Genomic DNA, 72,089 nt, shown 5'->3' on the forward strand with positions numbered 1-72,089 from the left:
CTGAAACCTCCTTAGCGCATACAAATTGATAGTGAATCGGTGCCGAAAAAGTGCTTCCGATGCCACATATATTCCCGTGATTATGCACTATTCCGGGGCCCTGAATAGCGCGAATTAACGCGCTTTGTGGTCTAATTATCACTTTACTTCACTCTCTCGGAAGACGTCTGAAAAGATTATTGGTAGCCCCACAGCTCTGATACACGTTGTTGGATAGTAGTGTAAGAAGAGTAGTACGATTGTGACTCCCGGTGAAATGCCTCCCATCATTGCGGTTGATGAGTTAAAATATTTGAACTCGTGTGCCCTCATGCACTTTGCACCTTTTTTTCTTTTCTCTAGTATGCCATTTGATAAGTAACCAATCGAAGCGTTAGCTTGGGATCAATTTTAAATTAGTTCTAACGCGAAGAAGGCTGATTCAACCGCAAACGATTATTGCATCAGGTTCACGAGCATGCGACTTCGCGCGCCAATGGAATGAATGTTTCGCAGTTTTTCAGTGGGTGAAATGGTGAATGGTGGTGGTGTGAGAGAATTTTCATTTCGTATAACCGTTGGCAACGACTCGGCTGAAACCAAAACACTACGGTATCCATGCCCGTGTTATCGTTTCCAGCTTGCAGCGGAGAATTTTCTACGCGGTGAGTAGTTGCGCTTTAGTGAACTGCAGAGCAACCGTGAAGCACGTGCAGCCTCGTCAGAATTTTTTGATTGAAGCTTTGTTATGAAATCAAGAATCGCGATAAGATAGTAAGTTTTTGGTGTTACTAAACCTTCATGACGCTTTGGGCAAAAATGTGTGTCGTTCTCGTGTGTCATAAATGTTGAAAGTTCTGAGAAAATACATAATTGACATTTGGTTACGTTCAGGTAAAACGCTGATTCGGCATTTGGGTTGTGTTGTGTAATAGGATTACCGGTGAATTTCTTTGTATGTATTAGAGCGTTGGTTCACTTATGTGTTCCATGCTTTGTCAATACATCGATATTTTGGAATGTTTTTAATTGTAATCAATGTATCGAACATGTCTGTTTCTACTTCTCATCTAGTTCAACTAGATGAGAAGTAGTATACTATCGTATTCAATTCTGTTCTTCTGTAATTTGTCGTAAATCGATATGAGTCTATGCTTGACTCGAAAATTTCACGAAAATATTTTGCTTTTTTTTTCTATGTCTGTAATAAATCGTATATGAGTATGGCAAAAGTCGTATTTGGTGCTTTGACGATTCATGAATGTATTCATATTAGATCGCAATTCAATTCCAACATAATCGCTATTATAGCCAGTCAAACTTGCATATTCATCCAAACAAATTCGGTAAGCATTTGCCATGTATGTATATGGCCTCCACTTTTGCATGCATATGCCAGTTAGGCGCATTATATGCCAACCAAATTTTAGGGCATATGATGTTATATATACGCTTGTTATGCGATTTAATGTTTGCTGGCATATAATGCGCCTAACCGACATATGCATGAAAAGTGGAGGCCATATACATACATGGCAAATGCTTACCGAATTTGTTTGGATGAATATGCAACTTTGACTGGCTATAATAGCGATTATGTTGAAATTGAATTGCGATCTAATATGAATATATTCATGAATTGTCAACGCATCTAATACGACTTTTGCCATACTCATATACGATCAATTACAAACATAGAAAAAAACAAATGGCGCAAAATATTTTCGTAAAATGTTTATTATAGCCTCACGAATCGCCATTTTTATATATGAGTATTTAAATTTGTAAAAATAATAATTATTAAATTTACTTGTGTTGGGAGTGGAATATAAATGTTTAAAATAGCACAGATTGATGTTTGGTGAACACTGATCCAATGTGGGTTCGAATTCCGGTCCTATGTATTATCGTTTTGCTGCATGTTTCATTATAAGGGATGTTTGCCGTTGTTACTTTCATCGAACATCAACAATTTCGAGTGCTGATATTCAGAAGTCCATTTTTGTAAATTCATAAAAAATCTATGATTTCCTATAATAGATTGAAATTAAACACGTTTTATGAAATCATTAAAAATTAAAAATAAATTACCATCATTAATGAAGTCATTGAATTGCTCTATTCCTGCAATCAAATCAAAATCCGAATTGTTTTGTTTTAGTGATTCATCCAACATTCCATTTTCATCTGTTAACTGGTTATGAGTTTCGCTCATATTTGTTCGATCCATTTAGCTTCTCTCCATCGGTTGCTATTTTTTTGTGAGTAATCGACTATAAGAGCCACTTTTTTTAAATTTAATTATTTTATTCTTCCGTGTGTGTTCAGACATTGCAGTTGTGAAATGTAATCAATGTAATTTTGTAATCAATGTATCGAACATGTCTGTTTCTACTTCTCATCTAGTTCAACTAGATGAGAAGTAGTATACTATCGTATTCAATTCTGTTCTTCTGTAATTTGTCGTAAATCGATATGAGTCTATGCTTGACTCTACTTCCAGTAGTTGTGAGTCCTTTTCAGGCATCAAAAGGCCTTAGTATTTGGGGCAGAAATAGTTTGTAATCTTCGGTTGATGGCGGGATGGCGAGTTTCATAAAATCCTGTATAAGTTCATTTTCAGAAATCAAATATTTTGCAAGTGCAGTAGAACCCCGGTTATCCGCGGAATAATCCGGCTGGCTCATCGCGAATAACGAAAATCGCGGATAACGCAATAAAGGACTAAAATGAGTGCGAAACACGAAAAAAAGATATTTCAACATGAAAACTATGTTTTATCAATACAGAAATAATTAAACTATCCATCTACAAGGTCGTGTACATCAGTGGTCAGATAATGTGAAAGCCATGACCAAAACATGAAAGTGCATGAAACTATCACTCACTGAATAATTCCGGGAAGGCGCGCATAATCCGCACCGCGGATCATCCGCTCGCGGATAATCGAGGTTCCAGTGTACTCAAAAACATTCTAATGTACATGAACGGATAGAATAATTTCAAAACATTTCCAAGTCAATATTTTTAACGTGTCGGTCGTTTGGCTTAGCTTGTTAAACGATTCAGCGGCTTCTGCTTTCGCTGCAGAATTCAATACAATTAACCCGTCTCTTCATATCGAGTTCCACGTGATTCTAACTTCATAGCGGCACACGTTTTACTACAGACGTCGTCCCGCGGAGAGTCCAACGCTCGTTGTTATTCCTTCACATTTTCTCTCTCACATGTTTACTGCGCGTTCACGCGACATATTCCGATTTCCCGTTAAATTCTACGTTATCAGCTTCGGCTTCGTACAAATGCTCAACGAACAGAGCAGTGCTGCCGAAGTTAAGGATGTCATTGACTCTTGGTTTTGCACGAAAACTCTTTTATTGTACGATCTCAAGCTTGAGTTTCGGTAGACCGTACACTTCGTAGCTGCTCTTCGTGATTGACCCGAACCAACGAAATTGCACAATGAACACACTGAATGACGCTTGGGAGTAGCAAATCATTCTCATTGTGTAAATTCCGGTGATTCTTTCGAGCTTTAAATATCCAATAACGACACCGGCCACACACTTATAGTCACCAGAGGAAGGGAAGGAATATTAGTATGATAATCGCCGCCAGAAGGGTAGCCAATATAACGTAGTTCTCTAACGATTCTCATGGAAGGAAAAATTGTTAGTGGGAATGGGTACGACGAATCAGGATTCACTATGGTGAGTGATGTGATTCTGAACACGCAAACTCTCAACTATTCAGCGAAACGACATTTCGAAAATAATATCCATTCTGACCTGAGAACGTCACTGAGAAAACTCCTTTGAAAACTCTCGAACGATATATTTTCATTCATCACTCTATTACATTTCAATTTTTTCCAACTGTCTCGACCGAGGTTATTTTTGGCAACCTGAGAAGGTCGCTGAGAAACTCTTTTAATATCCCTCGAATAGCCGGTATATTTTCCAACCCTGAGAAGGTCACAAAGAAAATTCCTGACTCTATCTATTTCAAATCTATTTCATTCTTTGCATAACAACAGTAGATAAAAGCTATTACAACCATACTCCTTAGGGGCTTTCGGCCCCTCTGCTCCGGTTCTCAATATTTTCAGGTTCTTTTTCTGACATGCTACTATACTGCCGTGATCTCGCAAAGTGACGCAAGCGCCAAAATTGACATTTTATTTTTTATGTTATAGATTGATAAAGAATGCCAAACCCTTTCAAACGACTGCGAAGTTTTATAGAAATGCGGAAAAATGACCCCATAAAAGCTTGAAAACGGAATGGCGTAAGCGCCATTTCCACTGTTATGTGGCGCAAGCACCATTTCCCTTATGATGTGACGTAATTTGAATCTGATGTTATGTGATTTTGATCCGTTCTGATGGCATATAATGAACGAGAAGGGACAACAAATTTCAAATAACAACATCAATCAAGGGACAAAGCATCTTGACGATGTTCACTTACCTCACTCCAAACCTCACTTACTTACTCACTCACTCACTTACCTCACTTACCAAATCTCCAGCGAAACGCATCTTATAACAAACCTCAGAACATTCTCACGTAAACTGTATTTGCTTTACATCGGATAATTTCGGACGGCATTATTTACTCAACACGGATGTTTTCAATTGCATTTTGGATTGCAAAAAAAGGTGCTGTCCATAGTTGTTACAATCGGGTTCTCAACTACGTTAGCCCGCTCGACACATGCTACAAAGACGGAAAATGTGTAGAACTCTTCTCCCTGATGCTACCTCATGCTTCGCTCAACGGTGGCATGTTGTAGAAAATATTTGGAAACAGATTCTCCCATACTTTGATGGATGAACGCCAATCGGCTGTGGAAACAGCGATTAAAATTTGCTGTTTTCACAACAAACTGGCGTTGGTTACATAGCTTAAATAAAACTGCATTTTTTCAAAAAAACGAGCCGATGGCAATGTTTTTCCATCAATTGTATACAATTTTTACAGATCAGATTCTCGTAATGTACGCGTATGCTGATTATACATGCAATTTTGCGAAAAGTCTCGTACTGAGAATTCTTCCCTCTGGCGCTTGCGTATCTTTGCGAGATTAACATTTCCGTTTCAGGATGATCCGATGATCCGACACTCGTTTTCACTTTATTGTTAAAATGACTTTTTTTTTCCAAAAATTCATAAATTTTGAACTACTTGGCCGATTCTAATGATCGACATATCAAATTAAAGCCTCATTTTTTTAGGAAAAATACTTCAGTTGCAGAAAATTTAAATTTTGTTTCTGTTATTATTGATTGTATTTGTTTTTTATGGTTTTCATAGTCTCGGGACCAAGGGCGGTATGTTTTCTTATATTTTTTCTAGAAAACTAAGGATTTTCCACACAAATATCTCAAAACCAGAGATGTGTTCTTTCTATTTTTTTAAGTTATGGGTTTTCGAAGTTATTCGATATTTCGGAATATCAATTTTTCCTCTTCTTCCTATTCTCAAAAATTCATAACATTTGAACTACTAGACCGATTTAGATGATCGATATATCAAATTAAAGCCAATGAGCTAAACTTCTTTGGAAAAATATTACATTTGCGAAGAAAATAAATTTTGTTTTTGTGATTATTGATTGAATCTGCTTTTTATAGTTTACATGGTTTCGGGACCAAGGGCGCTATATTTTTTTATATCTTTTTCTTGAAAGCTGAGAATGTATTACATTACATACAAAATCAGATATGTGTTCTTTTTTGTTTTTAATTTATGATTTTTCAAAGTTAAAACGTTTTAAGTCTTCGTTCAATATTTCTATGCGACTGTACTGATTCTATACAACTAGAATCTAATTTCTTCGCTAGTGTGGTTTTTGGTATGTTAATCATCTGAATCAGTACAGTAGTTCAAAATTTGTGAATTTTTGAAAAAAAATCGTTTTTGGGAAAGAGGTGAAAAAATATTTTTCGAACCATCGGTTAAATTTGAAAAATCATAACTTATAAACGAAAAAGAACACATCTCTGATTTTGAGATATTTTATTAGCTTTCTAGAAAAAATATAAAACATACGGGTCTATCTATAATCTACCACTTTTCACGAAAATATGAGAACCAATATATCGGTTTGACATGGAATGGCTGAATATAGATATCAAATGGAAGGGCTTGACTAGTAGAACTCAGTAGATCATGAAAAATCCAAATCAAAGTTGGCCGCATTCACAAAATAGCCAATTACGGTTTCATTCAGCTTGACCTGTTTGTTTGCATATTTGTATACCTGTAGGGTTGTCTCACATACATAGAAATTTGACCCTATTCCTGTTGGTTGATTGATCTTAAGTTTGGAACATACAAATCCAAAAAGGTCGCCGCCATAAAATGGTCGACTTTGTATTTTGCAATCCCCCCATTATCGGTATCAAATGAAATGATTTAAAATTTCACATGGGCTGAAAAGTTCCGGGATTTTTGAACAGATGGCGCCACTAAAAAATGAACAAGATTCATTTCGAGGGGTTCATCTCTCACTACCTTATGTGTGAAGTTTGACGACATTTCGTTTATTCGTATTCGTATTCGTATAGCATTCGTGAAGAATGTGGAAAAACAGGAATATCGTATTTTGATCAAACATTGTTTTTTGATGGGAAAACTCTTGAACAATCAATGCAGTGGTTGACGAACTGTTATTCCACTTCTACTCCTCCAAGAACAGCAGTTTATCGATGGTGGTAAATTTAAAAAGGACAGTGCAAGCACCGCAGATGCACCTAGCTCTGGAGGGCCAAAAGAGGCTACGAATCCAGAAATCGTGAAACAAGTGCATCGACTCGTTTTGAACGATCGTAAAGTGAAGGATGGGTGCCGCGTTTGCTGACCGTCGACCAAAAACAGCGGCGCGTTGGTGGTTCAACAGTCGGTTTAGCGTTGTTGAAGCGTAATCGAAAGGACTTTTTTCGACGTTTTGTGACAATGGATGAAACGTGGATCCATTACCTTATCCCCGAGTCCAATAGGCAGTCTGCAGAGTGGCACTGAGGCATATTTCGAAGACTTAGTCGTTTCGTACTACAGAAAAGGAATGGAAATGTTGAAAACTCGCTATGCGCTCGAAAGAAACTATGTTGAGTAATAAATACAGCTGTGTCCAAAAATAGTGTTTTTTTTATTATTTCTGTATGTTTGTATGTTGATGAGCATGCAGCGTGCTTCGTATGAGGGAAGAGGGAATGATGTCCAGTTCAATGTACGAAGTGCATACAAAAGATATTGTTTTTGGACAGACTCTATGCGTTTTTCGTGTGCGACAATATAAGGATTCCATACAGTGCTGCAGTATTCCAAAATAGGTCTTACATATGTGGTGTATAATTTTTTTTATTGTATATGGGCCCTGGAAGTTATGTGCAAAGCGCTTTATGGAGCACTCCATTTGCTTTGTTTATTACTGAGTTGTAGTGTTCAATAAATGTGAGTCTAGATTCAAGAATGACGCCTAGATCTTTGACTATTCTACATTTTTTTACAGTTTCGTATCCTGGGGATATTTGGTGTGTATTGTTTTCTGCTGAATGTTATTGAATTACATTTTTTTGCATTAAGTTGTAAGAGGCTTTTTTTAACACCCGTGTAGAATATATTTGCTTCATTCTGGAACGCTTCAAAGTCGCTGTCATTTCTAATTTCCGCAAAAAGCCTAATATCGTCAGTATATATGAGTACATTTATACGCTTAAGAATAAAGGAAATGTCACTAATGTACAAAATGAAAAGAAGAGGGCCAGAATGGGATCCTTGCGGCACTCCCGAAGTGACTTTAATGAGGTTTGAATAATTGTTCTGGAAACGAACTATTTGTTCGCGTTCTATTTAATATAATGTAAGCCATTTCAGAAGACTGTGTGCTATTCCTATTTTTCCAGTTTGACAATTAATAATGGATTGTCGATTCGGTCAAATGCTTTATTAAAGTCCGTATAGAGGGCTTCTACGTGTTTGCCATTATCCATTGCTTTTAGTAATAAGGTGACGAAATCTAATAGATTAGTTGATGTAGAGCGGTATTTGAAAAAACCGTGTTGTCTACATGTAATTCGACGTTTTACCTTTTGAAACATTTTTTCATTGATAATTAATTCAATTAAATTAGGAATGCAAGAGATAATAGCAATACCTCGGTAATTACGGATGTCTGACTTTGAGCCTGATTTGAAAACAGGCACTAAGAAAGATTGTTTCCATTTGTCTGGGAATATTACAGTTTTTAAAGACATAACCTATAGTAAATGAAGAGGAGGTATAAGTTCGTCAGCCAGGTTCTTGAGGATTACGTTAAAATGAGATAAATACTGTCCGTCAGGACCTGGGTCTTTCGATGGGTTCAGACTTTTTAGTGTTTTATATATTTCCTGATGTGCGTTATTGTTCACAGATATGTCGTTGGAAAATTCCGTTAGAAATAAACGGTACTTTCGGTCACGGTTTTTCTCGGAGAATGTGGTATAGACATCCAGAAAAAATAAATCCAAATAGAGTACATATTTCTTTCGGGATATTACCCACGTTCTCGTCGAGGTGCATACGCGATGGAAAATTATTGCTCTTAAGTTTAGACTTGACGGCGCCAGTGGTTGTATGGTTAGCGTAACAGCCTCACAATCCGATCGGCCTGGGTTCAATACCAGCTGGCGTCGTTGGGATTTTCTGAGGCGAAAAATCTCTGGTTACGTCTTCCTTCGGAGCGGAAGTAATAGAAGTTGGCCCGGCTCATGAGTTGTTGAGTCTGATAGGTAGGAACAGGTGGAGTCGCCTCCCTGATGTCGGTGATTGGCACTAAAGTGGCGGAAATAGGCCGACGAAAAATAAGCGAAGATAAAAAAAAAAAAAAGTTTAGACTTCACGAAATTGAAAAAGTTCTTCGCACAGGATTTGACTTCAGATTCGACATTCCGATTATATTCTTCATATGCGATATTTATGGCCGAATTCAATTTCTGACAAATAAGGTGGTAACTAAATAAATTTTGATTCGCTTTTGTTAGTTTATACTTTTTTTGTGTCCTTTTTGTTTTTGGTTTTTTAAATACTTCATTTATGGATTGAATCACTGAGGATGTATGTCTTCGCGAGTTCTACGTCTTCTTTTCTTCGGGATGAATTCTGACGTTATGTTATTCAGAAATTCGTGAATTTTGTACAGATTGGTTGACATTTACTTCATTACTGAGCATATGTTCCCAATCTATTGTAGGTAGAATACATTTAATTGCTTCGAAATTATTTTTATTGTATTCCGGCACTTCTACATACTCACAGTCGGCAGGCACTTGATTTTTTTGCTTAAAAATTTAGTATTCTATTACTGTGTGGAAAGTCTCGTTTTTCCAGAGCAAAGTAATGGATTCATATACACAGAAGTCTTCGGTCATATTTGTGGATAAAAGGTCTAAATATGTATTTTGACTGTTTTTCACGTGGTTTATTTGATTAAGACCGAGAAGAGCAATTTCGTCGAATGAATTGTAGAATATCATTTTCGCCGACGACTGGAAGTAGAATAGATCATTTTCGTTGTCAATTTGCTTAAAAACGATTGTTTTCATTGATAATCCCGGGATTTTTCAGCCCATGTAGTAACTAGTCCGTTTTCTTTTCAATTTAGTTAGTGTGATGCTATAAAAGAAATGCCGTAATAAATTGTTATCAATGAAATAACTCCTCCCGCTCAAACCTTTGTAGGGGAATGAGGTGGGACCATAAAAAAATCGAATACAAAGTTCAATTTATTTTGATGCTACTAAAAACTTTCATTAGACAACTACCACAATAATCCACTTGGAATAAGCCGGAAGTATTTCGATGCGTTATATTTCTAAAACATTAACAGTATATCTCATTTTAACTGGCAACCATGCGATAGTGAAATTTCCTAGTGACCCGAGGCGCTAGTGGCGTCTCGCGTAACGTAAACTGTTCTGAGTCGCGTATATACTCCCTGAGTGCGACAACGGCAAAGCTCTAACTTAGTTTCAATTTCTATTTAAAGCCGTTAGGACGCATCGTGGACGCAGTGAACACTACACATTGTGACCGGCACCGGCTCACATTGGCGACGATTACATCGCCAGCATTCAGACGGATGGAAGGACTTCACTTCATTCATCAGAATGGCAGAAACTGTTAAAATTGTGAATGGTGGCACCCCGAAGGAGACCATTGTGAACGGATCGGCAGCGAATGGTCAGACGGTGAGAGGAAAAATCGTCTCCACGGAAACAGATCATCATGATCCACCCGATGGGGGTGCTCGAGCATGGTTGGTGATGGCCGGAGCGTTTTTGTGCAACGGAGTGTTGTTTGGTGTGATTAACACCTACAGTGTTGTTTATTTGAACTTGCAAAAACAACTGCAGGAGCTTGGCGACTCGGAGGCTTCAAGCAAAGCAGGTGAGTGAGAGTGGAAAGTTAAATACGTGTGAAAACATGGGCATAATTAAAGTTCGACCTCCGACCTGTTATAACATTCTGATTAAAGAAGAGGTTTCCATTGGAAATGTGATGAATTATATCTTTTAGAACTAGTGTGTCACAGTGTGTAAAATCCTATGTATTCGCTTCTTAAAATCTTGTTGAATTCATCAGCAGAAAAATTAGACCTGCACAAATGTTCAACAAACAACCGCATAAAGTGCATATTCTTGACAACTCGCTTCGTCTGAAACTGAAATGAAATGTTATAGTGTGGCATTTCATAACGAAACCACACTGCTGTTAGAAATAATGAATTTTGACTCTGAACATTAAATTGTTTGTAGATTAAAATGAATTCAAAATTCTCTCGGTTCGCAAAACAATTTTATTGCAAGTGTACATCAGTCAAAGATACGTATAAAAAGTGCACTCAAACTTGAAATTGAAACTCTGATTCAGAGTCAGATTAATGAGCAATTAGATAATTTCATATTGTTATCAAACCTCCAAACCCTGCAAACTGCAAAATAAGCAAAAGAAAAATGAGACACCTAGCCTTTTAGGTGACATTGTTTGCGGCGCGTAAATTTGATGTCAATGGTGTTTGCACACAAATTAATCTATTTTTGTTGTGCGTCTCATTCCTGTGCATATTTATCAGCTGGTTCATATTGAAAGTGTCTGTCAATGTACCCAGTTTAGACACCCTGTCTAAAATAGCAACAACAGCAGTTCAATTTAGGATCAATTGTTATAACGAATGATGTCTGTCGATAGGTCAATTTGATGGCCGGATTTTTATACTTGGGAAGCTAGAATTGTGCTGTTCGCAGTTGTGTTACTGATGTTTAACTATAATAGTGTAGCTCATAGTAGATATTATTGCTTCAGCTTGAGGTTATTATACTTATTTAACACTCTGCATGACGCCTTACCACGACCTTGCAGTCATCAGTTTGAAAAGGAAGGAAGATTGAGACAGGGAGACCAATGAATGTTACGTCCATCGGACCGAGGGGTTAATGCGAACTCCGTTGAGTTATAGGAACATTAGGGTGCCAATGGATGTATGGGAAAAAGTGACCTTCGAATTTTCAAAGCGAACTTGATTAAAAATATTGATTCCCACGAAAATCCACCCTATGCAAAATATCAGCTCAATCGGATTTCATTCACTAGTGTTGCACAGCCGTCAAAGTTTGAGTCTTTTGAAAACTGAAAAATCCCCAAGGGGGAAAAGCAAATTGGGGTTTTCGAAATTTTTTTGATGCCAAATATCTTCAAATTGCAGGAAACGTCGATATCTATTGTCATATCCATTTTTTTTTTCTCAAAAATCGACACTCTGGGACTTTTTTGGGTTTTTTTTTCTGAATACGAGGCAAAACGTATGGTTTAGGGTGCCAATGAAAACATATCGACATATCGATTTTTCATACGGGACTTCCTGAGAAATATTGATTTGCACGATAAAATACCCTATACAAAATATTAGCTCAATCGTACTTCATTTACTAGTGACGCACACGTTGAGATTTGAGTTTTTTTAAAACCGAAATAGCACCCAAGGGGGGAGTAAAGGAAATCATGGTTTCCATAAAAAAATGTCATGCCAAATGTCTTAGAATTGCATGAAACGTCGATATTTATTGTTATCTCGAAAAAAAAAGTTCGTCAAAAATCGACTTTTCAGACAAAAAAACGACCAAGTGCCAAAAAGTCAATTTTTGATAAATAACAAATTTTCATGTTATCTGAAAACAAATTTTCATTTCAAATCTCAACGTTCTATGCAATTCTAAGACATTTAAGACAGATATTAGGTGTACCGGTAAATTTCTTCGGTTTTACAACAGATGGCGTAACTTGGTTATTATTCCAGAGAATCGAATTTCCAGATATTCGTTGGAAAGCTACAGTATATGTCAAAAAGTTGAAGCGTAAACAATATAGTTTTTTGCCACTTCGAATACGTCGTATTTCATACCAACGAGAGTGTTTTTGCGGGGAGTGTTATTTCATTACTTCAATATGAAGAAAAAAGTTGCGGAAAGTCATCGCATTTTGGTGGAAGTTTATGGTGACCATGCTCCAAAAGTTGTTATTTTGACTTGGAAAACGAAGAACTGGACCGCCAAAAAAGTTTGAAGATGAAGAATTGGAGGCTTTACTCGATCCATCACAAACGCAACAAGAAATTGCAGATACACTTGGAGTAGCTCAGCAAATCATATCCGATCGTTTAAAAGCAATGGGAATGATCCGAAAGATAGAACATTGGGTGTCGTATGAATTGAAGTCACGAGAATTCCAACGCCATTTTTTCACGTGCGAACAACTGCTCCAACGGCATAAAAGAAAGGGTTTATTTTGCATCGAATCGCTACTGTCGATGAAAAGTGGGTCCATTACGACAATCCTAAACGTCGGGCAACGTATGGAGACCTCGGCCATGCATCCACATCGACGATCGCGCGGAATATTCACGCCCAGAAGGTTATGCTGTCTATTTGGTGGGACCAGCTGGGTGTGGTGTACAACGAGCTGCTAAAACCGAATGAAACAATTATGGGGGACCTCTACCGGCGACAATTGATGCGTTTGAGCCGTACACTGAAGAAAAAATGGCCACGATACGAACAAAGACACGATAAAGTATTCTCCAGATATTGCTCCGTCGGATTACTATCTTTTACGATCGATGCAACAGGGTCTGGTTGACCAGCACTTCTCCAATTTTGATGAAGTCAAAAATAAGTGTATTGTTTATACTGTTGTATCGCTGTTTGTTTTTCGAAAATTGGAAACAATTGCTTCACCCGAAAAGCAACGTTGCGAATTGATTTTGCGCAAGCACTTGTGAAATCCTCAACTCTCTCTTTTTATTTAAAATTGTATTTAGTAAATTATCTGTATCTTCGGGACACCGGAAAACAATTCGGAATCGTGCAGTCAACGGTGGGTCGTGTGATTAAACGTTACTACGAAACTTTGAGCATCGAACAGAAGGAGAAATGTGGTCAGAAGGGATGTTCTATTAGTGATCAACATCACAAGCGTGTCGTGAAGGCGTTTATGCGGAATTGCAATGCTTCGGTAAGGGATGTGGCTAAAAAGTTGAATATGTCCAAGTCTCTTCTTCAGAAAGCAAAGGACCGGGAGGGAATGCATACGCTCAAAGTGTAGAAGGCTCCAAATCGCGATGCTGACGAAATTGGCGAATAAATACTCTATTTTAGTTCAAAAGTATACAAAGGTATACTTTTTATAGCAGTTTGCACTCCGTTTTTAATAAAATTTACTGCTATTTCGATGATTAATTAACTAAATTGTATAAGAAACATGCTTGAAAATGCCACTTTCATGTACCCATTATGGTAATAGTGTTCCTGGAGTTTCGTAATAATTGTACCTATTATGGTAATAGTCGGTGTCACATTGAAAAGGCGTTTTTTTCCAAAATATATATTTTTATTAAGGCTCATATGGCGTCAGCCTGACAGGGCCGGGAGTTCAATATTTCGACAATGTTTGCCTTACAACTATGTTAGTAATATGTAACCGATTACTCGCGGCTCGAGGTTAGTATTACAAGTGTCCTCATAATTGGGATGTTGCAATCTGCAATGCCCTCTACGTGCGCCCGAAACAGGATACCACATATTGTGATGCAGCCGACCATTAATTAGCAACGCCCCCCTAGTCTTTACCCCATACCTAGCGTGGTGCGTCTTTCTCGACTCGACAAATCCAGGATAGAATGGTCACTAGCCGGCAGAATCCTCAGCTCGTGTAGAGTTGCCATGAGCGTTACAATCCTCAGCCCTTGGTGAATGATCAGTGGGCTGCACAACCTTCGGCCCGTGTATCTGTAAAGAGTATGTGTATGTATTGCCGCCACTAAATAAAAGTTTATCGAACGGATAGGAGGGATATGATACAGGGATACAACGGAGGAAGCATCATTAAACGTTGACATCGGCGTTTCTGAGGAACAGGTATAGGTGTTGATAGGATTCAAATAATACAGGGTTTTCCATTTCGGGCTTCCGAAAGTATACAGCCCTGCGCTGACAACCATTTGACATAGCTGTCAACCAAAGCGTCATATCGTTAGTTGAATGTCTGCCATTTTACAATATGGATCGTATTAGCATCGCACAACGTGTTAATTTTGTTAAATTATACTATAAAAATAATGAAAAACCGGCAAATGTTTTTCGAGCATTACGGACGGATTTTGGTCGTCATGGACGGCCTACAGAGCACACAATCGCTAATGTAGTGCGTAAATTCGAACAAACTGGATCCGTAGCGGATATTGTGAAACCTGTGCATCATCGTAATGTGCGTTCGGCCGAAAATATTGCTGCTGTTGCTGCCAGTGTGGAGGATGACCCGAATGTTTCGATTCCACGGCGTGCTCATCAATTGGGCTTGTCAAACACATCATTGTGGCGAATTTTGCATTTGGACTTGCACCTACATCCATATAAAGTCCAACTGGTACAAAAATTAGAGCGTGGTGACCATGGAATGCGTCGGGCATACGTCGATTGGGTGAACGAACAACAGCAGCAAAATGCTGAATTTTCGCATCAAATTTTCTTCAGCGAAGAGGTACATTTCGAGCTCGGTGGCTATGTGAACACCCAAAATTTCCGTATATGGGGCTCAGAAAATCCACACTGTTTGGTGCGCATTATGATCTGGTGGAGTCATCGGGCCGTATTTCTTTGAAAATGAGGACGGCGAGACGGTAACTGTGAATGGTGAGCGCTATGGCCGCATGTTAACCGATTTTTTTTGCCACAAATTGAAGATATGAATACGGATGACATGTGGTTTCAGCAGGACGGCGCCACGTGCCACACAACATGGCCATATTGCGAACGAAATTTGAGGGACGCATAATTTCGCGTTTTGGTGATGCCAATTGGCCGTCCAGATCATGCGATTTGAACCCGCTAGACTTTTTTTGTGGGGTTATGCGAACTCTTGAACATTTGAAAGACAACATTCGTGAAGTTATGACCGAGATACCGCCCCATATGTGCCGAAAAGTCATCGAAAATTACCTGTTCCGGATCAAGGTGTGCGAGGAAGCCCTAGGTGGACATTTGAATGATGTTGTATTTCACACATAATGGCATAAACTAAACTTTAATTTGAAATAAAAGTTTCATCGAAATTCGAATTCTAAGGGTGTTTTATTTCAATTTGCTTTCGGAATTTGAAGTTGGAAAACCCTGTACTTCAAAAATAATTTTTAAATAAAACTCTGCCGCTAAATCTTATCCCTAGTTTGCAATACAGCGCGGACTCAAATATATACATTTTTCGATTTCTTTTCATTGTATATAATCGAATCCTGTATATAATCGAGTCAAAAAAAAATTTTCATTTGTTTTTTTTTGTATGTTACTTACTTACTTAATCAGCAAAAGGCCCCAGTGGGGTGTGCTGTACACAAAAGTCGTCTCCATTCACCTCGGTCCATAGCGGTTTGTCGCCAGCCATGCAGTCTGTGTAGGATCCGCAAGCCGGCTTCTACTTGGTCGAGCCATCTTGCCCGATGCGCACCTCTTCTCCTCGTTCCTATCGGGTCGTTGTCGAGGACCATTTTCACTGGGATATCGTCCGACATTCTAAAGACGTGCCCAGCCCAACGCAGCCGGCCGATTTTCGCGGTATGAACGTGGTGGTTCTCCCAGCAATTGGTGCAGCTCATGGTTTGTTCGCCTTCTCCACATTCCGTCATCCATCTGCACTCCACCGTAGATGGTGCGCAACACCTTCCGTTCGAATACACTAAGGGCGCGCTGGTCCTCCGCGAGCATAACCCACGTCTCGTGGCCGTAGAGGACTACCGGTCTAATCAGTGTTTTATAGACGGTTAACTTCGTGATGCAGCGAATTTTACTCGACCGTAGCGTCTTCCGGAGTCCAAAGTAAGCACGATTTCCTGCCATAATGCGTCTTTGTATTTCTCTGCTGGTGTCATTATCGGCGGTCACCAGTGAGCCCAAGTACACGAATTCATCTACCACTTCGATTTCGTCACCGCCAATCTGAATTCTTGGTGGGATGCTAACATTTGTCTCCTTGGAGCCTCTTCCTCGCATGTATTTTGTCTTCGACGTATTGATGACAAGTCCAATCCTACTGGCCTCAGTCTTCAGTCTGATGTAGGTCTCCTTCATCGTCTCAAAGTTTCGTGTCACAATGTCAATGTCGTCTGCGAAGCCGTAAAGCTGGACTGATTTTCGGAAAATCGTGCCACTCGTGTCTGTCCCCGCTCTTCTGATCACACCTTCTAAAGCGATATTAAATAGCAAGCAGGAAAGCCCATCACCTTGCCGTAGCCCTCTCCGAGATTCGAAGGGACTCGAAAGGATCCCCGATACTCGAACCACACACATTACTCGGTCCATCGTCGCCTTGATCATTCGTGTCAGTTTATCCGGAAAACCGTGTTCGTGCATAATTCGCCATAGCTTGTCCCGATCGATTGTATCATAGGCTGATTTGAAGTCGATGAAAAGGTGATCTGTGGCTACGTGTAACTCGCGACCTTTCTGCAGTACCTGTCGTATCACGAAAATCGGGTCCGTGGTGGCTTGGACACCCATAAATCCCGCTTGATATTGTCCCACGAACTTCTTTGCAAACGGTGATAGGCGGCGGTAAAGTATCTGAGAGAGTATCTTGTAGGCGGCGCTTAGCAGCGTGATCGCACGGTAATTACCGCAATTCAGCTTATCGCCCTTTTTGTAGATTGGACACACGATCCCTTCCATTCACTCCTTCGGTAAGCACCGTATTTTAGTAGCTCGCTCGGTAAATTGTCGATACCAGCGGCTTTATTGTTTTTCAGCCATCTAATCTTGTTGAAAATAAATTTCAACGGGAAGTTTCCGAAGTTATAATTCTCGTCCGGAAGCGAATAAAAGACGTTTAATCCGGTTATAGCGAGAATATAATTTCCTAAGAAATAAATAATTTACTAAATACAATTTGTTCACAGTTTCAAAGGTAAACAATAGGTTTAGAACTTACGTTTAGTTTCCCTTTTTATAGTGTATGATATTCTAAGCGTGGTGTCGTCGGTATATCTAGTTGTAGATTATAGTTTAGACAATTATAAGTCCTAGTTCTAGTCTAGATAGTTGTAGTCCATAGTCGTAGCCGTAGTCATAAATATTTAATAAGTTGTAGCCCTAGTTTAGATAGTTTCTAGTCAGCAAGTTCTAGTTTAGAATTTATATATAAATATTTAACCTCTTACCAATACTGGATGCTTTTGACTATTAAATTTAAGTTATAGTTTTACGTACAATAGAATATAAGTAGATAACAATTATTTAAATTTCCATGGTTTTGTGTGTTATTGTTCTTTTCATTATAGTCACTCAGTGACATGTCGATCTACTTGTCGCTGTCTGTATGTATTGACCAAGACGTGATAAAAATGAAGGTGCGTTGAGGCAAGTGTTGCCAACAAATCTCTTTCTCTACTTCTTGGAAATCTCTACGGAAAACGGTCATCGACTGCACGTGCTCCTAAATCTATCGTCGTACCGTTTCCAACCACTACTGCATCGCCGTTAAGATGTTCGTCATAATGTTGTTTTTTGTATGTATTTTTCTTTTTTTTTTTTTGAAAATAAAAGAGGAATTTGATTTGTAATTCATCCCCTTAAAGTCAGAAAACACCTTTCTCACATGAAAAAAATAAATTTATCCAGATTATCTCAGGAGGTGATAGACGATCTTATTTGATCCCCCTACGCATATGTTTGAATTTCAACATTGACAGAGTTATAGAACCTTTTTTATTGTTTCGGACTCTGTTGCCTAAAACTGGCTCTACATTAAAAAGTACGCTACGGAAGACGATTCTGATGCTTTCATTTGAAAGATGAGAAAATTTAGTACAGGATATAGTAGTGGAACAGCTAAATTAGTGGATTTTAATAACATTTTGGAAGTGGAAAACTTAAAGGTTAACAATGTTTAATTTGTTATTATTAATTTTATCTTAAAAATTTATGTTAAACTAGATTGTTTCTGTCAATTAAAATCAAGTTTTTAACCGCTCTACAATTTCTTCTTTGACGCCGTTCTATCTTTTTTAATTTGGCTGCAATATCGATATAAGCAATTCCTGGTGAAAATTCATGCAAAATCTTCAAAAATTAATCACGATATGTAATAGCCACTTAAACTCACTTTAACGTTGAAAGGTTACGCTTCTTCTTGAAACAAGCAATATTTTGAATATAAATTTTTTTTTTCCAAACTGTACATAATCGAGTCCAAAATTGTATATAATCGAATTACATATAATCGAGTCTGTGTATAATCGACCTGTACTATGTCGTTGATTGTACACTCTACAAAAATTATGGGAACGGTGCGCAAAGTCGATGTTTTTAAGTGATTTTAGAAACGCTGTAACTTTATGAAAACCCAACGCATGAAGATGGGATAACATTTTTCAACAAAAGAACAATGTTTTGCATGGAATCAAGTACCAAAATCAACAAAGAAAAGATTTGTGATTTTTTAAAATCATATTAAACCCTTTAAAAATAAGTTATGTTTTCTAAACTAATAAAAAACTCACTCGTATTACCAAAATAGGTACTATTACGATGATAGATACTTCTACCCTTATTGTAGAAAATTTTGGAATTCAATTTTCCCAATTTTCCTATTTTCCTTCAGAGTTTTCCGAGAATTTTCAATGGTCATGTTTAGTTGTTAATATGGTTGGTTGAAATAAGTGTAACATTTGTATGGGATCCTCCTTTTCCTTTCAGAGGATTTACATTACATTCCTTGTACCAACAACGATGTCATTGTAGAACATATGAGTTTTATTTTTTGAACTTTTACTCAAAATTTTTCAAAAATTTCAAAATTCTTTCTCATTATAACATTGATCCATGGGCAGAGACGAGAAAACAAAGTATTGAACTGGGGTGTAAGTTTAAAATTTCGAAAGATTTCTCGACAAATTTTCCAAACATAAAAGGTGTATGAGTGATGTTTGTTACTCATTTACTGCATTGAAAGCAAACTATCCAACCTAAGTTTCTATTTTGCTACCGTGTTGAGCGGACGTGCAAAATTTTTTGCCTCAGAATGCATTCTCATATTATTAGAATGCATTCTCATATATTATAGCATTCTCATATATTATTGTCGAGGGTCTGTCCGTTTATATTGCTGAAAAGCACGATATCACTTCTTGGTGGATTAATTCGATTTTTTCATCATTTAACGGACATGATGATGAGTTCAGACCTTGGTTGAATAAAATTATTCCTTTCGCGATCGATAAACCTCTACGGACTCATATATTACAAACCTGTCCATATTACCCCCACTACATGTCCATTTTACCCGCATCGAAAAAAAAAATTGTTCTTTTCGGTCTGTTTTAATTTTAGTAAAAAACATTGAAAAACACTTTTTTGTGAAATATTTGGCCAATTAGGTATAAAAACAGTATATTGTATTGCAAAAAACTGCATCAGTTTTGGGAAACATGAGTTTTCAAAGATATAATTGAAGTTCTTCTTAACATGTCCGTTTTACCTTCACCTCCCCTACTTACATATTTTATGTGTTATTGAATAGATAACGGTGGTGGTTGAACAAATATTATATATAACAGCCTTGGGCTGCATTACGAGAAGAATTTCTTTGATGCATATGAGTGCGCTATGTGCATTGGTAATAAGGACGCAAATCTTGTATACTGTTCTTGCGGGAACGATGAATATTGAATCACCTATCTTCATCTGTTTCTACAAAACCACGGAAACGCGTCCTTTTCGGGGCCACCAAAACTTTCAAAAAAAAAATTCTGAAATAATATCTGAAGTAATCAAGAGCGAATTGATTTTTATATTTATTGGCTGGAAGAGAGGTTCTGTGAATTTGGGAGCGTGTTCGCATTTATTGGTATTATGATGATGATATTTTGATTTATAGAAGAATTATAGAATTTCTCAGATTCCCAGACTTCCTTAGTTCATTCGCCCCTAGCTTCCAAAAAAGGCCAATTTGGAAAACTAAACTAAAAACTTGCTCTTGAGAAAGGCAATTCAGAAAGCGTCACTGCCGTTGGCTAGATTGATAAATCGATAATTATTTATTGGTAACTTTTTCCGATCGATCAATTTATTTTCGTGAATTCGAGCATTGTTTCCAGAGTTAAAGTGGCGTCAAAGGGCAGTGTACTTGAAGCCGGGTGTGAAAATTTTTTTTTCAGCGATGAGAGCTGCGTTCTTCGGTGGAAAACTGAAGGTTAAAATTTGTTCAGCAGTGGTTGCTGTCGACGGCATCACTACACACCAGGATCAAAAAATCAAAACGTTGGACGCTTTGAGGCACGCCAAAATCATGTCCGATTGAGCTGAAACTTTGCACACGTTTTTTTGGGCCAATGGGTTTTTGAAATTTGACATGACCATTTTCGCTGCCAACCTCATGTTTGTTATAATTTCGTAGTCCTACGTTAACAATGCGGTCGTATATTGGACACCATCCTGCTTTCTTCATCTTTCTTTTGTGGCCTGCGACACCATGACTAACTGAAGTTTGTGGCCCCTTTAATAAAAAGATTGAAGATTTACCGCTGATATAGATAGAAAATGTACAAGTGCGTTATTTTATCTGAAAATCCATTTCCATTTTCGAACAAAGATCAATTTCGTTAGCGCAAACATCGAATGAAGTCATAACGCTTATCACGATGTAATTGTATAACATATGGGAATTCAATTTTCCAAATCTTCCGACCTGCCTTCAGAGTTTTCCCAAGATTTTTTGATTTTTCATACCGCTATATTGATCTACGGGAAGAGACAAATACTACAAAATAATGCTCCTACCAACACATTTGGCCTTCCATTTTTATTTATTTTCAATTTATACTACTATTCCTATTGATCGATTAATATTAGGCTGTCAAAAAAGTCCTGCGGTATTTTTTTTTTGAATTTTCATTTGTTCATAAAATTAGTTACAATCATCTGTTTTAAGTCAAATATGCGCCGTTTTGTTCGATGACTTGTTCCCAACGAGATGCCAACTTCATAATACCCCTGTTATAGAAGCTCGCTTCCTTATTGGCAAAAAACTCGGATAGCCAATTTTCACATGCCTCTTTTGTGGCTTTTGTGGCTTTTGTGGCTGACTACCTAGCTCGTTCGCCATGGACAAAAACAGGTGGTAGTCACTTGTTGCAAGGTCCGGACTATACGGTGGATGCAAAAGAACCTCCCATCCGAGCTCCCGGAGCTTCTGGCGCGTCACCAAAGAAGTGTGTGACCTGGCGTTGTCCTGATGGAAGACAATGCGGCCTCTGTTTATCAAAGATGGCCTCTTCTTCATGAGTGCTACCTTCAAGCGGTCCAGTTGTTGGCAGTACAGGTCCGAATTGAGCGTTTGGCCATAGGAAAGCAGCTCATAATAGATTATTCGTTGACAATCCCACCAAACACACAGCAGAACCTTCCTGGCCGTTAATAAGGGCTTGGCCACCGTCTGAGCCGCTTCAGCGGGCTTCGACCACGACCGTTTGCGCTTCACGTTGTCGTAAGTGACCCACTTTTCATCGCCAGTCACCATCCGCTTCAGAAACGGGTCGATTTTGTTGCGATTCAGCAGCGATTCACATGCGTCGATACGGTCAAAGATGTTTTTTTGCGTCAACGTGTGTGGCACCCATACATCGAGCTTCTTTGTGAATCCAAGCTTCTTCAAATGGTTAGTAACGGTTTGATGACTTATCCCCAGCTCTTGGCCGATGCTACGGCTGCTACTATGCCGGTCTTTCTCGGCTAATTCAGCGATTTTGTAGCAATTTTCGACGACAGGCCTTCCGGAGCGTGGCGCATCTTCGACGACCTCTACACCAGAACGAAAACGTTGAAACCATCGTTGTGCGGTGGAAATGGAAACTGTATCGGGTCCATAAACTGCACAAATTTTATTGGCAGCTTGAGATGCATTTTTGCCTTTGTCATAGTAGTATTGTAAAATATGTCGAATTTTCTCTTTAATTTGCTCCATATTTGCGACACTATAACTCACGAACGACTTAACCAAACAAAACACTGTCAAGGACTATATTATAGGACTATATTAAATACCTTTCCAACAAGCTATAGTATGACTCGATACAATGAATACAACTAGAACTACGCGCTTACAACGACACCTCGCGGAAATACCGCAGGACTTTTTTGACAGCCTAATACAATTACATTTATTTTGGTGCTCGATTCCCTACTTATTTTTACTCATAGAACTTAACTCAAATTGCGTCAAAACAGTGTGATACATTTTAGTTAATCTAATTGACCCATTCGTATGATGATCATTTCGCACAAAGCGTTATTATTATCAATCGTACACCAATCAATTACAGCAGAATACTCCCAGTAGCAATGTGCATGGTATAAGTTACTCGTGGTTGATTTCATTAACTATGATTCGATATTTTACCCGTAAGGCTTCACACTTTATTTTCTCTCGAATTGCATATGCAACGAGCATAGAAAACTAAGCATGAATAATTTGTAGCGAAGAGCTGCAAAAAGAACAACCTAAACAGTGGCATAGAACGAACACTTCCACCTATATTGGATTTCGCGCCATTCACATATGCTCAGTCGGAATGATTGTGGTATTTCGACGTCACTTCGATACGTCATTGCGAAAGGTTTCACCATTTAGACCGGTTCGTGGAACCACTTGGCGACAGCAGCTCCAATGAACGGAAACAGCACGAATTATGTGGGAATCCCTCGCACTGAGCTCGCAGTTATTATGTTTCATCCAATTAGTGGTCCAATCAATCATGCCGTACTCCACGCCTCATAAAACGACAGGGAAAGATTTAGAATAATTCGTTTGTTGACCTCAGGGTGTTATGTAAGAGGGATCATCTCAAGGGTTACGAATGCTATCGGAGAAAATGACTGGCGATGATAAGAATACAATTCGGCAGCTGCCGCACTCGCAATAATTTTACGGTTGACTATTATTGGAATCACACGGATCGAGGCGAAATTATCAACATGGTGACGATTTTGTAAATACTGCTTTTTTCTATTCAATAATAAAGTCAGAACAAAGTGAAAAATTGCTAGATTTAAGTAGTGACATATTTTCCTTTCTTATCAGCTTGAGATTAAACAAGTTTGGAGAAAACTGAAATAAATAACTTCCCCCCGACAGCAGAAGATTTTCGGTTCTTGTTGACATTACATTATTGTTGTGCAATTTAATATCTTGTTATTTTGCATTCACCTTGAAGTTATGGAGAAAAACAAGACTGTTGCTGCGTCACTCCATGGAGGCTTGAAAAATACATTTTCAACCTGTTCTTTGCATCCCATCAATGCAAATAGAATGTATTGTTCTAATGACATGCAAACAGTTACAATTTATCATGTGCATATTCAGCTTCAGATATCACAATAATAGCACACCTGTAGGATGATACCGAAGCCGTCGTCTCCCAGGTTATCTCGATGCAGGTGGGTATCAAAGTCTGGTGCAATAATCCTGAATCCAATACGTGCACCATTGAGATTGTATTATACACAAGAGAGAATCCCTTAACAAACAACTCAATCGAAAAGTATTTATGGATTTATGCAAGCAATATACACTTACTTTGAATATTAGAAGTTAAATCTTGTTTTCAATATGAGAATGAACAATTTGATCTCTATCGCATGGTGAAGATTATTGTATTTGTACTTTGCGTACCATGAACAGGGCTTCTTAATCATATCCATTGGAATCAACAAAGTTTTGCTTTTCGTGTTTAATTCAAACAAATTTGCGACTGAAGCGCCTCGAATAATTGTTGATACATATGATGAGATCACTACGACTGAAAGAACGTGTCGCGGATAGTTTCGAGGCTTTAGAAGTGGAGATTTGCATCGCAATCCGGACCGAATTCAGGCAGCTTGCACACCCTTTTCCAATCGAGCCCTTGAGAAAATGGTTTCCAAGAATAATGTCATCCAGAACGAACTGCAACGTACATTGGACCACTGTATCCAACTGTTTCAACATGACCAAGGTGTTATAGCTTTATTCTGCACCCTGCGATAACACATGGAATAAGCTTATGTTTAGCAGCCACGACAAAATTATGATCCGTAAGATTAACGCGATATTCGAGATGCGTTAATTGGTAGGGGTAGTGGGGGCAAAGTGGTCACCTGCTTGTTTGATAGTATAACTATTGACTTCTGACACCGTATTGAGAGTCATCTTATGTTTGAAGAATTCTATGATTTATGAGTCACCCTGTATTTCAGTGGAGCTGTCGCATGTCGAAATATAAATAAAAACGAAAATCGCCCTCTCGGTAGACATTCGGCCGTAGTTCTGTGCGTTTCGAATTTGAGAAATTTCTAATGAAATTTAGTTATGTAATGAAATTTAGTTTATTTGATCTGATATTTTCGACAAATCAACAGTTTGGACGATTGTTCGCATATTCTAGGAGAGGTGAACAGATATTTTGTTCAACTTCAGCGATTATTTCGCATATTTCGCATTTCGTTGTTTGGGGGGCAAGGTCAGTGGAGGATTACTACTGACAATGTTCTGTTTTTAAAAGCTGATATACTTTATTTTATTTTATTTTTTTATTTATTTTTATTGTCGTCAATCTAAATTGTAGACCGATACATTCTTAATACTACTTAAAACTACTTACTTAAAACTAAAAATCTAAAGAGAGCTGGCTGGATAATTTATTCGTTTAATTTAAAAGACGAGTTTAACAAGTTACAGAATCAATTTTTTTTTATTTATTTCGTCAAACCAGCGTAGACTAAATATGCTGCCCAAATATTACAGTGAAATTTAACGATATCTTATGCTATTCAGATAGCATTTGAGCATTGATCTTGACATGGTTACATCAATTGTTTCACTGTGTTCGTTACAGAGGCTCATCATACGATTAATAGGACTATATTTGGCATAATTCGTTCTTCGATAATCTATGTAAAAAATGTTAGGGTTTCTCAGGTTCCTAATCGGTGCGTAAAAATTCAGGTTTCCTAATATTTCTTCTGAGTCCACTCGTTGTGATATGATATCAATAATAAATGGAATCATGGCAGAGTTCCGACGTTCTTTTAGGCTTTTAATATTGATTAGCATACAGCGTGCTTCATATGGAGGTAGATGATATGAAGACCAGCCTAGTTTACGAAGTGCAAATAATAGAAATTGTTTTTGTACAGATTCAATTCTGTCTTCGTGTGAAGTTATGTAGGGGTACCATACAATACTACAGTATTCGAGAATTGATCTGACGTATGTTATATACAATGTTTTTATTGTGTACGGATCGTGGAAATGGTAACTAAAGCGTTTAATGAAGCTCAACATATTATTTGCTCTATGGATGATTGTATTATAATGATCCACGAAGGTTAGTTTCGAATCTAAGATCACACCTAAATCTCTTACTCGTTGACATCTACTGATGGGTTGATTACCCAGTATAACACCATTGTTCAATGGTGTTCTTCTTCTTGTAAAAGTAATCAAAGTGCATTTCCTAACATTGAGCTGTAATAAACTCTTAGTGCACCAATTATAAACTATGTCAACTTCATTTTTGAATGTTTGAGAGTCTTCTTCATTCTTTATTTCCATATACAGTTTCATATCATCTGCGTAGACAAGTGCCTTAACACTGTTAAGAAAAACGCAAACGTCATTAACAAATAAAATGAACAAAAGTGGCCCCAAATGAGAGCCTTGAGGAACTCCGGATGTAACAAATATTGGTTTTGAAATTTCCCCATTAAATCTTACCATTTGGGTGCGGTCAGTCAAATATGATTCTAGCCATTTCAATAGCTTGACTTCTATCCCTATTTTTTGAAGTTTAAGAAGGAGTAAGGGTATATCAACACGATCGAAAGCCTAACTAAAGTCAGTGTATAGAGCTTCAACTTGATTACCATTATCCATTGCATTCAAAGTGAATGTGACAAATTCCAGCAAATTTGTTGTTGTTGATCGTCCTTTGAAAAAACCGTGTTGCTTATTCGTAATTCGTGTCTTTAGTTGTTGAAGAAGTTTTTGGTTTATTATGGCTTCAAAGAGTTTTGGAATGCAAGAAATAATTGCTACTCCACGATAATTTCTTACATCGGATCTATTACCGGATTTGAATATAGGTACAAGAAAAGAGTTTTTCCATATTTTTGGGAACCTTTCTGATTCCAATGACTTATTGAAAAGCCATAAAAGTGGATGAGTTAATTCAGATGCCAAATTTTTTTTTTAAAAACCGGTGGAATTCCGTCAGGACCTGGCCCTTTCGATACATCGAGCTTATTTAATGCGTCAAAATTTTCAATGTAAGTTAATTTTCTAACTCCAACATCACATGGAAATTCTGGAAGAAATGCAAAGAAGTCACGATCTCGGTCCTCCTCAGCTGTTACAATATAAACTTCTTGAAAAAATGTTGCAAAGAGGTTGCAAATTTTTTCTGGGTCATTCCCCACGGTATCGTCAAGGTGCATGCGTGATGGAAAACCATTGCTTTTTAATTTTGTTTTTATGTAATTAAAGAAACTTTTCGGGTTAGATTTTATGTCCGACTCTGTTTTTAAGCTGTAATCTTCAAAAGCGCTTTTAACAGTTGAGTTGAGCTGTTCGCAAATGTTCAGATATTTTTGGAGATTAGCGTCAGATTTGTATTTCTTATAAAATTTATGTGCCTTCTGTTTTTTATTTTTTAGATTCTTTATGCTTTGATTAAACCAAATCGGATATTTTGTGTTCATATTTCTCCTTTTTCGTCTTCTTGGTATCTCCTGCTCTATAATTTCATTGATCATCGAGTAAAAAGTCGTCACTGCTACTTCAATGTTTTCCACACTTCTAAATAAATCCTGCCAGTTGATATAGTTAAGCTTACACCTAATTGATTGGTAATTTGCTTTAGTGTAATCAGAGACTTCCTCAAATTCATAATCAAATGGTTTTTGAGTGTTATCTATAAATATAGAATATTCGATAGCTGTGTGGAAAGCTTCATTTTTCCAAAGTGGAGTTAATGATTCGGTCACACAAAAATCTTCGGTCATATTTGTCAACAAGAAATCCAAGAAGAATTTCTGTCGATTCTGAACATTGTTTATTTGATTCAACCCAAGACCGGCTATTTTATCAAAAATAAATTGCAGAGTCTTATTATCACCAACAACTGGAAGCAAGATAAATTCATTTTCAGAATCAGTGATAAAGTCCGCATTTCGTTGATTGAAATCTCCGTATATATGGATTTTTGATTCTGGTGCAATGGAAGATAAAATATTTTCAGCAACTTCAAAGAATTTCTCATAACAACTAAGTTGAGCACGATCAGGGGGAAGTAAACAGATGCAAATATATGTATCTCTCCCGCAATAAGTGCTTTGACCCACACTTGCTCAAACTCGTCGAATTCTGTTGTTGGAATATGTTCTGAATTTATTAATGAATTAATAGCAATAAGGACGCCGCCTCCCGATTTTTTATGGGATTTGTGAAGATTACGGTCATCTCTGAAGACATTAAAACGATTTCCGAATACTTCCTCGCTTCTAACACTATCATCCCAACTTGTCTCTGTGGCCATAATTATCGAGAAAGAAGAATTCAGAACATTAATTTGGATTTCTTTCATTTTAAGTGGACTTTTCATACGGTTGAAATTTTGACAGTATATCAAAATTTCAACTACATTTAGTTGTTGAGGCGAGGAAGATGGTTCATTATCTACTACTTGGTATGACGAGGCATACATATTGTTAAAACTTACTACTTCTCCTTGGCGTGAAGCTGACAATTGATTTTCTTCTGGGACGTCTGATTTCGTTAATGGAAACATCTCCTCCTGAGAAGATGTCATGTCTTGCCTTACGCCAGGAAGTGGCGAGTTGTCATCCTCCAATGGGTTCGTCAATTCCGGGGAAAACACGAATGCCTGCATGAATATATGCACGGTGCAGCTGTAGAGTCTCCCGAAGTCATGCAGCAGGACGAATGCGCTTGAACGCAATGTGGTACGTTGGTTGCCATGTAGGGGTTGAGAATTTTCCCTCTTTCAAATTGTATTGGTCGATAGCTAGCCGGTAGCCCAGAGAATTGATACTTCGCTGCCGCCAGAAGCTCTCTGTCCGTTGGAAGTTGGATGTTTCTGTGTTGACCGCTAGCCATGTTTCCAAGTATACCTCTGTTATTGATGTTATTCCTGCTATTGATGGGGTTGTTTCGATTGTTGTTTCTGTGGTTGTTGTTGTTATTGTTACGGTTAGTGTGATTGCTCCTGTTGTTGTTGTTGTTGTTGATACTGTTATTGTTGTTATTGTTGTTGTTGTTGTTGTTGGTGTTGGTGTTATTGTTACGATTGTTGTTACTGTTGTTGTTACTGTTGTTATTACGGTTGCTATTGTTGTTGTCGTTGTTGTTGTAGTTGCTACGGATGTTGTGATTATTCCTATTATTGTTGTTGTTGTTGTTATTTCCACGATTGTTGAAATTATTCCTATTCCTGCTGCCATTGTTAGGACTACCTACCTAATCACCTTCTGCTCCTAAAGGGGTCCGTTTTGTGGTTTTGACCCAGGAAAAACATGCCACCCCAACCAAAACCAAGCCTCATTATGAAAAACGTTATGTGTTTCCTACTACGTTTTTTTTTTTTATTAATTCGTTTATTTTTGCAGGCTCAGTAACTTAAGTTTAAAGGAGCCGAATTCTTAAATATAATTTTAAAACTATATATATAAACAATTTTCTTACATCTATGGTTAGTAAGGTGGAAACCGATTACTCGCGGTGTACTCGAGTTTAGAAGGGTGACATATTTTTAGGAGAAGGATGGGGTATAAGGATACTGTAACAATGTTGATGAACACTCAATTCTGAAATCTATTCACATATCTATAGTGTATTTACATTTCAACTTATTCTACTATTTATAGCAAGGGGACGAATTACCCGCAAAGGAAGGGAAGAAGGGTATAAGGATATAGGGACAATCACACACGAAGATCGATAGCTTTAAGGAAAAAATATATATATGAGACATGTAATCAAGGTCTAACCGAGCCAACACATCTCTCACCGGCACATTGGGCTGTCTTCCTCGGGCCCGAAGGGAGTTTTCTAAATTCGATCTGGCGACCAGATACACCTCGCACGACAAAACAACGTGCTTGGCCACAAACACAGAGATTGCTGCTGGCAAGATTGAAACGAAAGAGTAGTGCATCTAAAGAACAGTGATTGGACATGAGTCGGGAGAAGGTGCGAATAAAGTCCAGACTCAATTCCAGACTTTTGAACCACGGATTGAGGCTAACCTTAGGGATAATCGCTACTACGTTTTTGTACGTATGAGAAAATTTCAATTACGACTCTAGGTGAATAGGCCGAGCTCAATTCATACATGTACCTACTATTTCAACAATGATTTAAACAAATTTGGGCAGTGAAACACGCATAAATCTATCCCTTCTAGCGTAATATGTGCGAGTGACCACTTCGGCTCCCACAGGTGACCACTTTCCCTCCTCACTAAAAAAATTATCGATTTTTAAACTTTTTTTCTAATGATGAAAAATGTACTATTTTCAATTTTCGTAAGCAGCGTTCATTTCCCTCGATGCCTGATTCAGTGCAAAAGGTCAAGGATTTGAGCACTGTAATACAGTGGAATTGCATCCCTAAACTAGATCAATTTAAATTTTTAATTCATAGTTCTAACTGTGATGTATTTTCCCTCTGTGAAACATGGCTTTCTTCAGCCGACGAACTGAATTTCCACGATTTCAACATTATTCGCCTCGATCGAAATGACTCGTTTGGTGGCGTAATATTGGGGATCAAAAAATGTCACTCCTTCTATAGAGTCACTCTCCCATCGATGACAGGCATTGAAGTTGTCGCTTGCCAGACACAAATCAAAGGCAAAGACCTCTGCATTGCCTCGATATATATTCCTCCAAGAACTATGGTTGGCCGCCATTAGTTTTTGATATCATCGAGGCACTGCCGGAGCCGCGGCTAAGCTTAGGTGACCTCAACTCCCATGGAACAGCATGGGGTTCACTCTACGATGACAACCGTGCCACTTTGATTTATGATCTGTGCGACAACTTCAAATTGACAGTTTTGAATACTGGGGAAGCAACTAGAATAGCCAACCCTCCTGCACGGGCAAGCATGCTAGACATATCACTTTGCTCTTCTTCGTTATCCCTGGATTGCATGTGGAAGGTAATCCAAGATCCCCACGGTAGTGACCACTTGCCAATAATTTTATCGATCACCAATGAATCATGTTCTCGTGAGTCAGTCGATATTGCGTATGACCTCACGAAAAATATTGACTGGAGAAAATTTGCAGAAATAATATCTGAAGCACTTGTTTCAATGCATGAACTTCCTCCACTCGAAGAGTATAATTTTATATCGAGTTTGATTTACGAAAGCGCACTTCAAGCTCAAAAGAAACGTGTTCCTGCTACCACTTTCCGACGTCGTCCTCCATCACTTTGGTGGGACAAGGTGTGTTCAAAGGTCTACCTTGAAAAATCATCCGCTTTCAAAAAATTCCGGAAAACTGGACTAGTGGAATGGTTTCGAAAGTACCAAGCTCTAGAAGCCAAACTAAAAGGTCTGATTAAAGCAAAAAATCGTGGATATTGGCTGAAGTTCGTCAATGGTTTGTCAAGGGAGACAGCTATGAGCACTCTTTGGAATACGGCTAGGAGAATGCGTGGCTGGAACCATACAAATGAAAGTGAGGAATACTCTGACCGTTAGATTTTCAAATTTGCAAGAAAGGTTTGTCCCGATTTCGTTCCTGCACAAAACGTCGTACGCGACATTCCGCTCCAAGGCGATTATTAGAATTTTTCGATGGTAGAATCCTCAATTGGCCTCCTCTCATGTAACAATTCAGCTCCGGGGTCGGACAAGATTAAATTCAACTTGTTGAAGAATCTTCCCGGCTTGGCGAAACAGCGTTTGCTGAACTTGTTCAACAAGTTTCTAGAGCTGAATATTGTCCCGCATGACTGGAGACAAGTGAGAGTGATAGCCATACGAAAACCCAACAAGCCGGCTTGCGATCACAATTCGTATAGGCCGATTGCAATGTTATCCTGTATTCGTAAATTGTTAGAGAAAATGATTCTACTTCGTTTGGACAAGTGGGTTGAAACGAACAATTTGCTGTCAAATACGCAGTTTGGTTTCCGCCGAGGTAAAGGGACGAACGATTGTCTCGCGCTGCTATCTTCTGAAATCTTCGCATTTGCTCGTAAAGAACAAATGGCTTCCGTTTTTCTCGATATCAAAGGGGCATTTGATTCAGCTTCCATGGAAATTCTCTCAGAGAACCTTCATAATCGTGGACTTTCTCCAATTCTGAATAATTTCCTGTACAATTTACTGTCAGAAAAGCACATGTTTTTCAATCATGGCAGCTTGAAATCTTCTCGATACAGTTTTATGGGCCTACCACAAGGCTCCTGCCTAAGCCCCCTCTTGTATAGTTTTTACGTCAATGATATGGATGATTGTCTAACTAGAAACTGCACGCTGAAACAACTTGCAGACGATGGAGTTATTTCTATCACGGGTACTAATCCCGCCGTTCTGCAAAAATCCTTGCAAGATACCCTGAACAACCTGTTCACGTGGGCTCTCAAGCTGGGTATCGAATTCTCTACGGAGAAAACCGAAATGGTCGTTTTTTCTAGGAAGCACGAACCCGCCCAATTCCAGCTTCTCCTATCCGGCAAAGCGATCAGGCACTCGATGTTTATCAAATACCTTGGAGTATATTTTGACTCTAAATGTACCTGGGGAATACACATTGCGTATTTGAAACAGAAAGAGCGAGCGTTATTATTGGTCGAAAAATTATTCAAGATTACCTTAACATGGGTTCCCTCTCATTGCTCGATTCCGGGGAATGAGAAAGCGGACTCGCTAGCTAAGGTGGGCGCTTCAGAAGGCACACTTTTTGAAAGGCAAATTGCTTATAACGATTTTTTCACATTCCTCATCAGGACACACTCGTTAGTTGACAGCGCATGATGAGTTCGGTCGCTGGTTACACACGATTATCCCTAAGGTATCGACGAAAGCTTGGTTTAAGGGATTGAATGTAGGTCGTGATTTCATTCGCGTGATATCTCGGCTTATGTCCAATCACTACAACTTAAACGCGCATCTCTATCGCATTGGGCTCGCAGCAAACAATCTTTGTGATTGTGGCGATGGCTACCACGACATCGAGCATATTGTCTGGTCGTGTATCCGATTCCATGCTGCTCGCTCTCAGCTCTCTAGAGCACAAGGCAGACAATCGGATATCCCCGTCCGGGATATCTTAGGTAGCCGTAATCCTGATCTTCTGCTTCATCTATAACTGTTCCTCAGAAACGCCGATGTCAACGTTTAATGATGTTTCCTTCGTTGTGTCCCTGTTTCATATCCCTCCTATCCGATCTATAAACTTTTACTTAGTCGCGGCAATACATACACACACTCTTTACAGATACGCAGGCCAAAGGTTGTGCAGTCCACTGATCATTCAACAAGAGCCAAAGGTTGTACCGCTCATGACAACTCTACACGAGCTGATGTTTGCGCCGGCTAGTGACCATTCTATCCTGGATTCCTCGAGTCGAGAAGACGCACCACGCTAGATATGGGGTACAGACTAGGGGGGCGTTGCTGATTAATGGTCAGCTGCATCCCAATAGGAAGTATCCCGTGTCAGGCACAGGTACAGAGCATTGGAGACAGCAACATCACAATTACGAAAACACTTGTAATACTAACCTCGAGCCAACCGCGAGTAATCGGTTACATATTACTAACATAGTTATAAGGCAAACATTGTCGAAATATTGAACTCCCGGCCCCGTCAGGTTGACGCCATATGAGCCTTAATAAAAATATATATTTTGGATAAAAAAAAGATTTTTTTATCCCATTTGTTTATTTTAGGCTCATTAGCATTTTAGTTGTAACAGAGCCGAAATTTAATCGTGTACATGTCACATGTTTATCATATCTACAATAAGCACATTACACAGTTGCCATTTTTCGGCGTAATAGTATTCCTTCTATACCATTGCATATGGTACATTACATTACACAGTAGCCATTTAGGCGTAAGAGTATTCCTTCTGTTCTTCCATTGGACTATATATATATATGGACTTTTTTTTGGCACAATCTCAAATGAAGTGAAGCAAGAAAAAAAAAGAAATGTCTGCTCCCAAACATACAAAACTTTTTTATGCTATTAAAACAGCTCATTATTTGCGCATTTGACCCTCCAGCACACGAAATGGCATTATTTCTGCCAAAGATGAAATGTTTTCAGCCAACGCTAGTTTGGGTGTACGCACATGTAATTCACTGTCAGCGGAGTTTTAGATCATGTTCAACGCAAGCCAACGTACAGCTCTGACTTTGAGCACTGTGATGTTTTGAATCATCCGAATCATAACAAAGTATTAATGCTCGAGGATCATATTTCTAAAATTGTTAGTTCGTCGTGCCGGAATTTTCAATAGATTTTTTGTTCTGAAAACATCCTTGAAATTTTGTGAATGCACTCTGTACGAGGGGCGTTTATAAAATAACGAGACTTTTCGGAACTCTTCACAATCGATCTTTGGAATAGCCTTTAGCTATTTCATCGATTCACTTTTAACGTCATCTATGTTTGTAAAATGACGGCCAAGGTTATCCTTATTTTTGATTATAGAAAAAAGTTACACGGGCCCATGTCTGGCGAATATGGAGGCGGAAATCTTGAACACGCAATGAATTCGATGCAATGTTTTTGGTTCACTTCCAACTTGTAGAATTTCGATCGAATTTATCTTTAATTCCACTAATTAATTTTACATGTGCGACGTTTTGTCGCGTTCCGAACTTAATTTCAAAACTGTTTCCTAACAACTGCGCTGGCTCTTCCCTGTCAAACTGGTTTTGTTGGCCGTACTCCTGATGTCAGCACATGTCTTGCCCATGGCAACTGGGTCACAATCGCGCCATCGATTATTGCTGATCCTTGATGATTTGAAGTCCAACGGGTGTCGCCAAGAATGCACACGTTTTTCCATGTCCCATGAGGTTGGCTTCTTGCCGTCAGGTGTAGAGTTGCTGTGTGGAATACTGCTGATGAATGGTTTTGTTGGTGGAGCCGAGTCTACGATCGATTGATACTCGTGGGTCGGGCATGTGTGTGTCCATAACTCTAGATGTGACTATATGTAACATTTATACGTTTTTCTCTTTTCCCTATTAGCCCTCGTGGGATCACTCACAATCGGAACCACGTTCCTGCTTTCGCCAGTGTCCGGGATTCTCACCGACAAGATAGGACTCCGACGAACCACACTTTGCGGAGGTGTCCTCATATGTAGCGGCATGTTCCTGTCTTCCTTCTTCACGACCAACGTTACCGCACTGTACTTCACCTATGGAATCATGTACGGACTGGGTGCTGCGCTGGCGTATACACCCTCACTGGCAATACTGGGACATTACTTCAAGCGATACCTGGGCATGGTGAACGGGGTGGTGACGGCAGGATCGAGTGTTTTTACCGCGATAATGCCAATGCTGCTGGACAACCTCGTGCAGCAAACTGGATTGGCTTACTCATTCCGTGTTTTATCTGTGATATGTAGTTTTGTGATATTTTGTGCGCTACTGTACAAACCGCTTCATCCGCCACCACCCCCACCTAAAATTAAACCCGGTCGGTCACAGTTCAACACGATGATGCGATCGTTCATCAATTTTGACAATTGGAAAAGCAAAAGGTACATCATCTGGGCTCTATCCATTCCGATTGCGTTATTCGGATACTTCGTTCCGTACGTCCATATGGGGAAATTTGTGAAGGATTCCTTCCCAGGGGACGAAGAGAATCTACCGGTGATGTGTATTGGAATTGCTTCCGGATTGGGGCGGCTTATTTTCGGCTTCATAGCGGATTTCCCCGGAATAAACAGAGTACTACTCCAACAGATGGCATTCGTACTGATCGGAACTATGACAATGTGCCTTCCTGCCACTGGATCATTCCCACTGTTGTTGGTTATCTCGTTAGCGATGGGTCTATTTGACGGATGTTTCATTTCATTGCTTGGGCCAATTGCGTACGACATATGTGGTCCACGAGGAGCTACACAAGCTATTGGATTTTTGTTGGGCTTATGTTCGATTCCGTTGACTGTAGGGCCACCAATCGCAGGAATGCTCTACGATCATACGGGATCATACAAACTGCCATTCGTACTTGCCGGTATTCCCCCGCTCTTCGGCGCAACTACGATGTTTCTCATGAGATGTGTCAAGGATGCGCCGGATACTACAAAATCAGTATTGAAAGATCCTTCGCATCAACCGCTAGCACAGCCTGCGTGGGACTGTGGTAATATGAAAAAGATTTAGAACCTTTTTTTCTGAGCATGTCATAAACGTTAACATTTTTGCAGAAAACCAAGCGGATGAAAAGAATGGAAAACTCAATCACCACATTCGAGAGGATCGTCGAGCCACACTGGCTAGTTCAGGTATGGACCTAAAATCTCCTCTACTCTCACACGTTGCCGTGTCTTCGCTTGTTCTAGAGCCATATGTTTCCAGCTATCCCGGTTCTTATCGCGAACGCAAATATAGCTACACTTATTTGTAGATTAACTCCTAACAGCTTCCTATTTCATATTCGCTTGCTAATCGCTTTTTGTTAGATTATAGTTGACAAGATTTGACACGTTGTATGTTTGAGTGGTTTTTTTTTTAAATTGATATGCTTGAACTGTCTAATCATCGTGCTCCTGGAATGTGATCTTATTCGTAATAGCAGTAGCAGTAAAAATTATCAATGTCTCGTCCATTGGTTATAAAAAATCTTCGGCACCGAAACACACATTTATGTTGTAGTAAATAAATTCCGTAGCAGAAGGTTTAACCGGTGTTTCTATCCCTTATGATGTAGTGATGTATATTGATTCGAAATCATATGAACAGTAAATACATAATGTGAAGAGACTCTTCCTCTATCTAGTGCATATAATGTGGAGCATAATTGAATCCATGTTTGGATTGAAACGAACAAAAATAAATCAAACGTTCTTCCATTGTCTTGAAGCCTCCAGCATGGCGCTTATTGGGGCACGCGTCCGATGCTTGACATCGCAGCTTTGTTGCGTCATCTTTGTTTACGCCGATAACTCATCTTCATGTGCTCATTCCATTAGCCCAACAGCTTCCAGTGCTGGAGATTTTTTTTTCTGCCAGGTTCATTTTGATTTCATCGATTTTGCTTCACTTACCAAAGATCATTAATCGCAATTCACTCGGATATCAGTCTCATTGCCACACACCCAATTTGAAAAAGATTTGAGAATATGCCTCGAGTCAATATACACACCTCATCGGTTTGACTGACATACATCATGAAGGAGTACATGTCGATTGAACTATATCAATAACACGTCACTATTAGACTAAATTAAATATTTGAAAACATTGTATTCTTTGTTCTTGGCTTCAGCAAATCTATGTCTTTCTTACTTCTTTGTAGCAGCTTCATCACTTTATTACTTCGATGGTGCTTTGTATATTTGATTGTGTTCAGTTGTTTTTATTTTTATGACCAGTTACAATTATTCTTAAAAACTTTCAGAATCACTTAACGAGGGAAACAGTTTTATGTGAGTTGACTATTTCAATGCACTATTGGAGAAGCGCGTGAGTTAGGGCATCCAAACAAGACCAAGAGCTTAACAGATGTAATAGAAGAGATATTTATATTGTAATTACCGTTATTAGAACTATACTACAATTTTTGTAATTAGTGGTCGATAATTTTAAATGTTTTTAACAAACTAGACATAATTTGAAATAGCATTTTGATTCACAAGGTGGCTTGGCCTCCTTGAAGTTTTATACGATATTTATGTTATAGTAGATAGAAAATATAACAAGCGAATCTTTTTGAATCGAATTTTCTAAAACGCCATTGTTAACAATAAATTTAATTTAATGTGAAAACTGTATAAAAATGTGAACTAAAAAAACAATATTATTAGTATAGCGAAATACTTTTACTAATCACTGTTAATGAAATAAATGCCGTTGAATGGAAGAAGAGAAATAGCGAATAGTTATTGAAAAAAAAAAGTTTATATCTCTGAGCAGAGAGAGGTAAGTTTTTTTAACATACACTGTATGTCAGTGAAGTCTCGGAACTCAATCTATATAAAATATTTATCTAGAAGAAGTTTGTTTAACTTGGTTACTGCTTCGGTGTTTTCAATGAAAATTCGAGCGCCTTCCGCAAACCGCAGGAACCTTGTTCCGTTTATGTTGCTGAGCTGGCAGCAATCGCCTTCGCATTGGGGATGATCTCCAACAAGCCTGCAGACCATTACTTCATTTTCTCGGATAGTCTCAGTTCGCTTGAGGCTCTCCAGTCGATGAAAACTAGTAGGCACCCATCTTATTTCCTCATAAAAATGAGGCAGCAGATGAGTGCACTGATCGAAAGATCTTATAAGATAACCTTTGTATGGGTCTCGTCTCATTGCTCAATTCCTGGCAATTAGAAAGCGGACACTGTCGCAAAGGTGGGTGCCCAGGAAGGCGAATTGTTTGATAGACAGATTTCATACGATGAATTTTTCCAATTACTACATCAGAGTTCTCTCTTGAGTTGGCAAACCGATTGGGACACTGGAAGTCTTGGGCGGTGGTTATATTCAATTATACCAAATGTTTCTTCGAGAGCGTGGTTCAAAGGTTTGGACGTAAGTCGTGACTTCATTCGTGTAATGAGTAGACTTATGTCCAACCACTACTCGCTAGATGTGCATCTCCACAGAATAAATCTTGTTTTTTTTTATCCCATTTATTTATTTATTAGGCTCATTAGCATTTTAGCTGTAACAGAGCCGGGTTTTAATCGTGTACATGTACATATGTTTATGTTTCTATAAACTGTAAATTACACAGTAGTTAGTAGTAGCCATTTAGGCGTTAAGTTTTCTGTTCCATTACATTATGGTAAATTACACAGTAGTAGCCATTTCGGCGTAAGGGTATTCTTTCTGTTCTTCCATTGTTCAGCAGACCGGACAGCGGAGACAGTTGATATTGATCATTGTTGGGTTATTTATAGAACAGCAGCCCGATGTTTCTTGCAGAGCAGAGCAGTTGCATGGATGAATCGATCTAATTTCGACCGTGGATCGATCTCCATCGCTGATGATGTTTGTGTGGGCGTAGTTATTCTATAACAACACAAAGATGGTCAATTGAGGGCCCTGAGTTTGAACTCACGACCGATCGCTTAGTAAGCGAACGCGTAACCAAGTGGCTACGAAGACCCCCGAATAAATCTTGTTCAAAGCAATGTCTGTCGGTGTGGAAACGGTTACGATGACATCGATCACGCAGTTTGGCAATGTACGGATAATTACGCAGCCAGAGAGTACCTTTTGAATGCCCTTGAGGCCCAAGGAAGACAACCCTATGTTCCTGTTAGAGACGTGTTGGGAACTCGCGACATCTGCTGTATGCAGCTGATCTATATGTTTGTGAAACGGTCTAGTATAAAAATTTAATGCTGTTGTGTTTTTCTTTTTCGTTATTAGTTTGTTTGTCTTGTACCCTCATCTCACCGTCGCCCACCCTCGACAGTTAGTCGAACACCAGATGATATCCCTGGTCATTATGCACAATGCTACAGTGCGTGTGGAAACCCTCTGTTGAGACAACGGTACTCCTTATCCTAATCCTTAACCTGTCCTGTCCCACAGAAATTGTTGCCCTTTTAACCTCGAGTAAACCGCGAATATTCGGTCGAATCCTACTAAACATAGCAATTAGTTGAAACTTTGTATAAACAAAACTTGAATTAGCGGCTCCGCAAAGCTTATGCGATTGAGCCTTACAAATAAATGAATTGGAAAAAAAAACTTGGTTACTGTAGAATATCATTTCGTAGTGTTCAACATTTAATGACCAGAACTCCCCAAGTTCGAACCGAATATCACGAGCCAGAATGTAAGACGTTTCCACACGATAACAAACCACTGATCGCGCGTCAATTTTCGACTTAAAATCGAGCCTGTGTCCTAAATAATCCGTTTGGTGCAAACCTGATGATTTTACCTGGTGTAATCGATGCGACTTTTCCCTTTACCCAAAAATCAATGACAAGGTGAGACTAGAGCTGTTCTAACGATTCCAGGCGTAGAACGCTATTATGCTTAAGTTTAGTCTAAAAAGGCATTTGAATCGCTATTAAATTGATGTAAAAAAAGCATTGGATCTGGAGGAAACTATTTGGAATGATGAAATCATCAAGTAATAGAGGTACCGGTAAGTTTCTCGGTTTTTTAAATTAATGCTTTATTCTGCAAAAATGGTTACAAATTTAATATTCAAAGTATTGCTCATCGCTAGTCACTATTTTTTCCCATCTTTCTGGCAATTCACGGATCCCTTTGCGGAAATAATCGGCTGGTTTGTTCATCAAAATTGGAGAAGTGCTGGTCAACCAGGCCATGTTGCATCGATCGAAAAAGATAGTAATCCGACGGAGCAATGTCTGGAGAATACGGTGGGTCGGATAGGACCCCCCATTTCAGCGTTCCCAAGTATGTTTTGACTGTTTTGCGACATGCGGCCGAGCATTGTCGTGCTGCAAAATAACTTTATCGTGTCTTTGCTCATACTGTGGCCGCTTTTTCTTAAGTGCACGGCTCAAACGCATCAATTGGCATCGATAGAGGTTCCCCGTAATGGTTTCATTCGGTTTGAGCAGCTCATAGTACATCACACCCAGCTGGTCCCACCAAATAGATAGCATAACCTTCTGGCCGTGAATATTCCGCGCGGTCGTCGATGTTGATGCACGGCCGGGATATCCATACGTTGCCCGACGTTTAAGATTGTCGCAATTAACCCACTTTTCATCGCCAGTAACGATTCGATGCAAAAAAAAACCCTTTCTTTTATGCTTTATACTTTTATATTTGGATCAGTTGTTCGCACGTAAAAAACAGCGTTCGTCGTCACGAGGCTTCAATTCATACGACACCCAATGTCCTATCTTTCGGATCATTCCCATTTCTTTTCAACGATCGGATATGGTTTCCTGAGCTACTCCAAGTGTATCTGAAAGTTCTTGTTACGTTTGTGACGGATCTTGATCGAGTATAGCCTTCAATTCTTCATCTTCAAACTTTTTTGGCGGTCCGGAACGTTCTTCGTTTTCCAAGTCAAGATTACCACTTTTAAACCGTGAAAACCACGTCTGACGCGTTCGCTCAGTTAGAGCATGGTCACCATGAACTTCCTTCAAAATGCGATGACTTTCCGCAGCTTTTTTCGCAATGACAGTAGTTTTCCAACGAACGCCTGGAAATTTGATTCACTGGAATAATAATCAAGTTACGCCATCTGTTGTAAAACCGAAGAAACTTACCGGTACACCTAATATTAAACACAACTTGTTTGTACTGTCATTTTAACTACAGTAATCATTCGATAACTGAACCTGGTTTAACTGGACTGCTTTTCAACTGGGCGAACGGTAACTGGTCTTTTTTTAGAAATTTCGTAAGCAATTGACGACATTTTCAATTTGAAGATTTGCTGTGAGCAACATTTTTTTTATCTCATCAGTTTGTTCTGTTAGGCTCATTTAGCAATTCAGCTGTAACAGAGCCGAATTCATTCGTGTACATTTTCATCTTAGGATAACTTTTATATATTACACTGTTACCATTTTAGGCGTAAGAGTATTCCTATTCTATCGATAAACAACACATGTCGCCTTTTTTCGGCGTAAGAATATTCCTATTGTTCGAATGTCCACAGTTGGACTGTTCACAGCGGGACTGTTGATATGAGGCTTCCATTGTTGTGCTATTAATAGTGTTAATTACCGATACAGCAGACCGAAAATGTGAGCGGTAGGAGGCTGGGATTACCGTCACATGATGATTGTTGCGTGGGCATAGTAGCTGGAATAACACACAAAGATGGTCAGTTGAGGGGCCCTCAGTTATTACCTCATGATCGTTCGCTTAGTAGCAGACACGCAACCATTATATTATAAATCATACCTTTTGTCGCACTCAATGCAAAACTTCAAGTGGGAACCTTTCGTTTATCCAATTTCACGGTCAACGCGAATCAAACATTTCATTGAAGTTCGATTTTATTCGACGTTTTGCATGCCGGTCCAGTTCAAAAGCGAATGTCGATAACTGGGCCTCTTTTCTGGTTCAATTACCGAATGATTACTGTACCAGTTCCGGCACTTAATTGACAAATAAATGGTGAATGGTATTTATGAGAAAAGAAAAATCCGGAACATCCGAATTTGACCGAATCAGTCATTATACTTCTTCCTTTCTCTTCAGCTAATTTCAATTACGATTGTGTTTATTTAGTACGCATGCTGAAATATCGATTATTCAATTTCGTTTTCCTCCTTCTGTCGTTTCCTTCAAATTATAAAGCAGACGCCTTCACTTGATGCTTGAAACTACCCTATTAATTATCATTTGAACGGGCTATATTTCACCTTCAGTTTCACATGTGAAAGGTGGATCATTGCTTTCAGTTGAATGTTTTATTTGATTTAATTTCTATGCCAAGCAATACGCCTTGAATGTATTCTGAGTGACAAGTTCTGGAATATGTGTGACTACAGTGCAAGTGTTCCTTTGACGAAAAATTCCCCAATGGTTCTGATGGGACAAGACGGGTATTGCATAAACATTAAAGAACGAGATCCCGCCATAGGTCGTTCGTTCATTATGAACATCATTTCTAATTTTGAATTAACATTTATGAACATGTGGTTAAAGAAGACATAACAAACCAGAGAGTACGCTCGATGGATTTTTATGTTTATAATATGATGGTCAGAACAACGCCATTCTACGATGTCGTGAGCTCTGTCGACAAATATTTGGTCGACATGTACGCGGAAATAGAGAGCGAACGATTGCGATTCCTACGACACAATCAACAGAAGACACTATCATGAGCGAATCCGACACAGCCTTCGATATTGCCCGGCCAAAACACAATGCACTGCCATGACATTACAACGCGTGTGTTGACTTCCACGTTGGATGACCGGAAAAGATCTGGTAGAAGACATTGAGAAAGGATAGAGCGAATGATAAGATCATCAGGGAGAGAATTAGACGAAAATCACAACGCTCTGTTCGTGAAATGGCCGCAGATCTCAATGTTTCGAAAGCGACAATTCACGATGTGCTTAACCGTTTGAACACGGGGGAGCGCGAATGCGCTCCTCTTGTTGTATGCCAATAATGCGGGGAGCGCGCTCGTCTTGTTTTATGTTAGCATTTTCGAATTGGCATCTTTTAACGTAGGATTTCGTCTTTTGGGAACATTTGCGAAAGAGGATTTCACACGCTTTGTCCAGCAAACTAAACTTTTGTAGCCTAATCAGTTATCTACGATCATTGGATGTTAGATTAAAATATACCCAAACTCATCCGCATTTTTGGCATATGCTCACAAAATTTGCTCCGCACTCAAAGGGTTAAACATGGGATGTCAAGCTTTTAAGAAACGGAAAGTTCATGAAGTTGCAGCAGTTTTGAAGAAGAAAAAAGGTTTGAAAGGGCAACTCTCCTATCCCGATGTGATGGACAAGACTTTGTTTTCTTCGGACGAAAAGTCATTTGTCGTGCGACAGTCTCACAATGTCCAAAAGAAAATATCGTGGGCTTGCGTTTCGAGGAATTCAGATAGTGACAGAAACATTCCACAGTTCCAAGTGCTGCATCCGTGTTGATTTGGGGAGGTAGGGTAACACGGGGTGATTTGGACCACCCCTTTATCTCAAAAATTACGGCTCTACTTGGAACTTTTAAAATGTCATTTCCTTCTATTGTTGAACCGTATGTACCTAAAGTAAAAAAACTTTGGTAAAACTTCACAAGTAGAGGGAAACGGTAGCATAAACACAGCAAGCACTTTGATCGTCAAAAAATGTGAGTTATCCGATAGTGGTTTTAAGGTTCTTCCCGCTAATTAAACAAACTTTTCGTGTATTGTGCAGTAAAGTTCTGTTTGCTTACATAAGAGGAACAATTTGATGTAGCGAAACTGTAAGTTTAATAACAATAAATACAATTAATTGCATTTTAATTTTTGCGTGTTGTGTGGGGTGACATGGACACGTCTCTGTGGGTGATTTGGTCCTACAGGTTTGAGACTTTTCTTTGGTCTAATTCATTCCAGATGCCGCTGAATTACAAAACGAGGATGGACAGACAACGTTGGGAGAAGGAGGAGCTTGAAAGAGCAACGCAGGCCATCGAGAACGGATTTTCTTTGACCAAGCATCAAAAGTGTTTGAAAATGCTCGAACAACAATGAAAAGATTCATGCAGAATTCGAGATGGTGTCAATCCAACTTTTCTGGCCTGGAATCTGACCAAGACACCTGGTATCGATCCCAAAACATTGTTACTGATTGTAACATTATCCCAAAATACTTTACATAAACATAAGTATGTTTTTTTTATGAAACACACACTGGACCAAATCACCCCACAGATGGTCCAAAACACCTCGCATCAAATTTCAATGTCCACAAATCATCTCTTTTATTTTATGATATATTTGGTAGATTGAAGCTTTATATAATGATTAAACATTATTTTTTGAGAGAAAACAAGTGTAGCTCAGTATACAATGTGACATTTTTTATTTAGACCGTATTAGTTTGGAAATATTAGGCGAGTTGCTTAGGTGGTCCAAATTCCCCCCTTTTCCCCTATTTGCCAACGCAGTAAACTATCGATTGTTTTTATTGAGAAAGGCGTTGGTTCTGTCCTCGACATTACGCACCCGTCTTTTTGATATCCCAATTTTTCATTTTTCTAGGTTTTTTTACAATTGTGACTTTTATTGAAATAACTGTGATTTTTTTTATTCTAATGACCACCATTTTGCCAATTTTTCGAATTTTTAAAAACCGCTACGTAACAATTTAGATAATTAATTTTTAAATTCTTACATGCCAGATTTAAATTCAATTTCAGCCAGATCGGTCCACTAGATTCTCAGAGAAATATACCAACAGTTTTAGAGAAAGCATCCACCCGTCCAGTTGCAAAAAGCATAATAATTAGTGATGAAACGGATAGTGGTTTGGCCGGTATCCGGTCGGATAGCAAATATTGACCCGATAGGCCGGATATCCGTTTCATCTATAATAATAATCACTATATTGGCATTCAAAAAATAAAAAAGGAAGTGGGTTATATCGATTGTGTAACCGCAATGGTGACGTAGGACTATCGTTGATTTAGTGATCATTTGTTTGAAGTTGAATCTAAATCCATTCTGAATGAATGAATAAATGAATATTTGGGGGACGAAAATGAGAGCGTTACGTTGGAGGTACAAGGTTTTATGCATCCAATATTGGATTTGAAAATATCCTACTGATGGGGAGGAATAATCTTCAGAAGCTTTCCTGCTAATTGCACTTGATTGAAAAATCACAGAACCAAATGTAATTGGTTGCAGTGTTATATGGTTAGAAAACATTAAAATAAACTCTTTCGCTTGCAAGTTATTTTCAATGCCAAGGGGAACTGGCAGATCATTTTGCAGCAGCGATATATTTCCGGATTCTTCCTGAAGTCCACCACCAGTGGTTAATGCTAACTCGATAACCACCTGTTAATTGCACTTGATTGAAAAATCACAAAACCAATTGTATTTGGTCGCAATATTATATGGATAGAAAACGTTAAAATAAACTTTTTCGCTTGAATGTAATTTTCTATATATATGTGTGTATATATATGTGTGTGTGTGTGTGTGTGTGTTTGTGGCGGTTGCTCCGATGTCTCAAGCGGAACCAATTTTCGATGTTCGTATTCTCTCGGTCGTCTTCCCTTCTCTTTCTGATGGATCGGCTTTTCTGCGCTACGTCTCAGTCCCAAACAAACTGAATGCGTTTCAGGTTAGGTCAGGCCAGGTAATGAATCCCTTGATCCCTCACCATCCAGCTCGTCCAGCTCATTCAACTCGTTCAGTAACGATGTTGTCTTGTCGATGTCCTCACGAAAAATGAATGCGTTTCACCACCAGAATATCGCTTAAGTATGCTTTTTGTCCGTGATTGAATAGAAAGAAGGTGTGGTTTACGATGGCAATTTGGAAGGCAAACTAGAGGCGAAGTTTGAAACTTTCAGCGACTGAGCAATAATCGATTGAGAATTATGTTTTTCACGATGCGAAACATTTTCCGTTGCGCGCGCATCCAATATTGGAAACGAACATATCCTTCTGATGGGGAAGAATAATCTTCAGAAGCTTTCCTGCTAATTGCACTTGATTGAAAAATCACAAAACCAAATGTATTTGGTTGCAATGTTATGTTGTTGTTGTTGTTGTTGTTTATTTGGGATACTTTACACTGAGGCAGCTGGTGCATTCGTATCCTTGAATAAAAAAAATACAAAGTTATTTGCTATTTACAATTGTTTGTACAGTCCTGTTTGTCTCAAAAAATTCATTAGTTTCGTTTCATTACTATTATCGTTCATTAGTGCATTTCTTAAACTAGTTGTACTAACGTCGTGTTGCTGTCTCTCGTTGTCGTATTTTCTACAATGGAGTAATATGTGTTTCACATCTAATGTTGTGTCACAGCATTCGCAGTTAGGTGGTGTTTCTCTCTTAAGTAGGAATGTATGGGTTAAACGCGTGTGACCAATTCTTAATCTCGTCAGTACTCGCTGCTCAGCTGCATTGTTACGTTCCGTCCATTTTCGCGTGTCGTTTTTAATTTCCCTGAGTTTAGCGTCCCTGGACGCAATCCACTGATTGTCCCAAATTAATCGTATTCTTTCTTTCACTGCTCTTAGTGCATCTTCCGCTGGTATCGGTATGTTCAAGGGAGGAAGTTGTCTTGCTTCGTTTGCCAACTTATCCGCCTCGATATTACCATTAATACCAGCATGACCAGGGGTCCAACAAAATCTCACGCGTCTGTTCTGTGTCATTATTTCTGCTTCCTGAATCCACGGGTGTCTCGATTTACCGCTTTCTAAAGCCTGGAGACAACTGGCAGAGTCTGTGACAATCACCAAATCATCGATATTGGGGGTTGACAGAGCCATTCTTATAGCGTATGCTTCTGCTGAAAAAACGCTGCAATATTCGGGGAGACTGTACGCATTCGTTGTGGAATGGCTGTACATTGCGGCTCCTGTTGTGTACTCGTGTTTGGACCCATCTGTGTAGATTATGGTTGAATGTTGAAAACGGCTGGACATAAGATGATTCATAACTGGGCGGACTTTTTCAGGAGGATCTCCAGCTCTTACGGCTTTCTTCATATCCCAAACGATCGATGGTTTAGGTAAGTGCCACTCACGATCGCTTCGTCTCAAAAGTTGTTCTACTCTTGGTAGTGGTATATTGGTCAGTTCCAGAAAACGATCTGACGCTCGTTGAACCAATGGAAGATTGACATTATCTTGGCATTTCGCTAATAATCGAATGGCGATTTGCGCGATAGTCTGTACAGCTAATAATTCAAACGGAAGGGTGCCCGCTTCGGCCATGATCGAGTTTATCGGGCTGGTAATGAAAGCACCAGAAGCGTATCGAATCATTTGATTGTATTCCGGTGCGAGTGTTTGAAGGGTTGTTCGTCCTCCTCTGCTTGTTAATCCAATTCCGTAAACCAACTTGGAGGTCACGATAGCTGATCCAACCTGCAACAAAGTAGTTCGTTTGCCGCGTGGAAGTTTGGCACCAATCATTTTTAGAATTCGAATTCTGGGTGCGCATGCTTTCTTCGCCAATTTGCAGTGAGCTTTAAAGTTCAAAGTCCGGTCCAGCGTTATGCCAAGAATTTTTAAGAGGTTTACTTGGGGCAAAGTAACACCATCAATAGTAATATTTTGTGCCGAGTCCCGTCGAACATTAGGGCTACAATGGAAAGTCTGTGATTTTGTGATAGATATGGTGAAACCAACACTTCTTGACCATTTGTCAATGGCCTTTACGGCTCTTTGCAGTAGAGGATGAAGTGATTCCGTTTTACGCCCCCGTGCCACTAGGAGAATATCGTCGGCATATAGAAGTATATTCACCCCATTGGGTATAACTCGAAATATGGGTTGCATCGCAATGAGGAACAGTGTCACTGATAAAACGGAGCCTTGTGGCATCCCATTTTCTAGATGGTGCGCTCTCGACAAATAGCCTTTCACACACACCTGGAACGTTCTTTCCGAGAGGAAGCTTTGCAGGATAATCATCATACGACCGCTGATTCGCCATGATTTCAATGTACGTAGTATTGCATATCGCCAAGTTGTATCGTACGCTTTGGAGAGATCCAAAGATGCTACGAGGCTGTGTTCATTTCTTAATGGAAGAAATCTTTCCAGTTCTGCTAAATATGAATCTACGCCGCACCCAGAACGAAATGCATGCTGACGTGTGTCAAGTCTTCTTTTCGATTCTAGCTCGGTAGTTAAACGTCGGTTGATGATGCGTTCGAATGATTTCGCCATGCAGCTAGTAAGCGAAATCGGTCGAAATGCTTCTGCTCCGGGTTGACTGTTAGTCGGTTTCGGAATGGGTATTACAATAGCATTTCGCCAACTATTAGGATAAGTTCCGTTGTTCCATATTTTGTTGAAAAGTTGAAGGAGTGTTTGTTTTACCGATAACGGAAGCCGTTGAAGCATAGGGTACCCTAAAAGATCAGGGCCTGTCGAGATACTTCGTCCTTTGTCGAGTGCCCACAGAAGCTCATTGAGAGTGATGTCTTTGTTGTACACATCAGTGTTGTTGGGCAGGAAATGCATACGTCGTCGTTCGGCTCGCTCTTTCTTTATTTGAAATGATGGGAGGTAGCTAGAAGTCGCTGATCTTTTGCTGTAATGTTCTGCCAGTTCTTCCGCTACTTCTTCGGGATCGTCTGTGAGCGTGTTGACTCGTTTGAGTATCAAATTGTGCTGCTGTCGGTTACCCCGTAGAGTATTTACTGTTCGCCATAGTTCAGTTGTAGTACTGTCCGGTGAGATTTTTGACACGAAATCTTGCCACGATTGCAGTTTTGCTTTTTTAATCTCCCTCCGCGCTGCTGCCCTCGATTCTTGGAATCTTCTCAGGGCCATTGACCTTTCAGGATCAGATATTTGTAATCGTCTCAGTGCTCGAAGATGCTTCCGCCGTCGTTTGATTGCTTTTTCAACATCTGGACCCCACCATGGTACATTTTTTGGTCCAACGTGACCACTGCTTCTCGGTATGCTCTTAGTCGCTGCTTCTAATATTTTTTCAGTAAAGCTATCCACATCCCATTCATAGTCCGGATTGATTAAATGAGCTACTGTGTATTCGTATAGAGCCCAGTCTGCGCGGTCATAATACCACTTTTGTCGTGATGTTTTTGTACGAGATCTTCCGGGAATGGATATAACAATCGGAAAATGATCACTGTTGTGGGTATCCGACAAAGTATTCCAGGTGAACTTCTGAGCCAGATTTTCAGAGCAAAGAGTAATATCGATTGACGAAGTGTTGCCTGTAGCTGGATCGATACGAGTGGGTGAACCGTTGTTTAGGATCACCAGTTGTTTGGTTAAGCTTGTCTCTGCAATGAAATGACCAAAGACGTTTGATGACTGCGAACCCCATGCTGTATGATGGGCATTAAAGTCTCCCATGAAAAACACTGGACCTTCCACTTCGTTGAACAGATCGTTCAGCTGCGCCTGACATCGCTTGGTGCTGGGTGGAATATAGATGGCAATTACTGTTGCTTGAATGGGGTACTGGATTCGCACTGCCACAATCTGTAGTTTCGTATTTATTTGTACCCGCTCGAAAGATATATCTTCACGGATCGCGAGGCCGACGCCATGCTGCCAATAATGTTTGTGGTTTGATTTAAGAAGCAATTGGTAGTTCTTGCCGACAAAGTCTGGCTTTGTGATCGTTTCTCTCACTTTCGTCTCTTGGAGAGCTATCATGCAGGGTTCATGTTTTGCGATGAGATGTTTTAGCTCACTAATGTTAGCCCGGAGTCCACGGATATTCCATTGCAGCGCGAAACATCTGTTAGTGTTCATGTTTGTCGATGTTGCGTTCGACATTGAAGATGATGTTGATATTCTGCGTAAAATCGTTCTTCTGTTTGTACATTGTTGTATTGAGTCACTTGTGTGTGGAGCATTGGTTGTCCTTTCTGGAATGGATAGAAGTGGCGCAGTATACTTCGTTGGAGATCGCGGTAATAATGAGCAGACCTGTCGTTCGTCGTGTTCCGCAGTGCCAACCGCTGTTGAGACTAATATATTATTGGTTTCTGAATTGCCAACAACAGTTGGCACTGTGGAGAGACTTTGTGTAGTTCGCATTTGTTGAAAGGTTGATGTGGCATTTTGTCCATATTTTCTCGATGGTCCTTCGCCAGGTGAGGGACATGATTGGGTTGCTGTTAAACGTACATAGAGAGCGGCAGAATTTGTAGGTGTCAAAATGATGTTGTCACTGACCTGTGGGGTAGCTTGCCCCACAGTGCCAACCGCGGTCGTATTGGCTACACTGTTATTATGAATAAGACAGACTGCGATTGGCACTGGGGAAAGGCTGTGTATAGTGCTGTTGTTTTTTTTGATTGATTCTTGTTCTTCATTGGTATGACCAATCAAAATTGATCGAGATACTTTGGTGTCTGTAGTTATATTTGAGGAAGCGAGTGATGCGTTGTTCGTTCGATAGTCGGCCGCACAGGAGACTTCACCGTCAACGGGTTGGGGTGGGACGTCCCGGATAGATTCATCTGCCTGCTGTGCTTCTTCAAGAAGTGAGGGTGGTACTACACATTCCCATTCCTCAAACCGACTATTTGTGTTGGTATGCTGCATGGTATAGTTATTAGTGGTGATACATGACTTGGACTGTGATGATTGAGTTCTATTGTTTTGAGGGTTCATTATCAGGTGTTTTATATGAGTTGAAAGCGTCTTGATCTGCTTCGAAATCGGTGAGATCCACCTCTTCCACCGTCGGTTGGTTTGCTGTTCGTCTCGTTTTTATTGGGCTTCTTGTGTTGTTAGACGTTTTCTTCGGTGGCGGCGACATTCCTGTTGGTTGATATTGTTGCGCATGGTATGATTGGTTTGTTCCTCGTTTTGATTTTTTTCGGCTTGTTTCTGTGTCGGTTTCACTTGTCTGTGAGTTGGAGCGTGATCTGATTCGTGTAGCATCAAGATATTTCTTCATTCTTTGGTTTTGTATTTCAAGTTTTTCTAATTTTGTATCTTTGTGTTGGATCAATTCTAGCAATTCGTTTATTTTGTCATCTTTCCGTTTGTTTTGTTCAATAATAATGTTTAGTTTTTCTTCCAGTGATTGTTTTTGCTGTACTTCCTTTTGGAGTTTGGAGATTTCTATTTGCTTCTCTTTAATTTGCGTCGAAAGTGCGTTGAATCTGGTGTGATCGAGTCTAGGTTGTGCAGTTACCTGAGCGTAGCTACCATTTCCGGCTAAAACTCGTTTTCTTGCCTCCACGTGCGACAGATTGAAGTCGATTTTTGTACGGATAACTGCGACTTCCGTTTTGTGAATTTCACATTGTCGGCTACTGGGTCGATGACTTCCCTTACAATTACGGCAGAACGGTTCATTTTCGCACACTTCTTTTTCCTCGTGTTCATTGGAACAATTGTAACATCGTATTTGGTTCGGGCAAATTTTTCGAGGATGGCCATATTCATAACATTGAAAACATAGCATTGGATTCGGGTAATACGGTCGAGTTCTCACACGAAGTACCCCGACCTTCACGGTTTCAGGATATATGCTTCGATTAAAAGTTAGAATGATGGCTGGCGTTTTTTCCTTGTTGCTCTTCAATATTCTCCTCGCTTTTATAACTCCTTGTTGTTCCAATTCTTCTTCGATTTTTTCTTCATTCAGTTGTAGCAAATCAAAGGAGGATATAACGCAACGACTTATGTTGAGCGTGGGATGCAGTTCTATTGATATCTCCGTTCCGTCAATTAGTTGAGTCATTTTCAACAATTGCTCAACCTGTGCTGCATTTCTCGTTTTTATCACGTAACGAGTACATTTCTGCTCACTAGTTGCATGCTCGATTGGTCCAGCAAAGTCCTCTAAACTCTTCCCGATTATAAATGGGTTGATTGGTAAGTTAACTCCATTTTTACCGGTGAGTAATAGAGTGGTGATAGCGCCAAACTCATTTCTCGGGTCCAAGTATCTCGGAAGTCCTCTCCCGGATGACCCCCCTGGGTCATCACCACTCATAGATACCATGCAGTACTCACGTGAGTAATGCGATCACAAAATAAATCAGGTTCGTTGCTTTCACCTTTAAGCGATACGATGGAGACACTGAGTTGTTAATCCGTTATTGAATTTGAATATTCAAATCACATGGAGCCGCGCGCCACTTCGAATTTTCAAATTTCGAATTCGATGGAGACGCAAATATTGAAATAGCTCTTTCTTTCCTTGTACCCTTTTACTTTCACACGTAATCGAAACCGGGTCGCAGCACTTTACTCGCAACTACGACACTTTCGGATCAGAAAAAGCACGGTGGCGGAGCGCCAGCTTAGAGAACTACGGGTGGCGGAGTCCAACTTTCAATCCAAATTTTCGCGAAACGATTGGGTTTAAATAAACTTAACAAAGCGACCGATTGCTACGGATGCTCTACACGAACTGGCAATGTTATGTGGATAGAAAACATTAGAATAAACTCTTTCGCATCAATGTATTTTTCAATTCCCAGGGGCAGAGTATTTTTCAGCAACGATTAGTTCTTTCCAGAATTTCCTCGATACTCGAAGTCCACCAGTGGTTAATCCTAACTCGATAACCACCTGTTAATAGCACTTGATTGAAAAATATTTGGTCGCTGTGTTATATGGTTAGAAAACATTAAAATAAACTCTTTCGCATGAATGTATTTTTCAATTCCCAGGGGAACTGGCAGATTATTTTTCAGCAACGATTGAATCTTTCCGGAATTTTCTCGATGCTGAATGGCATCCAAACGAAGAGTTCCGCGCGTGTATGTGTGTGTGTGGCGGCTGCTCTGATCTCTTCCCGGGGAACCGTTTGTGGCATCACTCTCCTCCTGATGGATTCCCTTCTGGCCTTAGGTGCACAAACAGGCTCTTGGTGACACCGTTCATCCACGCTTTGATGATAAACGAAGAGCTTCACCATGACAGCGACAACATGCTCTAATTGCTGTTCAATTATAACTGAGTGGATTTTCGAGCGGCGCTCGCTTATATACCGATTGGTGATTTCACTAACCTGTTTTGAAAGCAATTTTGAGACTACTGAAACAAGTTTTTGGATCAAAAAGTAACAAGTATATAACGCGTAGACATTTTATCTTTCGAATGAAGTGTTTATCATACCATTTCGTTCAGTTGTTTAGGAGCTATTAATGCTCAAAATCTCGGTCTCCGGCGTAACGTTTTCGTTTTCGAAACTTTGATTTTACACCCCGGTATAGAAATGAAAGACGTAGTCCTACGTCAAAAAATACATCATTGAATATACCTTGACCAATCCCCAAAATGTCCCAACACACAAATTCAATCTCAACATAAGGAAAAATAATCACGAAAATCCGTTATTTTTTTACCTTCCAGAGTAGGGTCTCCCATTGAGAGTTTTAAGCAAAAACAAACGAAAAAATATATAGACGCAATTATCAAGGAAATAATTTTTGAAATATAAAAAAGAACGTCCACGTGGACAACAAGTGGGGTACAGCCAATTGTCCACACGTGGGGAGTGTGAGTCTAAAATCGTGCATTCTATGTTCACTTGGTATGTGGACGGCCCCTAGTCTGATAGAGTAATTTTTTGACATAGGACTATTTCTTTGATTTCTATATAGTGGGGGTCACTCTACGAAAAATGTAACGATTCATTAAAAGTTTTCAAACGCATATTACTCAAAATCTTATTGCGACATATTTTGTGTTGTATACCACTAGGCAGGAATTTTTTGCTTGAGACACGAAAAAAAATATAGTAGAGAAATTCAACAATTAGACGGTTAAAATGTGTAAGTTTTTTCGATTGGCATTTATCAATTGTTGCATTGTATGTTGTCCAATCAATTCACGTTCAATTCACTTTTTTATCGTGTAGGTCTTGCTACTAACAATTTTTGCAATGTTGGTCCAGGATATCATGACATCGAGCATGTTGTTTGGTAATTCAAACATGCAAATTAAGAATTTAACTGGCTGCCGATTTAGAGGATTAACAGGGTATACTCACGCATATCAGAATATGATAGGTTGAGTAGTCGCGATCTTAAGAAGCGCGAAGCCAACTTCACTTTCTCGAATATTTCTTTATATTTCTGTAGTCATAGATTTATTTGACTTAGGCTTATATTTATGTAGATCATAACTATTTAGACTTGTATTAAAAAATGATAAATTGTGCCTCCTTGTCTTCTTCTGCATAATTGAATAAACTGTAACACAGGCTTGCTACGCCCAGCTGCCCGCATGTACTCCTTCTTTTCCCTCCCAGGGTCGGCTCAATTCCAGCCAAATTAGGTTTCTCGGAAAAGGGAAAACACCACGTTATAGATTCCTAAAGAGACGGTTTTTATTCTATTTATTGTCTGCCCTAATTCCCTAACTCCTACCCAGATTTACAAATACTCACAGGTGTGTATTGTGTCGTGTCAGGGCCCGCCGCTAATACTCCCTCGTTCCTGCGTTGACTCCACTTTCGGCGTAGATTCTGACCGCTGCTGATACTCCCTCGTTCCTGCGTTGGTTCTCCTGTTTGGCGGAGATTCGGATCGTCGCCGCCTTGTTCTCTCGTTCGTCGTCCAGGGTGCCGGTAATAATCCTCGGCCACGCTACGCGCCACACCACGCTCTGGGGTTTTGATGATAATGCCAACTAACCTCTTCGACACCACTGTGCGCCACTGTACGCGACCGCCACAAACCGCTAGTTTGGTTTAGGCTTGTGCGGAATGATACTTCCTTCTTTAGGAAAGGACTTCGTAGAAACTACCGTTCCACCGAATCGTCGCGGATTTACTTCCCGTTGGTAGTTGAGGACACGTCTAGTCTCTATCGCGTGGATCAGACAAGTCCCGACTCGCTCCAACCGGAACCTCTACGATCCGCCAAATCCGGGTTGGTTTTCATCGCTTCCAGCACCGCCAACCGCAGCGATGTTTTAATGTGTCGTGTAATGTTGTTTGTGCTGTATATAATCCTTAATTCGTGTTGTGTATGGCTATGTGCCGTCTTTCTTTTAACCCTTAAATAGCTATTTTTTAATCTGTCGTTTAAATTTTATTTTAGGTTTTATTTATTGAAATATAGTTCAAAGAATAGGTATATGTTTTTTAATTTTATGCCAAGGACCCTATTTAGCTATTTTTTCTATAGATGTGTTTTCTCCTTTTTTTTTGTTCTTAATAAACACCATGGGCGGGATAAACTTCAACAGACAACAAGACCCAACAAGTGACTTGTCACAAAACAGAAGAAAAGGGTAGTAATGGCTTTAATGGTATTTTTGTGTACATTTTAGAACAGAATGTGTTCCAAATGAAATGTCGAACCCATTTAAAGGATACAAGTTCATACAAGAAACAGTTTTTCTGGGACTACCATTTGATGTATCAAAAGAGAAAAAAGTACTGATTTTGATCAATGAAAAAACTCAATTCAAATGCAATTACTACACACAATCACAGTCCTATGTCAAGATCCCGTCTATGCCTCATGGCTCATACTCATCAACTTTTTTTTATCTGTATCATTTTTGGAAGAATGTCGGGAGTGAGAATTAAACTCGTGATCTCTGCGTGAGAGGTATGGATGTTACCACTACGCCAGATCGCCTCCTCATAGAGTAATTTCAGTAATTTGCATAAAAGGACGGGTTAGTAACGTCGAGGACATAACCGGAGTGACGTAGGACTATAGAAAGGGGTAACTTTTGTTAAATATATTTTTAAATATATTGTTTTATTTTTAATTCAAAATTTGTAAAAACTGAATGATCTATCTAAATAATCCCAACCACCAACAAGCTCAAAGATACGTCTAAATGAACACAGGCTCCCGCAAACAAAAAATAAGTTTATATATTTTGGTTTTTTTTCGGATATCACTTTAGAAGCCATCGTATTTTGAGAATAACTTTTAATTCTTTTGAAAATGATTTGGTGGCCCTGAAAAGTGCCAATAGATTTCGTATCGTTGTCACGATGCCGAAAGCTTTGTCCAGACTGAATGCAGTCACAGGCACCGGTGTGCTAGATCGATTGCACGAAAGCGTCGTATAACGGTTGTCCATTTGATGAAAACACGGTGGTTGTTGCTGATATTCTTGGAACAATGGCCTTGAAGTCCCCACAAACTGCAGACTTTTTATCGTCCAATAGTTTGATCGGCTTCTTGATCAGAACGGAGAGATATCCGTAAGCGCACGCACAATGCGTTAATTCAGTTGGGTCGGTGTTTGCACTAACTCAAACCGTACAAAACTACCGGCTAATGAAATGTCTGCAGTCTGCGGAGACTCTTAGAGCCCCCGCAAACTGCACACTTTTTATCGGCAGACAGTTTGAGCGAGTGGTCATGTTAAAGCAAAAACCGACCCAACTGAATCGGTGTTATGTGCGCATATGCATATATCTCTATACTGATTAAGTCGGCCGATCAAACTATCGGTCATAAAATAGTCTGCAATCTGCGAAGGCTCTTAAGGCGGAATTCGACCTATTCAACATGATACATGCTACAAGTTAAATGTAAACAACAATGGATATGATACTTGCTCGTTTTTTTTTTAAATTTTGTTTCCACCTCAACCACTGTACAGTAGTGTGCGATCGCGCACTGCTCCAACATATATATTAATGTTATTGTTTTAATAATCAATAATTTTGTTGTTCCATTATTGTGGTGAATTATGAAAATCGTCAATAAATGACCTAGTTGCTTCCATATTGTCGTACATGTCGTGCTACACACGCCGCACCGATCCGCAAGCCATTGGATAAGGCCAACATTGCTCAACAAGACCAATTATGTCGTAAAATGATACACCCCAATAAGCAAGAAGCATTGACTTGTAGCATGCATCAAATCGAATAGGTGGAATCCCGCCTTTAGAGTATGAGCGCAACACAATTAAAACTCGTTGCCCGCTTTCGCCGTTGCCATCGCTACGCTCCTGCCGCTCATGACACTGCTTCAGCCTCTCCTGTTGTTGATGCCGCTCCATGATAAAACGATGACCTTAGCACATCCGTTCTGATCCGCGGTTAGAAAAAGAATGCCTTGAAAAAGGCCCTTGGAAAAACTTTACTTTACTCCTGCACTACACCTCCACACCTCATTGCCTTGAGAGGCAATGCAAGCAAGGCAAGGCACTCGATCCCTCGTTGTTCAGCACACAAAGAAAAGAATGATGTTTTTGGAAAAACAACAGCCAAATTTTGATCATTCTATTTGCGGTAGAATCACAAGTGGGAGTGGTTTACAATATGATTCTTTATTTGTACCTAATGAGGTACATATAGAGTTGGAGCAGTAGGCGAAGTGTATCTGTGTTGGCAAGCAAAATATCCACCCTTAGGGCATCCATATACTAATACACAGCACTGTCACTCGCGAGAACTGTCAAACTCTCAAGCTGATGTAAATCAAGGCGCTTATCATACTGCCAGGTGGGTCCAAATGTGAAAACCACTCTACAACTATTTATTTACAGGATTACATTAACACACTTCTAAAATAAAAAAATAATGAATGAAAATTTACTTTTGTATTTCGAATATGTATTCTATGCAATACAGTATTACGTAATATTGAACTGGAATTGTGTCTGATGATGATTTTATATTATAATGGCGAGTTTTTGTAAATGTTGTGTGTTGTGAAATATATAGCCAAATGGTTAAGAGAGCGTCGTGTTTTGAGTAATCGAATAACTTAAAAATCTCCATTCAAATTTTAAGATTGCAAAACTGCCTTCTTTAAATTTTCGCGAATTTGACGATTTCGTTTCGAGTTAAATATGATTAGCGAATGGGCGCACCTGATTAGAGGCGAATGAACTGAAAAGTTTAAACCCTCTTAAAGCCAAAAAGAAGAAGAAGAAGAATGGGCGCACCTTGTTACATAGACCTGCCTTGAGCTCACCGAGTAGTTTGATAACATCCCACATTCCGTTTTGCCTGCCAAGATCGGGTCGATGAAATGTCAACAATCGACCTCAAATGCTGCCACCTTGCAATCGAGTTATCGACCTTTCATATGCATTCATCAAACAACTTGACGCCACTTTTTCGCCAACATGTGCAAGGCGTCGACCTGCTTGCAGAGCTGCTTTCAGCACTGCTCGCCTCTTGTTTGTATTGGTTTATTATTGAAATGAAATAAGAAAAAAATACATAATTATTTTTCATCATTTTATTACAGATAAAAATAAGCCATTCTGCTCAGCTATTTAGTTTTGCAACTCATTTGCAAATATGTATATATATTTTAGGTGGAGATGGTTTGCTTATGGCAAATCTCAAAATCTGAGCTAGGGCAAGACTCCAATAGCTTTTCATATTCCCGTTCCTCCCGGCGATCCCATTCTTCAATGGCTTGGGGGTCACCAGCATTAGAATCCTGCACTGGAGGATACTCGTCCCGTTTTTTCTTCGTTTTAGTATTGGTGTCGATGTCTCCAGGGTCTGAAAAGACAAATTCATTACGGCATTATTCTCAAAAAAAAATGGAACTTACATAATTGCTGATAACGATTAACAGTCTTGGATCTCATCCTCTCATCCTCATAAAGTTTTTCGAAACACCATCGATAGTCAGGTCCTGTTGTTGCTGTTCTTCGGCACGGTCACCAGGGCTTGGATGATACTGCTGCGGAAATTGTTGATGCTGTTGGCTGCTATCACAGTGGCAATCCACACTGTGGTGATGGCGGAAATAATCTCGCTCACAGGAATCAAAATAGCCTTGTGTTTATAGCTGAAACAAAATAAAATAATTAGTAAATGAAAAATAGAAATAGAATCCCAACTCACCAGTTGTATGATTCGATTGTTTTGTTATGAGATGACAGTTTGGCGGAGAAAAAAAAACAGTGATGCCGATTTGTTTTGTATCATTCCGTATTTTCGATCAACGAAGTTGATCGTTCTATGTTAGGTCGATAATTTGTTCGTCGACTGGATTGTGGGATGTTAGGTCGATAATTTGTTTGTCGACTGGATTGTGGGATCGTAAACAGTTCGTTCTGAACTGCATACACAGTTCATCGTCCACCGTTCAGTTCGTTCTGAACTAAACTGTACACATAGTTCAGCCAGCGGTCTTCGTAAACAGTTCGTTCTGAACTGGGTAAGCAGTTCATGTGAACTGTTGCCCAGTAAAAAAGAACGACCGTTCGTTCACTCTTTTTGGTGAACTAGTTCTATTGAACAGTTCATGAACGGTTTGCCCATCTCTAATCTTGACTCGCGGATCATATCCTCTTGACCGGGGCCTGAAAATATCGTGTCGTAATTATTTGCATTTAATATGGCATGTATATGGAAGAAACAAAACAATGTTGAAGGTACCCACGATTGCATGATAATTTGAGCCAAAATTGTCATGAAATCATTCAGCTGGTTGTTTTTTAACAAATGACAATTATATCGTGGCTTATTTCGATTATTCATGTGGTAAAAAGGTCCAGAGAGCAGTCGTATGCTTAGTTCTCGAAAGCAGTAACATTTTTGGTGAAATTTTGATTAATTGGTGATTATTATCTCACAACATACACACCAACACTGAGAGCCTTCGAAACATAAACTTCATAACGGTAAAATAATGAAACTTCGTTTTTTTCTCCGAACATGGGGGAGTTAAAATGGCACACGGAAATATCACTTTTATCCGCCTTTTTGACGTAGGACTACGTCTTTCATTTCTATACCGGGGTGTAAAACCAAAGTTTCGAGAACGAAAGCGTTACGCTGGAGACCGAGATTTTGAGCGTTAATAGCTCTTAAACAACTGAACGAAATGGTATGATGAACACTTCATTTGAAAGATAAAATGTCTACGCGTCATATACTTGTTACTTTTTCATCCAAAAACTTGTTTCAATAGTCTTAAAATTGCTTTCAAAACAGGCTATTGAAATCACCAATCGGTATATAAGCGAGCGCCGCTCGTAAACCCACTCAGTTATGATTGAACAGCGATTGGAGCATGTTGTCGCTGTTGTTGTGAAGCTAATTTCGTTTATCATGAAAACGCTGATGAACGGTGTCACCAAGAGCCTGTTTGTGCACCTAAGGCCAAAAGGGAATCCATCAGGAGGAGAGTGATGCCACGGTTCCGCTTGAAACATCGGAGCAGCCGCCACACACACACACACACACACATACACGCGCGGAATTCTCGTTGCTATCATCGTTGCTGAAAAATAATCTGCCAGTTCCCCTTGGAATTGAAAAATACATTCATGCGAAAGAGTTTATTTTAATGTTTTCTATCCATATAACACTGCAACCAAATACATTTGGTTTTGTTATCATGAAAAACGGAAAATGTTTCACATCGCGAAAATCAAGTCATTTTCGAGCGATTATTTGCTTTCTACTCATATAATGCTGCGACCAAATACATTTCGTTTTGGATTTTTTCAATCAAGTGCGATCAACGTAAGACCACGTCTTTCGGCAATTTATTAGAGGTGCAATGAATCTTTAGGAATTCCCGCTCTACGCGCACTGGCAAACAATGTTTACTCAACAATTTCTCAAACGAGAAATGGGTGTTGTGAGAAAGGATTAGCGAACGCGAAAACGACAAACGGGAGAAAGATACGTTTGGAGGTTGAAGGAAATTGGCAGAAAACTTCTTCATTCTATCATTCAAATAATGTGATTCATACCACATCGTTTTGCCAGAAAGAGATTATTAATGTTCAAAGGAGGAATCGAGTCCTCCGAGGAAATTACTCAGCGCAAATTAGAGTCGACTATCGATTGCGGCATTCGTACACAAATCATTTTATAAGGCAGTTTCACCAAAGTGATTTCTTCGGATATATTCACTACATCATGTCATGTATTTCATATTCTTCATAAGGAAATCCATATCCATGGCACCTATCGGTAACGAATTATTATCGAAACCACGATTTTCGCTAAATGCTCCTTTCAGTTCGGCCTGTAAAAAACTTTTCTGTACTCTAATCCATCAAATTTGGAGCCCTGAAAAGGGCCGTTGATTATATGCTAAGCTAATATAGCACGCTCTCCTCGGATACGATGGGCCAGCTGGATGTCCTTGGGCATGATGTGACGCGTTTTGCATGGATAGCACACAAATTGGTATCTTCGAATAAGCCTCCTGCAGCGTCATAACCGCGGGACTTTGGAAGCGCAAGTCGGTTTTGAAGTCCTGAGCAATTCCACGAACCAAATGCTGCAAAGGTAGCTTGCGGATCAGCAATTCGGTCGATATCTGATAGCGACGAATTTCATGCGAAGTTCCCGGTCGATAGCGATGTGGCTTCTCCACCTATCCTGCTACTGGTGCGCTTATCCGAGCTGACTTCGTGTGCCTTACCACCGAATGACTAATGAGCTCGAGTCCTCACGGTGCGAGAGTAGAGTAAGAAATGAACGAAAGCAAAGGAAGCGTCATTTTATAAACCATAAAAGTATAGAATCTAAATCCCACCCTTATTATATTCGTGAGTATACAGTAAGCTTATACAATAAAGAGGGTGGGGTTTACATTCGATTCTTTTATGTTTTATAAAATGACACTTCCCTTGCTTTCGTTCATTTCTTACTCTACTCTCGCACCGTGAGGACTCGTTTCATCGGGACTAAGCAGACAGCTCGTTAGTCCTTCGGTGGTAAGGCACCACGAAAGCAGCTCGGATAAGCGCACCAGCCGCAGGTAGCGTGAAGAAGCCACATCGCTATCGACCGGGAACTTCGCATGAAATTCGTCGCTATCAGAAGTCGACCGAATTGCTGATCCGCAAGCTACCTTTGCAGCATTTGGTTCGTGGAATTGCTCAGGACTTCAAAACCGACTTGCGCTTCCAAAGTTCCGCGGTTATGACGCTGCAGGAGGCTTATTCGAAGATACCAATTTGTGTGCTATCCATGCAAAACACGTCACATCATGCCCAAGGACATCCAGCTGGCCCATCGTATCCTAGGAGAGCGTGCTATATTAGCTTAGCATATAATCAACAGCCCTTTTCAGGGCTCCAAATTTGATGGATTAGAGTTCAGAAAAGTTTTTTACAGACCGAACTGAAAGGAGCATTTAGCGAAAATCGTGGTGTCGATGATAATTCGATACCGATAGGTGCCATGGATATGGATTTCATAATGAAGAATATGAAATACATGACATGATGTAGTGAATATATCCCCATATCGAAGAAATCACTTTAATGAAACTGTTTACCGTTTGTCGTTTTTAAGTGTTGGGAAAGGGCATTATTTTTGCTGAGTAAATTCCAAGAAAAAATCCATTCCTTCTTTAAGCGTGATTCATTCTGCTTCGGATCAACGGAACAGTGATAATCATTTCATACAAAAGATAAAATGTCCAAGAGTTATATGATTGCTATTTATTGAGTCGAAAAATTGTTTCAATAGCTTAATGATAGCTTCTAAAACAGGTTATTGAAATCATTCGTATCCGTATGTAGCGCGCCCACTTGGAAACCCATTAATCTTATTGGAATGTGAAATGGGGAAGCTCATACTTACGTCTATGCATTATGCTGTACACTACATACATTTTTTCTCCGTACTGATTAAGAAGCCGACCGAACTATCGGTCGACAAGTCAGTCTGCAGTCGGCGCGGGCTCTTAATTTCGTTTTTGCAGGCCGAACCGAAATAATTTCAGTCGAGTTAACTATTTTTTACAGTAATGCTTTTAAATCCGGACACTTTGCATTACATTCAATATCATACCACAGCCATAACATTTTTTTCATGTTGAATTTATGCGATTAATAGTTGCTAATATAGTTACTGATAGTTTCTTGATAGTTACTAATCAATCGCATTAATTCAACATGCAGAAAATGTTGTGGCTGCGGTATGGTATTAAATGTAACGCAAAGTGTCCGGATTCCAATACATTACTGTATACTTACTTCGATGTTATTCGTTTCTCTCTCAGGGTAAGCAACGAATATAATAAGGGTGGGGTTTAGATTCTATATTTTTATGGTTTATAAAATGACGCTTCCTTTGCTTTCGTTCATTTCTTACTCTACTCTCCCACCAGGACGACTCGTTTGTTTGGGACCAAGCAGATAGCTAGTTAGTCTTTCAGTGGTAAGGCACACGAAAGCAGCTCGGATAAGCGCACCAGCCGCAGGATAGGTGAAGAAGCCACATCGCTATCGACCGGGAACTTTGCGTGAAATTCATCGCTATCAGAAGTCGACCGAATTGCTGATCCGCAAGCTACCTTTGCAGCATTTGGTTCGTGGAATTGCTCAGGACTTCAAAACCGACTTGCGCTTCCAAAGTTCCGCGGTTATGACGCTGCAGGAGGCTTATTCGAAGATACAAATTTGTGTGCTATCCATGCAAAACACGTCACATCATGCCCAAGGACATCCAGCTGGCCCATCGTATCCGAGGAGAGCGTGCTATATTAGCTTAGCATATAATCAACAGCCCTTTTCAGGGCTCCAAATTTGATGGATTAGAGTTCAGAAAAGTTTTTTACAGACCGAACTGAAAGGAGCATTTAGCGAAAATCGTGGTGTCGATGATAATTCGATACCGATAGGTGCCATGGATATGGATTTCATAATGAAGAATATGAAATACATGACATGATGTAGTGAATATATCCCCATATCGAAGAAATCACTTTAATGAAACTGTTTACCGTTTGTCGTTTTTAAGTGTTGGGAAAGGGTATTATTTTTGCTGAGTAAATTCCAAGAAAAAATCCATTCCTTCTTTAAGCGTGATTCATTCTGCTTCGGATCAACGGAACAGTGATAATCATTTCATACAAAAGATAAAATGTCCAAGAGTTATATGATTGCTATTTATTGAGTCGGAAAATTGTTTCAATAGCTTAATGATAGCTTCGAAAACAGGTTATAAAATGACGCTTCCTTTGCTTTCGTTCATTTCTTACTCTACTCTCGCACCGTGACGACTCGTTTGTTTGGGACCAAGCAGATAGCAGGTTAGTCTTTCAGTGGTAAGGCACACGAAAGCAGCTCGGATAAGCGCACCAGCCGCAGGATAGGTGAAGAAGCCACATCGCTATCGACCGGGAACTTTGCGTGAAATTCATCGCTATCGGAAGTCGACCGAATTGCTGATCCGCAAGCTACCTTTGCAGCATTTGGTTCGTGGAATTGCTCAGGACTTCAAAACCGACTTGCGCTTCCAAAGTTCCGCGGTTATGACGCTGCAGGAGGCTTATTCGAAGATACAAATTTGTGTGCTATCCACGTAAAACGCGTCACATCATGCCCAAGGACATTCAGCTGGCCCCTCGAATCCAAGGAGAGGGTGCTATATTAGCTTAGCATATAATCAACGGCCCTTTCCAGGGCTCCAAATTTGATGGATTAGAGTTCAGAAAAGTTTTTTGCAGGCCAAACTGAAACGAGAATTTTCGTTTGGATGCCATACAGCATCGAGAAAATTCCGGAAAGATCTAATCGTTGCTGAAAAATAATCTGTCAGTTCCCTGGGAATTGAAGACTACATCCATGCGAAAGAGTTTATTTTAATGTTTTTAAATTATATGGCGAACACAGCGACCAAATACATTTGATTTCGTAATTTTTCAATCAAGTGTAATTAGCTGGAAGGCTTCTGAAGATTATTCTTTCCCATCAGTAGGATATTTTCGTATCCAATAATGGATGCATAACATGAAAAACGGAAAATGTTTCGTATCGCCAAAATTATATAATTTTCAATCGATTATTGCTCAGTCGCCGAAATTTTCATACTCAGAAAGTTCATTCTCCTCTAGTTTGCCTTCCAAATTGCCATCGTAAACCACACCTTCTCTCGATTCAATCACGCACGAAAAGCATACTGAAATGATATTCTGGTGGTGAAACCCATTAATTTTTTGTGAGGCGTCGTGCACAAATTACGTAACGCGATAAGGGAGGAGGGGTTAGATGTTGCGTTACTTTCTGTTTATTAGAGATAGGAAATTGCGTTACGAAAGGGGGGGGGAGGTTCAAAATCCAGATTTTTGCGTTACGTAATTTGTGCACGACGCCTGAGGACATCGACAAGACAACATCGTTCCTGGACGAGCTGAACGGCGAGGGATCGAGGTATTCATTACCTGGCTTGACCTGACCTGAAATGCAATCAGTTTGTTTTAACTGTGAGGAAGCGCAGAAAAGCCGATCGATCAGAAGGAGAAGAGAAGGTGACCAAGAGAGTATCAGCATCGAAATACGGTTCCTCGGGAAGACATAGAAGCAGCCGCCACACACACACACACATACACGCGCGCAACTCTTTTCGTTTGCTGGTTATCGAGAGGAAACCTGGAAAGAAATGATCGTTGCTGAAAAATAATCTGCCAGTTCCCCTTGGAATTGAAAATTACATTCAAGCGAGTTTATTTTAATGTTTTCTATCCATATAATACTGCGACCACATACATTTGGTTTTGTGATTTGTCAATCAAGTGCAGTTAACAGGAAAGCTTCTGAAGATTATTCTTCAGAACAAGGTTTTTTGTATCCAATATTGGATGCATAAAACCTTGAGTCTTCAAAGTAACACTCTCGTTTTTGAAGTCACCCAAATATTTATTTATTCATTCATTCAGGATGGATTTAGATTCAACTTCAAACAAATGATCTCTAAATCAACGATAGTCCTACGTCACCCTTGCGGTTATACCATAGATATAACCCACTTCCTGTTTTGGACATGATTTCCCAAATATTCACTCTACGCTATCACACTAGCCTCATATTCAGCGGGAGCTCTACAAAAATGTACGTTTTTAATTGAATAAATACTTCCTGGAAATAGTATTTCTACATGGATGCGGTGGGCAATCAAAGATAAACACAACGACTGACGTCACTATTTGCGAAATAGTTATGGCAGCGCATGCTATGTCACTCGAAACTCGACCGTCTTCATACCCTTTTTTCCAGAACATTGATTTGTACCCAAATTATATTCCGCTATTGATCTGGTTGCTCGTTTTGGTCGGAGCCAGTTGAGTAGCACAAATCGAACCAATCAAAACGAGGCACACAATGCGTTTGGACAATGCTTGACGTTTAACAATTATTCAATTGTTTATCTCAAGAAAAATTTATGTTATTCATTGTGATAGACGCGTAGAAATATTTCCTAGCAATTGATGCAAACACCTTTGTGATCTATTAAGAAATGCTCGAGATATATACGTTCATTTTTTCCTACTTGTTCAATGCCTAGACTTTCATTTTACCCTCCATATCTTCCGGTTATACGTAGTCCTACGTCAAAAACACAGATGTCACCATTGTACATTCGTCATCACAAATAAAAGACATTTGTATTTTCAACGATTGTGTTTCCCTCTGGTGGCAGAACCGTCTTGGAAGTTTTCATTTCTGTGGGAGCTTTCAATTTAAACTTCTCCGATGCTCTCTTTTTTCCCGTTGACCAGTATATGTTCAATGGTTGAACTTGACAGCACAATTTCCTCTATCGAATATTGGGTTGAATGTGTGCGTGTTTGTATGTCAGTCACATTCATGCGGAACCGCTTCTATTGAGTTGAGCGGAGCTTGTCACCGTCAGTTGTATGCAGTGCTCCTCGGTCGTGGTTAGTCGCGTTCTATTGTTGTTCCGTGTGCGGCTGCCTACCAGCTTGGATTAATTATTGTTTTGCATGACATATATTTTTCTCGTTGTGAAGCGTGTGACGACGGTCCTTGAGAAATACATCACCACACTGTAGTATGGTACAGTTTTGTGAATTCATCCGGGTGTCTCTTTGAAGAGGTCGCAGAGCAGTGTCCCTCGGCAGTGTATCTCCTGCATTCATTCATTATCCGCAGTGTGGTCTTTCGCCGTGTGGTAAAGCAAAAGTGAGTCCGAGAGCTGAGTGAAGAAGAAAAAGAGTTCGTGCAATTGGATTATTGCAAGGTGTTTGGAGAAACGGAATCGGAAGGTCGCTGCTGTCCTCTTATTCTGCTGCCCCTTTTTATGTCACCGTTTGCAACACTAGCATCAGCAGTGGTGAGGAGTGTCAACAGGGACCTGAAATAGGCTATAACTCGACGCGAAAATAAACGTGATAAAAAGTAAAAATATTAGATTATGTAGCTTTTGGTGTGTTTATACAAGCATAATCATGCCGATGTGATAATAGGAAGCCAAAATAAGTCAATGACAAATGGCAAATAATTGAAAAATCCTCGAACCTTGGGTTTGTTCTTTGTTTGTCCATTTGTGAAAGAAAATAGAAATCGTTCGAACACGAAGAATTACTCATGAGTCTACAGAGCAGTGACGAACATTGGAATAAATAAGTAATCATACATATACTCACACTAGAGAGAAACCTAACCTGCAACGCGAGTGTTACAGAGTACAAAGTGGGAAAGGAAGTTCAATTGCTGCTGCGTGTGTTATGTAAAGAAATAAAAGTGAAGGAGAAAGCTCCTTCCACGAAACAAAAGTCTTACCGTGCTGAGTTTTAGGAATAGACAGAATGATTATGTGTATAAATTGAATTATTGTTTTGTGCTAGTTTTCTTATTGCAGTAGGTAGATTCTTTTATTTTTCTCGCCGTCTGATTCGTCTCTTTGCGCTCACTTGTGCAGGTCTCGTGTACATTGAAAGTGTGTTTGTTTATTTGTGTGCATTCTGTGCAGATCACTCGAAGCAAGAATGGACAGAGAGCGCAGGGTAACCAGATTGATGACAGTGTCGGAATGTGCGATCAGCTGATTGCTGTACCGCAAGACAAGGAAATAACGCGATAGATTTACTTCCGCATTTTGTTTTGCATCAGTGGTATTCTTACGAACGTAAAATACATAATACCATGAATCTCACCTTTTGTCCAAAAAGAGCATTTATAAACACATCAGAAATTAGATATTTAACATGGTTTTCTATACATAGATAACTTAAAGCTTCTAATTGTTGTAATTGTTTGTGTGTGTCTCAAACCTCGTATAATTGATTGATTATTTTGGCGGAAATGTTAACCTAGAATTGCAATGTACTACGTCGTTAGAGCTTTGTCATGATAGTTATCTGCCAACACTGTCGCAGCTCAATTAGTTGAATGACAAGCCAGGCAAAGAATGAATTTGCAAGCTCAAACTAAGCACACACACACACACAAACGAAACCGTTCTCGTAAATAAGACAGGATTGCCAATAACAAATTTGGGATAGCACTGAAGATAATTTGCTCGGTGAATTTTAGAATAACAGCACGACACACGTGTATTTATTTTCAAATTATTTTATTGGGAAATCTCTGTTTTGCAGTTGTTAGTGCCGAAAGAAGTGCTCGGTTAAAAGGTTTGTGCTAAGAAATTGATTTTGCAACGCTATTTTTGACCGTGTGAGCAGCATTAAGGCCTAAAAAAGAGTGGAAAGTGGTGGTGATGGAAATAGTCTGATCAGTGCGATTAGAGTGAAACCGATTTCAGTGGATAACTGCGCGGAAGAGGCGCACAACCGGAAACAAAATTTACAAGTTACATAAATCATCAACAGCCATGGCGGTTGTGCGGAAGAAACAGGATGATAAGATTTTGAAAACGCTCCGAGAGCTGGTCAGCATTGGCGGCAACAAGGAGTGTTTCGACTGTGGTCAGAAAGGCCCGACCTACATCAACATGACCATAGGCTCCTTCGTCTGTACGACCTGCTCCGGAATTCTGTAAGTAACGATTAAAGTTATGTAAGCCACAGATTACGTTTTTCTATTCAAATAATGTGTCCACAGATTGAAAAAATCGTTTTGGATTACCACGAGCTGTTGCATGTTTTCTTGTACGAATCACGCGATTTCCAAAAAAAAACGACCTCATTGTGAAATTGAAAAAAAATTCCGAGAGAATCAACAGTTGAGGAGTTGGGCATACTTCTTCAAATTGATTTTATTCTGTGCCAGTCAAGCACTTGGAAAGTCCTGACTTTTTGTGGTTTTTGACTGTTAAACATAAACTTAATATAACCAAATAAACACATTTGGAACCGTGATTTCAGTAGATGATTCGGAGATAGTTTTACATGAATTTCAACTCGAAATGAAGAATGTAGGTGAAAGTCGGGAAAGACGGACACTTATGTACAATTGATAAATTACATTTTTATTTTAAACTAGCTGACCCGGCAAACGTCCTGCTCAGAATTTGGCTCCATTTGCTTGATTCCTTCTCGAGTTATGCAGAAGTTTGTGTTTCATTTGTATGGCAGTCCGTCTTAGAGAGGGGGTATGTGTGTCCAACCACTATAGAAACATTTATTGCTTCCTGAAGCTTCCATATGCCAAATTTGGTTCAATTTGCTTGATTAGTTCTCGAGTTAGTTGTCAGTTGTCTTTCATGGTGCTTTTTTGTAAAATTGATTTGCTCACTTGTTACATGAGTAATTTTAACCATCTGATTACTATTTTATCTCGTAAAGAATCCGCACAGTGAGAGTTGATATTTTTAGCGTCTGTTAATATCGTTTAGATGTGTTTTTAACGTTTGCATTAAAAAATGGACTTCATTCGGATGGTGATAAAAAAACAGATAATTGAGTATGATAAATTTACCATGGAAGGTAATTATATTTGTTTACTTGCAAAAGTAGCAAAAAAGTAGATCACAGCACGGACGGGATCTTGATATAGGACTGTCTTCTTCTTCTTCTTTTTGGCTTTAAGAGGGTTTAAACTTTTCAGTTCATTCGCCTCTAGGATATAGGACTGTGATTGTGTGTAATAATTGCATTTGAATTGAGTTTTTTCATTGTTCAAAATTTGTAGGTTTTTTATCTTTTGCTCCATTAAATGGAAGCCCTGAAACCTGTATGAACTTGTATCCTTTAACACGTTGACTGCCAAGGCAATTTTCAGAAATTGGCCAAAAATGGCAATTTGATTTTATCACATTATATTATTAAAAACTAAAATTGTAGTACATAGGTATCATAAAAAAATTTTTTTGTTGCTTTTTTCATAAAAATGGTAAGTAAACATAGGACGAGATAACTCGTAGTTGGCGTCCTTAAAAAGATCGCAATCTACGAGTTATCTCGTAGTTGGCAGTCAACGTGTTAACGGATTAGATGAGGTAACGTGGTAGAATCCGGAATCACATTCTGTTCAAAAATGTACACAAAAATATCATTAAAGCCATTACTATCCTTTTCTTCTGTTTATTCAATTATGCAGAAAAAGACAATTAGTCGTCATGTATCATTTTTAAACACGAGTCTAAATAGTTAAGATCTACGTAAATATAAGCCTAAGTCAAAGAAATCTATGACTACAGAAATATATTATAGATAAAAAAAGCATAGCCCGGTGGAAGACATATATGGGGAGCATAATATTAACACATTGCGGACCGCTCAGGAGTTTTCTCGTGTTTTGCGTTCCGTCTGTTGCGGATGGATCACGAAATAACCCGTGTTTTCTACACTTGATGGTTAAATCCTTAGTTTGCCAAGAATCTAACAAGACCTACCCATGGCTCGCCTTCATCTCATCCACACCGAAGGAAACGATCTCATTCGTGGAATCCGAACAAATGAAACGTTCATGTTTGTCCCAATACGTGCGGTCCTGAAGTTGTTAAGATCACAACTACTCAGGCTATCGTTATCTGATATGCGTGAGTAGGTTCTTTCGATCTTCTAAATTAGCCAATTAAATTCATTAATAGCATTTTTTACATAACCAAACAACATGCTCGATATTATGATAAATTGTTAGTAGCAAGACCTACAAGATAAAAACGTGAATTGAGCACGAACTGATTGGGCAGCATACAATACAATAACTGATAAATGCCTATTATCGGTAGGGGAAAAGGGGGAATTTGACCACCTAAGCAAATTGCCTTATATTTCCAAACCAATACGGTCTAAATAAAAAATGTCACATTGTATACTGAGCTACACTTGTTTTCTCTCAATAAATAATGTTTAATTATTATATGAAGCTTCAATCTACCAAATATATCATAAAATAAAAGAGATGATTTTTGGACATTAAAATTTGATGCGGGGTGATTTGGACCGTCTGTGGGGTGATTTGGTTCAGTGTGTTTCATCGAAAAAAAACATACTTATGTTTATGTAAAGTATTTTGGGCTAATGTTACAATCAGTAACAATGTTTTGGGATCGATAGCAGGTGTTTTGGCCAGATTCTAGACCAGAAAAGTTGGATTGACACCATCTCGAATTCTGCATGGATCTTTTCACTGTTGTTCGAGTATTTTCAAACACTTTCGCTGCTTGGTCACAGAAAATCCGTTCTTGATGACCTGCGTTGCTCTTTCAAGCTCCTTCCTCATCCAACGTTGTCTGTCCATCCTTTTTTTGTAACTCTGCGACATCTGGAATCAATTAGACCAAAGAAAAGTCTCAAATCTGTAGTACCAATTCACCCCACAGAAACGTGTCCATGTCACCCAACACAACACGCAAAAATTAAAATGCATTTAATTTCATTTATTGTTATCAAACTTGCAGTTTCGCTACATCAAATTGTTCCTCTTCTGTAGGCGAACAGAACTCGACTGTACAATACCCGAAAAGTTTGTTTAATTAGCGGAAAAACTAGACTGGCAATATCAACAGAAAGGACTTCTGTTGAGAAGAGCGCACAACGGAGATAAGTGTGTGTATATTTGGTTGCTTCAAACCGTCGATATATAGATATTTGTGTGCGTACGTGCGTGCTTCATAACCCGTACGTAAAAATAGTGCATCTTCGCTACGCTGAAACCTCATTTGTATCTGCTCCCGTGTGCATTGGCCCTGTAACGATCACCTATTTTTTTATGCTATGATTGTTTTTTGTTGAAAATTATGCAGTAGTAATGATAAATATAAACAAGGAGGGAAGATAGCGGGAGGGAAATATTTACGGTAGGGTATTAGTAATGAATCTCTGCTGAGGTAAATATTCAGCCATTTCCAAGCAGTTAACATTGTTTGTTTTCTGTCATCAATGCATTGGACTGGGGCTATGGTGAAGCAGGTGTTAAGGTTGTGCACCAAAAGATTATTTGAGGAATATCAAGTTATTCAATAAGTTATAATGGGATCGCGTGCCAGTTGTACGCGAACCCATTTGCGCTAATCTTGATCATAATGAAGCAGTGCTACTCTTTTCGAGATTAAAAAGAGATTGAGATTGATATTAACAGA

General features: G+C 39.3%; 2 protein-coding genes and 1 long non-coding RNA gene across 9 annotated transcripts in view; 2 read left to right on the plus strand and 1 right to left on the minus strand.

Moving 5' to 3' along the window:
* The first annotated feature begins 474 nt into the window (after positions 1 to 474).
* LOC129775625 (monocarboxylate transporter 10) lies at positions 475 to 37,704 on the plus strand. Of its 2 annotated transcripts, none has more exons than XM_055780584.1 (5): positions 475 to 644; positions 10,012 to 10,412; positions 34,843 to 35,976; positions 36,041 to 36,118; positions 37,234 to 37,704. In XM_055780584.1, the coding sequence occupies exons 2-5, from the start codon at positions 10,133 to 10,135 to the stop codon at positions 37,263 to 37,265; spliced, it is 1,524 nt and encodes a 507-aa protein (XP_055636559.1). In that variant the 5' UTR covers positions 475 to 644; positions 10,012 to 10,132; the 3' UTR covers positions 37,266 to 37,704. The 2 variants fall into 2 exon arrangements, with proteins under 2 accessions (XP_055636559.1, XP_055636560.1); XM_055780585.1 differs by lacking the exon at positions 475 to 644 and adding an exon at positions 652 to 753.
* A 20,452-nt stretch (positions 37,705 to 58,156) lies between these two features.
* On the minus strand, positions 58,157 to 59,459 carry LOC129775630 (uncharacterized). Its single transcript, XR_008742989.1, has 3 exons — positions 58,731 to 59,459; positions 58,435 to 58,674; positions 58,157 to 58,382 (listed from the first exon to the last, which is right to left on the minus strand). It is a non-coding gene; the product is annotated as an uncharacterized LOC129775630 (long non-coding RNA).
* A 7,023-nt stretch (positions 59,460 to 66,482) lies between these two features.
* LOC129775621 (uncharacterized protein DDB_G0283357) overlaps positions 66,483 to 72,089 on the plus strand; it is a 166,655-nt gene continuing 161,048 nt past the window's right edge. Inside the window, exons 1-2 of one of the 6 annotated variants that reach the window (XM_055780579.1) lie at positions 66,483 to 66,935; positions 68,203 to 68,599. In XM_055780579.1, coding sequence (XP_055636554.1) covers positions 68,436 to 68,599 — 164 coding nt within the window. In that variant the 5' untranslated portion in view covers positions 66,483 to 66,935; positions 68,203 to 68,435. Of the gene's footprint in view, positions 67,001 to 67,068; positions 67,463 to 68,202; positions 68,600 to 72,089 lie in introns of those variants that run through there. The other 5 variants (XM_055780578.1, XM_055780576.1, XM_055780581.1 and 2 more) reach the window with 5 other exon arrangements.

The sequence above is a fragment of the Toxorhynchites rutilus genome, chromosome 3, assembly GCF_029784135.1.
Source record: "Toxorhynchites rutilus septentrionalis strain SRP chromosome 3, ASM2978413v1, whole genome shotgun sequence".
In the NCBI taxonomy this organism is placed as follows: Eukaryota; Metazoa; Arthropoda; class Insecta; order Diptera; family Culicidae; genus Toxorhynchites; species Toxorhynchites rutilus.

Coding starts and splice junctions, on each gene's coding strand:
- LOC129775625 (XM_055780584.1), top strand. CDS start 10,133: ATGGCAGAAACTGTTAAAATTGTGAATGGTGGCACCCCGAAGGAGACC. Junction 35,977..36,040: donor ACAGCCTGCGTGGGACTGTG/GTAATATGAAAA, acceptor ACATTTTTGCAG/AAAACCAAGCGGATGAAAAG. Junction 36,119..37,233: donor AGCCACACTGGCTAGTTCAG/GTATGGACCTAA, acceptor AAAAACTTTCAG/AATCACTTAACGAGGGAAAC.